The 60948-nt window shown below is 35.9% G+C and overlaps 3 protein-coding genes across 3 annotated transcripts; 2 read left to right on the top strand and 1 right to left on the bottom strand.

Annotated features, from left to right (window-relative positions):
* The first annotated feature begins 5115 nt into the window (after positions 1–5115).
* Positions 5116–8125, top strand: LOC119071042 (odorant receptor 94b-like). The gene is made up of 4 exons (XM_037175643.1): positions 5116–5942; positions 6016–6115; positions 6169–6432; positions 8001–8125. The coding sequence occupies exons 1-4, from the start codon at positions 5170–5172 to the stop codon at positions 8058–8060; spliced, it is 1197 nt and encodes a 398-aa protein (XP_037031538.1). The 5' UTR covers positions 5116–5169; the 3' UTR covers positions 8061–8125.
* A 4009-nt stretch (positions 8126–12134) lies between these two features.
* On the top strand, positions 12135–60256 carry LOC119071040 (somatostatin receptor type 2-like). The gene is made up of 2 exons (XM_037175640.1): positions 12135–12712; positions 58183–60256. Exon 2 carries the CDS (start codon positions 58224–58226, stop codon positions 59610–59612), a length of 1389 nt encoding a protein of 462 aa, XP_037031535.1. The 5' UTR covers positions 12135–12712; positions 58183–58223; the 3' UTR covers positions 59613–60256.
* On the bottom strand, positions 28355–30229 carry LOC119070712 (uncharacterized protein YMR317W-like). The gene has a single exon (XM_037175165.1). The coding sequence runs from the start codon at positions 30227–30229 to the stop codon at positions 28355–28357; it is 1875 nt and encodes a 624-aa protein (XP_037031060.1).
* Positions 60257–60948: the final 692 nt, after the last annotated feature.

Here is a 60948-nt window from a genome sequence, read left to right as displayed (position 1 = left end):
GCCACTTAGTACCGCATTTTTTTTTGGAAAATTCTCTTTCTAATTTTCTTTCTTATTTTGTAAGTAAGATAAAGAACTTGAGTCACATTTACCCTTTGAGGGTTTTTTGACTGATTTATGTGAAAACTATGATGTCGTCACGCGACGTCATGACCTCTCGGAAGCCATTTTTCACATTCCATATTGTTAAGTTCTTTTTATTTACGTTAAAACTATGATGTCGTCACGTGACGTCATGACCTATCGGAAGCCATATTTCATATTCCACATCAGTCAAAAAACACTTAAAGGGTATATGTGACGCAAATCCTTTATCTTACTTACAAAATAACTGATATCGCATTGTGCGTCGTACGCAAAAGTTTTATCAACAAAAAATTGACTCAAAAATTTGTGAAAGAAAATTTTACAACAAGGCTGATGATTCGGTTTTCTTTCGTTTAAATTCTTTCAACTCTTTCAATTCTTTCTTTACATTTTTCAACCATTTTATTAACAATACGTTCCTCAACATCTGCCACTTGTGACGCAAATTTCTTGTTGAAAAATTTTCTTTCACAAATTTTTTGAGTCAATTTTTTGTTGATAAAACCTTTGCGTACGACGCACAATGCGTCACCCTCAGCGATATCAGTTGTTTTGTAAGTAAGATAAAGAACTTGCGTCACATATACCATTTAAGGGTTTTTTGACTGATTGATTTTTCCTGTACAAAAAAAACCAAAACCCTAGGCTAGTGAACCAAAACCCTGTTTAAATCAGAAAATATGTCGGATGTTCCTTTCCTCCTAGTGTACTGAATTCAGCCCAATTATTTGACGAAAAACTAGTACAAAAAAATTCCACCCAATGGTGGCTCATCTCCAAGTAAAGAGTAGGTAGGGTAGATGTAGAAGTCACCTGTATTGTCGACATTGACGACACAATGACCTTCAACTTGAAATATCTCAAATCTCAAAAAATGGATCCGTTTTCAATAAGAAGCGTTTGCAAAAATTGTCTGTTCAAACCCTACCTTAAACCACACCGTATAGTGAAACTACGAACGAACTAAATAATAAATGATTCTGTAAATGTGAAACAATAATCTCCCTCTGTGTTTTGTATGCTTGATACAACAATCATTCGAAAAAGGTATACATTAATTGGGAAAATCAATTTTCTATCAAAAAACTTCCACCTAAAATGCCAAAACCCGCATGATTTATGTTGGTTGAATACATCAGATTCATATGATTGTTTTTTGGTATACGTATCGGGGGTTATATAACACAAAGATCTTCAGATAATGTTATTATGGAAACAAGGCAAATAGTAATCAAAATATACAACAAGTACAATAATTATCCCACTCACGTTTCGCACAACGTCAAGAAGTTTTCTTTTCTATTAAAGTTAATTTTCGGCACGTACGCCTAAAATGCTTTAAGTTAATTTGCTCTGTTTAGATGGAACTTATGAACAATTGAGAGAGAAATACTTTTCTGGTAAATATGCAAATGGATCAGCGTCACCGCGGTACGGTATTATAACGTAACAGTAACCATAGACTCATCTCCAATTTCAATCCCATTCAGTTTGTAATACTGATAGCATCCGCAATACATTAGATTTCATTTAGGTAAACTAAATCCGAACTTTATTTAGACCTTCCGATTTGGGTGGTATCACAGTCATAGAATCAGACTCAGACGAAAATCCTGTTTCATGCGTGGGTCGACTTAACTTACCTTTACACATTGGCCGGTAAAATGCGATTTACAACATCTATTCCAGGGTACTTATCTCGAATATTCGTATAACAGAAGCCATTATGTATTTTCTCAATCTCTAATGCATGCGATGCTAAGAAACTTAATGGAACAATTGCGACAACCGTTACATGATAATTTCCGGTTATAATCAAATTAGCAAATTTGTCATTGAAATCCTTCGACGATGATTCATGAAACAACGAGGAAGATTATTGGTATACCCCGCCGGGCATACCAATACCGATTTCAGCCAATTCTGTAGCGTCGATAACAATTTTTGCATTCGGCTTCACCGTAACTACTGGAGCTCGTTCAGGAACGATTTTTTCTTCACTCAGTGAAGATTTAACGATTCGTTTAATGTTACCGTGGATTTACATAGCAACGTAAAAGTGACAAAATAAAATTAAAATTATGAATGAAATTTCGAGTTGCCGTATGAGAAAATTTTTGCATCTGTCACTTTTACGTTGCTATGTAAATCCACAGTTACACTACAGTGGTCTGACGTTTGCCGTTCAGATACGTTAGTGAAAGTTACGAGTTAATTTTCTGTTTATGTTTACATTCCCACAGAGGGATTCTTTTGAATTTCGACTGACCGAAATCGGCGCTATTTTTTCCGGGACTTTTTTTATATATGCCTAGTTAGGCCTTGGTGCCTAGGCCCCAAAACAGGTCTCTTGATCTTCCATACCTGGCTGGTGGTAATCGGCCAAAAGTCGAAAAATGGGGTTTCGCAAGTCCGGATTTCATTTCCGTAAGGTGGCGAGGACACGAGCGTGTATGGGTTCGTTGGAAAGCTGAGGTCGGAGTACTCTTGGGGCAAATATTAATTTAAAATTTTTTAATGATAAACGGCCGAATGACTTCCGAAAAATTTCTCAGAATCTATGGAACATAGGTGAACTTTGACGAGGGCTGTGACCTCCACCTCACTAATGCAATTATTTGATTAAATTATTATTTATTAAGAATGTGGAGGACCTCAACTTTACAGCGATACTCACTTGCGTCCTTAACTTCCCTTAACGGACAAGGTCACTAGACCAAAAGTGGAGGGGAACGGGACTTATATACAAAATGAAGAGAAAGGAGGTGCCACAAACAAACGACAACAGAACTGTTTTGTTTCTAAGAAATTTATTTGACCATGACGAACATCACTCATCCATCATTCGACGCAATGAAAAGTCAGAACAAAATATTTTCACTATCTCCAGTGTGCTTTTCTAAGATCGACCATCCAGTTCAACCATTTCTTTGATCATCTGAATTGCATCAGGCGTCTCCTCATATGCCTAGTAATAGTATTGAACGGTTACATGGGCATGATTTTCACTTCCTTCACTGTACCGACACGCCGAAGTCGAACAGCTGCTTCATCTGATTGAGCAACGTTTCGATCAAAGGATTCTGATTTTTACTGATGAACAGATCCTTTCGCTTCGCCACAATGTTGCCGTCGAGAGTTTCTTTGCGGATCGACTAGTTCCGTAGGAAGCGGTACTTGCCCGTAAATAAAAAACGAATGCTGCAGCGTTCGTACGTCCTGTAAAAATTTCGTTTTGATCAGCATCAATGCTACAGCATATTCTAAGTAAGCATTGCGTCCCGTAAATAACCAGTTCCGAAACGTTGGCATCTATAACATCGGGAAATGATTGGTCCATGTCATCTCAATATTAATCATCGCTTGTATCGATAGTTGCGTGCCATTTCATGAATTGTAACACTCCTGATCGTTTCCCCGGCGTATGAATAGTGCTAAAACCATTAATCGAAGCCGCAAATTATCTTTGCGACAAAATCGCAACATTTCCAGTGCATAATCCAGTGCAGCTTTGACAGCATCGTAGGTCTTGATTTTAACCAAATAGTTGACGAGAAGATATCTTGTTCGCATATAATTGCGAGTATCTAAGACGAGATCCAAGATTTCCCAAAAACGCACCACTCCCGTTTCGAACACATTCGCCGGCAACATAATATGAAACTATGTGGTTCTGCACGCAAAAACCTCTCTGCCATTTGATGGACGTTTCTGGCATTTTTATCTGCACTTGGATGCATGCCACTTCGTGATTAGTATCAGCGGTCTGATGTTCTCGACAACAATATAGCAACCCCCGACTCGTACAGGATTGCTTTTAGCACAACATCCGTTTATATGAAAATTTTCTGTTAGGTCGGTGGCAGATCGATTCGACATCGGAAAATCTTTGTTCTTGAACTGTCGACGCTGGCATATCGATTCATCAAATGGTCCAAAGAAACCGAAATGATTCCTATCAGCAGACAATTTTTTAACAAAAAAAAAATCAAACACATCCATTTAATTGTAAATTTACTTCATCGAAGTTTCATGACATTTGGGTAACATTTCACGACCAAAATACATCGTGAGAAATCTAACCTCACAGTTACACCTGTCATCGTTAACAGAACGAAACTCAGTGAAGAAAAAATCGTTTCTGAACGAGCTCCTGCTGTAGACAATGTAACTGCTGCTGATGCAGTTAGATTCATGGTAACATTGAGACCACTTCTGTTCAGATCTGACCTGACATGCCTCTGACTGTCATAATCCAATGCCTGGGTCAAGTCGTCCTCGAAGCTCATTTTTCTCGAAGTTACCACAGACAGTCGATCCACATTGCCACCAATTGACCTTCGTTCATTGCCATAATCCAATACTGCTGCTGCTGATGACAATGTTCCTGCTGCTGTAGACAGTGTAACTGCTGGTGTAGACAATGTAACTGCTTTAAAACTCAACATTCTATGAAGCTCAAACGAAATGTATCCGAATGAGATTTTTTCAGCACGACCCTAGTACTGAAAAAATCAACATTACAATACTTGTGACACAACATGTTATGTTATGTAGGAAAAATGGAAATGATATTCTTGAGGCAATGCTGTTCTACCTAACTGATATCAGAAAAATCAGAAAATCTGCCTACATACCAAATCTAGTACTTCAAAGACTGACAAACTTATGTGAATTTGTCAGTTAAAATTGAGCTTGTGTTGGAATTTGAAAAAAGGAAAACCTGACCTTCTATTGTCATACGTGGTTCTTCGTACTGTAAATTATTGATTTCCTGTTGGCATTTCTATTTTCAAAATTTATATCGAAGATATGGGAGGACAGTCCATAATGTCTTTTGACATTTTGACATATTTTACTGTTTTAAATATTCATCGAATTTGTGGAAGGACTGTCCGTTACCAATGAGTCACGTCCCGTGGGTTAGAAGTGCAAGGTCTTTATGCAATCAAATAGCGCATGACCATCACATCAAGCTTGAAAAACCTAGCAGTAAGACATTATGCGTTTTTATGGTCAACTCAATTACGATTTTATCGCTCACAGTGAGTGAGATCAGACGTTTTAAACATACTTAGCACAATGGGCTCAATTGAAATTCCCAAATTAATCAAGATAGTAATCTCATCATACTGTCGACTCGGTTTGTGGCATCATCAAGATGAGCCGACCGCCAAGGAAATAGGGAAGAAAATAGTTTTTTCGATTTACATTTTGCTTTTCCCAATATCAATTATGGCCGGATGTATTACATCGGATAATGACGACGAAAAAGTGTTCTTGTTTGAGGAAATAATAATGGTCACAGTGTTAGCTGTGAAATTGGTTAATGTTATATGGAAGAAGCGTCAGATTTGTGATTTGTTACAGGCAATTGGTGTTTATTCGATCCAAGATCGTAAAGTGTTATGTCTGATTCGGGGAGAATTGCAGAATGTTGTCAAATTCCTCAACATTTTCGTTATTTCATCATTGGTAGTAACTATTTGTTCCATGGTGGTTGTACCGTTCATTGGTAACGAACGAAAACTCCTTTTGGACATTGAATTTCCGATGGATTGGAAAAATGACAACATCGCCTTTTGGCTTGCGTTTGCATTTTTCATCACCGAAGTGCTTCTCGTATTTGCGGCGTTCCTACTTTCCGTTTTGACTTGGTATCTGATGGCTAATTGTGCATTAAGATATCGCATAATCGGTCATCAAATTAAGGACATGGCAGTTGAAAAAGCCGTGGTCACTGTTGACATTGAATCATCGGCTGAAGCAGACAATATGGGATTGAAAGTTTCTGAAGCGCAAAGATTTATGTCCGATCTGCATGATATAATCGAGTCCCATAAGCAAACAAAGGAGTAATACGAGTTTTTATGGAAAGGAAATAATTTTGTTTATTTTTAACCGATTTTTTTTTAACTTTGGCAATAGATTAACCGATCAGTTATACTCGTTCATTTCGACGACTATTTCGATTCAAACGACGACAAGTGCGGCTTGTATTGGTTGCTCAATTTATTGCTTGACATTCGTGAGTTTCGGTTGCATTTTGTTCAGTCATTGTTACAGCTTTTATAATTGCAGAACGAGTGCGAAAATTTCATGGAAAAGACCATTTTCATTGCGATTTTGGTTTACAATATTTTCGACATATTCATGATTATGTACTTCGGCAATGAAATTGAATTATCTAGTGAACAGCTCGGCTATTGCCTTTTTGAATCCGATTGGATTGGACAGCCGCAAGCTTCAAAGAAATGTATTATACTTTTCGGTGAACTCATACGGCAGCCGCATGAATTTTTAATTTTGAAGTTACATCCGCTCAATTTAGCAACATTTACGGAGGTAAGTTTTTCAATTTTTATTGCAAAGTTCGATTAAGCTACAGACCAGATTTAATTTTCATGTGCACAACTAGCAACACAGCTGGTTTTTCATCAGCTGGTCAACATTGCAATTTTTGTATGATTTGTGTTTATCAAGCTTAGCTTGACAAGCTATTGTTTCTAAAAAAAAAATCCATTTTTTTAAAACATAAAGAAAATGTGGGAAAATCTAAGAAAAGTTTCGAAATAGGTCTGAATCTGATTTGATAAATTATGACTTAACCTTAAAATATTGTAATTAGATCAACCTATCAGGTTACGTTAGAATAGCATGACTTATTTTTGGCCATGGTTTATAACTCATTTTTAACCGAACGAAGAAAAGTCTATCTATTAGACTTTTCATGATCTACATTTTTCATCATTTGTCCAAAAATGTGCAATCATGTTGTTACGGTGAAAAACCGCCTTGAAGAATATCTTCGTCAAAAATAAGTCTAATGATTGTTTGTATGAAAATGTATCAAAATTTCACGTCAACTTGAAACATGACGGAAAAAATGCCATATCTGAAATTTCAGGCCACGAAATCTTTTGACCACTGTCAACCTATTCTGAGCCTTACTCGTGCCATAGCCCTTTTTTGAGAATTTGATTCTTTACAAATCCCTACAAATTTTCATGAGAATTTTTAAAGAATTTAATTCCAAAAAGGCTCAGATAAACTAAACATATTCTTGAAAATCCAAGAAAATCTTCAAAGCTAAAAACTAAAAAATAAAAACTTTCAAAATTTAAGGAAATCCTTATAAAATCATCAGAAAAAAATCCTCAGAGATTTTCTTTTGAAAAACCATTCTCAACAAAATTTTCAAATATACTTGAATAAAATATACCTCAGTAAAAAAGCGAGAAATGTTTATCGTACTAACAATTAGGGATGAGCGGGTTGGCCCGAAGATTCGGGTAACCCGCAAACCCGACCCGACCCGTCGGGTTTTTGGCGGGCGGGTTGTAGAGTCTTCGGGTTTGCTTTGGATCGGGTTTCAAAAATAATATTCGAGTCGGGTCGGGCTTGGGCGGGTATTAGTAGTATTTAAAAGTTCCAACCAGAAGTATTTAAAATTTTATAAAAAGTATCAATATAAGTTGCTTCTTCGCGGTTTTAACGTAATTCTGAAAATATTAAATTAGTTTCAAGCATTTCTCACATAAATTTTAACTTAATTTGCTAAAAAACTTTGACGGGTTATAAAACTTTCGGGTTGCCTTCGGATCGGGTTTCAAAAATGAAAATCGGGTCGGGTCGGGTTCGGGCGGGTTAAGAATCTGTCGGGTTTGCTCTGGTCGGGTTTCAGAAATGAAAAAACGGGTCGGGTCGGGTTCGGGCGGGTTTTGAAAAAAACCCAAACCGCTCATCTCTACTAACAATCAATAAAAAGAAACCAACTACAGTGAAAGTGGTTGCTAGTTGTACATATGAAGATTATTTCTGGACTGTACGGCGTCACAAAAGGAATGTCTGTTTTTACTGTCCAGGCAATGCGTTTTATTCAATCAGAAGATTTATTGCATTTTTGTTTACAGATTATGAACTCCGCTTACAGCATGTTCAACATTCTAAAAAGTTTGAAAGAAATTCAATAGTTATTTGCTCACCGAGGTTTAAAAAAAGTTTAACCTGTTTCACAACAAATTCTTTCGAATCTTCAGTCCGCCTGCATTGCGAAAAATATTGAATTTTATTTACAACTCGATCGCAAATCTTCAGGCGATTTTTTTAACTTTGGGAACAAGCGGTCTCCGATTTTAATGAGTAATAGCTCGTTGGATGCGTCTTTCAATTCTATGAAATACGTATCTTTCACTTTTTCTAAAAAAAATGTGTTTTCTGTGAAAACAGCTCAAAAGTAAAGACATGTCAGAGGGTACTAAAAACAGTTTTTCGGCAATAACTCAAGAAAAAATTATTTTAAGTTGTTGTAATGTTGTACGAATGTCGGCCTTGGAAAGACCTACAGGTAGAGTATACGCACTGCTTGGTGCGAGTACGTCCACGAGAGTTATGACTAAAAATATAGTGAATGTTCGGAGAGTCAAAATGCAGATTTGTATCTTCTTTCTGAGGGCTCTACAGCTGGAACAGCATCTGGAACGGTACTACGGCAGTCATTTTTTATCGTCTACTATTCTTTTACCTTATCAATAGAAAAACGCTTCGATATGTCACGAATATATGTCGTTGAAACAGATCCAATGTTAGTAATATCAAGAGAAAAATTATTAAATTTTTCTCGGAGGATTTTAGTCGAATAAAGTGTTAGTGTATATCACACGACCTCAGGAGTCCGGAACAGTAATTAGTTTTTCAATCGCGACAGGAGTTTGCAAAAACGATATGATCAAGTGGGAGCAAACGGTTTCCCAATCTTCTGACTAACTAACTACAAAAGTACTGGTTTCATTTATATGTGCAACGATAGTGGGTGAGGCCAGCTACAACACCCCATACTCAGTTCCATGGAACAACGAAGCTGCAGAGAACCCGGACTCTCCGAACATTCACTATATTTTTAGTCATAACTCTCGTAGATGTACTCGCACCAAGCAGTGCGTATACTCTACCTGTAGGTTTTTCCAAGGCTGTTTTCGGTACACTCTGACATGTCTTAACTTGTGAGCTCTTTTCACAGAAAACAATTTTTTTTTAGAAAAAGTGAAAAATATGTGTTTCCTAGAATTGAAAGAAGAAACCAACGAGCTATCACTCATTAAAATCGAAGACTGCTTGTTCCCCAATCGCCTGAAGTCTTGGCGATATGAGTCTTAAGTGTTAGTTTACGTAGAAAACATTATAGAACAAGTTGGTGCACCACACAAAATTGTAATTGGTTTATGTTTGATTAATTCAATTAAAACAGACTCACAATTTACCAGTGGTAGAATTTCTACTAAACTTTTTGCTTGCAATTTCTGACCGAAATTATCTCAAAAACTTGTTAACGATGATCCGACACCGTATCACCCGAGAATTCCGTCATTTTTATGCTCAATAGTCATTTACAAAAGAAGGTTTAAAAAGTTGAAAAGTCCAGTCTACGTGTGAATTTTATTGATCCGAGGCGCATGTTCACCTCGGGGATAAATAGCAAATTCCAAGTCGACCGAATTGCTGTCATCGCTTAGCTCTGGCCTTAACTTCGCTTCTAGTTTGGTAAACAAATAACTATTATCCCATATGATGTGAAATCGTCAATCCAAGGCATTGACTTATACATTGCACCCTCGAGCGTTATAACTGATTTTTATATGCGACAGGACCGAAAATTGAGGGCAATTTCACCACTTTGAAGTTGTATACATTATGTGCCCATTTGGGACAGCTGATTTGAGGTAATTTCCTGTGTTTTTCGCCACACTCGTTATAATAAAAATCTATAAACCGTGTACGTAATCTACTGCTTATTTTGTTTGTAAGATACGATTTGTGTCTCTTGATTTAGCAAAGTCTTTCCGTTGTTGCAGCGGAAACGAATTGAAGTAGCAGAAAGCAATAAAATAACACATAGAAGTTTTGGCATTGGTAGAGCGTGAAAATCGCGAATAGGAATTAATTCATTCGCTTCGATTCGTCGAAAACACTTCATTGGAGAGTTGCTTTGTCTATCGTAAAAAGTTTCTCATTTCTTGGGATATTCGCTTATTATTCAGCTTAAGGCTGTCTTTGTATGGAAGCATTAAAGCTTTTAGCAAACGTAATTTCAGTCGAGGGAATATTTTTGCAGCAATCCGACTATTATAACAAAACAACAAACAAGCAAATGGCATAACAAAATCGACACAATTAAAAGACGACAGGCAATGATTTTGACAAACTACAACGTAACACGATACCTCTATGTTCATAAAGGTACGTTAATATGAGCGAGCGACACTGAATGTGTCGTTTGCTATGCGAATGAATAAATTGAATATGGATATGGTAAACCATTTACTGTAAAATTGGGGCTGTACAACTGATATCAGTAGGAGTAGGACGAAATACGAAATCTTTTCACAAATTTCTGATTGCAAAATTTAACAGAAAAGTTAACTAAAACTGTTTCACTCTTAGCTTTATAAATTTACGTAAGAAGGTAACAATTTAACTTCTGTTGCGGTCTGTCCAACGACTGTAATCTATAAAAATTCGAGGATTTCCATAAATAGAGTATAAACGGAAAGCGAGGATCAATAAAATTTAACTGGCCTCGAGGGCAATGTCAATTTATGGATGAAAATAAATTAAAATTCAAAGTTTGAATTTTCGAAGAATGAATTTTGTATGTGTTTCTTCTCTCATTTTGGCATTATAGATTTAACTGAGCCGAGATCTCTATTGGTAACTGTTCACGAACAGATACAAAATTACACTGTAAAAATAGAAATGTGACACATCGGTGTTACAAATGTGACGACATGTCAGTGATTGAGTTATTGGAAATGTGGATCCTTCAAACAAACTTTAATGAATATTGCTCCATAACAACTGTTCATAGTTTCGGCTTACAGATTATTATCAATTACATTTCGTTACTCTGGTCTTTAAGACGAAATTGTTAGAGTACGGTAAACAAAAGCTGTTCTACTTGAACAATTTAATTGAATTGCCTTCAAGCCGAACTATATTCAAAATGACAGTGTTTGAAACTTTGTTTCTTAATGCCATATTACATACCAGTTCAACCAAAATGTAATTTTCCTTTATTGTTTGTTACTAAAGTAAAATACCACAACCGGCAATTCAACGATAAGATACAATTTACAGACATTTCTATAAATAATTGGGACAGCAACCAGGACCAACGTAAACATCCTCCATAACCACATCCACACAATATCAATATGTTACTATGTTTCGGTCAACCATTATATGGCTATTTATATTATGTTGTATATCATCTGCATGTTTATTGTTTTCCTCCTTTAGACTCATATTTTAATGAGAGATAAGCTTTATAGCCACAATGAATATATACACCATTCATATCATCATCTGTTCAGAATAATTCATCTTAATGTGTCTCTAAGTTCTTCATATACACACACACGCAGCCAACATTACAGAAATTTTCTCAGTTTGAAAAATTCTCTCATTTTCTTTGTTGTTATCGAACACATCGAGCGAAATAATTTCCCAATTCTAGTACAAATCTCATTCAGCTGTTCTAAACGAGCCATCAGAACAGTCGGATCGTTTGCTGGACTGAGCCCCGTACGAACCCGTATATCTATTGCGTACGTGACCCTAGTGGTCGCCCTACTACTAAACTCACTGTCCACTCACCCGATTTTAATCATTTTTTTCCTGGATTGGTATCGACAATGCCTATCTTTTGCTGTTTCATTTACATTTCCATCGTTTATTTTGCCTCACTACTATTTCAATTACCGTTCCGCGAAAATTTTTGAAATCTGATTTGATTTACTCAAGATATCGACGCGGATTCGTCATCTTTGAACATAGGCAAACACATTGGCCTTACCGTCTGCTTCGAATTCCATCAATTACACACGGCATCGTAATCCTATAAGCCCCTTTGTATTTCTCACGGGGCTAAAAACCATGCTTTCAACAAAGGTTTTCTCTTTTCGCTCTCTCAGTTCGGTTTTTCACAAACATTTTTCATCGGTACGGAAAATGTGCTTCTCCGAGCTTACAGTTGTATTACAACAGTGGTTGTATGAGGTCGACGTTTACTTAAAGTAATGGTAAAAATGTGTTGTTGTTTGTTCACATTGGACACCTTTTATTATTGACTGTCGGCATAAGGCGGTAGCTTGACAAATATAAATCTCTCAAACTTCCAATGGAGAAACAATTTGTTTGGTAAAGTTTCCCACATTATTGAATAAATAAACAGCAAATGATTCTTGCTTCAATTTTTAAACGTTTTTCCCGAAAACAGAGTTTTATTTACTGTTTTCGATTCCAGAGAAAGCGTGTAAATTTTTACGACCGAAAGTTATACTTTTACCAAAGCGAATAAAAAACTTTCGAAATTATGAGTGAATTGAGAACATATTCAAAACAAAATGCAAACATTATCAATGGTGGAAATGTGAGTTCAAGTGTGAATAAAACTTTTATATTTGTCTGGATGTGAATATTTTCGAAATCAAATGGAATGGAATGTTTTTATGCATTTTTGAGACGCTGGTAACGCTTGCATTTATTGTTTATCAGAACGGAGAACAGATAGTTCTTGGCTTGGATAGACGTTTGACTGGATTCGATTTGTTGTCACACTCTCGAAACGGTAAGATAATTGTTTATGGTCGATTATGTCCCCTTTATTTGGTTATATTTTTAACACTTTCGATATTTCAATGTTTTCACTCAGTCAGTGGGAGATATGAGTAGACACGTGTGGGATCTATGTTCATACAATTTTGAAACTGGTGAATCATTATAATGGCTATTAAAAATATTTGTCTCGCTCACACCAGTTGAATTCCCATTTAACTTAAAATAGGTCTAGCTCCTGATCCAGACGTCCTAGAAATTAATTTTTTCGGGATTTATAAAATCAGTAGGGAAAAACACCCATAGGTTTTCGAACTCGTAACTGCAACGTACGGGGTGTCGAGTAGTGTTATTAGAGATAAGTGAGGCTAATCATAGAGAGAAATTCAACATCAATCTTTAGGTGTGGTAGGGCAGCGCGGGGTTTTTTACGTTTCGCTGTAAAGAAAATCTTCCAAGTGGAAGTGGAAGATACTTTATCGTCGTTCAAAATCGGTCAAAATCAGTGAATAAAACCTTCATGAACGTGTATGATATTACGTCCCCATCGCTCCTAGCGTACTCGCTTGTGCTTATTTCTAACAAAACAAAAAATATTTCAACGAGAAACTTCTTCTGCCATTCATAAATTGAACCTACCAACGATATGTAACGAAACAGGATAGAAATAAGAGCAGGTCAATAACCGATAAAAGTTTGAATCAACTTTAACATGTCCAGTCCAGGGCCGTATCAAGCAAAGGTCCACTTATCGGCATTGGTATCTCTGCATTTCAGTCTGTTGTTTTGTAGTTGAAAACTTGGTTAATTAGGTGGGGTGCACTATGTTTCGGACATGTACCAGTAGTCGGACACCTATTGATTTTCTACGTCATACGCTTAAAGGCAAAATTCGCATTGTATGTACTGCAATATGGCATCCGTTTCAAACCGTGAGGGAATAATGCGTACATGAGTATTCGGTCCTTAGTTATTTGTTTCTTTTTTCTTTTTGAAAGGTCCAACAGACCCACGATTCGCTTGGGGTAGAATTTCCTTTTTTCTTCCAGAGATGAACACATATTTTCAAACAAAGGAGACAGTTCGATGAAGAAAATGTCAATTTTCTTCCCTTACAAAATAGATACCGTCGCGAAAAAAATAGGTAAATTTCATTTCTCTCGCTACGCTCAGGTCACCCATAAAATGAAATTTAATGACGTAGTATCGACAGTTTTCAAGCTTTCAGCTTCTATCCCCCATTTATACTCATGCAAATACGGTCCCGAACAAAATCATATAATCAAAGAACTTACCGATTCATTTATGATTGATTGATGAATAACGTAACCGATCAGCATCATATCTCATAATTTCAATCGACAATCAAACCCGTCAACGAACCGCAATGTATTTTTCTTCCTTTCTTGTTTACAATAAATGTAATAGACAATGAACTACATTTTATAAATGCAAATAATAATCCGAATAAAATTATTTCGTTTGTCGGTTGTTGCCTGTTGCATGTTTAGGTAAATTTATTATACCGAGTCAAATACCTTTCGTACATATATACCACCAATGTCATTTTCACAAGAGTTTCACACACAAGCAGTATATCGTTGTCGGTTGCCAACATCGTTTATATAATATGCACACCCAGTTAGTCAATTTAAACAAAAAAAAAAAATATTTTCATTTGAGATTTTTCGAAGCTGAGTCAGGGCTTATGTATTTTTAGGAAAGAAAATAAGAAAAAAAAATTGTCTCGAAATTCTTTTTTGAAAAATCCTCAAATTTAAATGCTTCTGACTGTACGAAGATTTTTTGGAATTAAATTCACTCCAGTAAAGGTTCGGCTATAAGCGGAGTTTTAGTATCTTTTCTTGATATTATATGTATCTATTCTGCACCCAACCAACGACGCTAATGAGGACGATTTTCGTCCGTTATGTACACTTTATGTACAGATAAATATGCTGTCTTGTGTAAACCTAATATACGGTCGTGTCAACGTGAGTTGACCCCCTGTTCTAACTCACTACATATAGATGTTCGTTCCTTCAAATGGATGAACCCAAGGCTATAATACACTTTCTATGACTTTATTATAATGAAGTGGGATGCTAGTGTATAGTGTATCGCAATTAAGGAGGATGACTAATCAATTTTATTACTGGCTGGAAAATGTTCTGCGATCGAAAACTGTGTGTGTCTATCAAGCATTTGAAAGTTATTTCGCAGAAGGGACGACGACTTAATTGATGAAAGCAAAGTTGTGGAAAAAGCTTTTTGAAATGAGAAAATGGATTTGTTATGGGGGCGTATTGTGTATGGATGGCGGCTCTATATTAATTGTGATATAAGTAATTTGAATGTTATAAGCTTTGAAGTCAATAAGTGGGAAAATGTCTGAAAGTTGCAGACATGAACTTAACTGAAGATAAGTTTTTGCTTTTCGTGGAAGTTGTTTGTTTGCATCGTCGTATTTCGTTCCACATGAATTCCATTACATAACAGTAGCCTCTCTCTTTTGATTTCTTCCATTCCACACTTGACATTCGATGTGGATCAAATAAAACTGCAGAACGGTCAGCACGTACAAAGTTTATTTGAGTTAAGTTTATGCAACTGATTCAGAAAAATGATAGCACAGCGGAATGCCTACATCATTTTGCTATTTCATTTGATTCCGAAACGAAATTTTGTACGATCCAGCATATCTAACAATCCATCGGCTGGAATGAAATTGGCAAACCATTTGTCGTCGGTCATTTTTATTTGCATTAAATGCGGTTTACGGCTGTGGACAAAAAATGTCCATTTATGGCTACGGTGCTATTTTCGTTTTACTGCTTCTATTTTCTGTATATGATACAATTGAACAACATGGATTGATGTAATAGAACTTTACTATCGTCCAGGTAACGAATGACATCATTTCATTTCAGATCGTAAAATTCAAATGCCGTACAATTTGATAGAAAACGAAGCCCGTAGGATGAATGTAGCTAGCTCGATACCTATACATAGTTCTTGTGGAAATATTTTTATATTTTACAAAAGAACGCAATAGACAGAGGAGAGTAAGACCTTCGCTACGAATAAGATGGTTCAAGGTATTTAAGAAGAAACTTTTGGGAGGTCATGCAGATCGTAATTCTATTAGATACGTGGGAACACACCTCCGTACAAAGAAATTCACCAAAATTAAATTTGTAAGGTGTGGGGAATTTTTAGTGTGGCAAGTGATGTGTCCAAAGCATATAAATACTAAAGGTAACGCAAATCCGCAAGAACACACGGACACATAGTTTTTATAATGTTGGACACAAGTCAAATTTACTTTGTTAGGTTGCAACACATGCCAAAACTCAATACTATACAACACACTTCCAACAACATAATCGCGCCAAACGTCACGGATGCAACATAACAATTCTTGTATTCACCCGGAACTTTAATTTAATTTTTAATTATTAATCTTGCGTTGATTGACATCCTACTGTAATATGTACTAAAAAAGGCTCACAGGCCTTACTCATATTATGACATAAATAAATAAACTAAACTAACTAACTAACTTGGGGTCCGCATTTATTGCTATTCCCTGAGGATTTGCGTTACCTTCAGTATTTATATTTACCTTGGATGTGTCAACCGCATGACGTCCAAAATTGACTGCTGTTTTTCAGCTGGTCCTCTCATACAAACTAAACTTTTTAATATTTCAACCGTAAAAGCAAGTATATAAACACTTCAGTCTGTATGAGCGGACCAGCTGAAAAACACCTGAAGCAAAATATTGTCCAAATATCACCGACGTTCCCTGTATCTCATTTGCGTCAGGATTTATTGGAACACCATAAGACAATCATCACTCGAAAATGTGAAGATTCTGTTTGGTTTCGGAAAAAAATGAATTTTTCGAATGACGACATCAAATCAACGAAAAATATTTCAAGCATATGATTGAATAACTTTTTGCACAGAATATAAATCTGCATCGGTTAAAAATAACATCTGAAAAATGTCTAACTTAATTACAAGATAAAAAAAAATGTTTGGTCGAACGAATTTTTATGATCAAATTCTGCACCTGCTCCTTTATAACCAATTCTCTACATTTTCTATATCAAAAGAAATTATCTAAACAGAATCAAAACTTTATATTCCAAATATATTATTCATGCAATTTAATTTGTTGTGCTGGATATACTTCTAATCTAACCTTTTGCGAAACCGGTAAGCTTAGCGTATCACAATATGAACATGTTAAAGGCGAGGTTCAAAGTATCGTGTAATGCTTGACATATGGAAAATCTTCATTCGTTAAACCTATGATTTTCCACAAATTTTACTAAATACGAACTTGATAATAGGAGGTCATCGCCAGTTCCTTGTTGCTATGAATATGCGCCAGTAAATTTTTTTTCATCGACTAGTCATTGACTACGCAATATGACGGTATTTTCAAAGGAAAAAAGTGTGGGCGCATGTACATTAATAGATGATGTTTTATAACTAGAACTTGGAATAGCTCAGTTTCAACTGAAATTTCAGGTTAGCTAACTTCAGAAAACAACCTGAATCGCCCTGAACCTGGTTTTTGACCAAGCCTGTCAGGTCAGGTTTCAGGTAGCCCGAATTTTTCATACACAAATTTCACCTGAACCTGTCAACTTTCAGATCAGGTCAGACCTAGACCTGATTACAAACGATCAGTTTTAGGTAGATTAGATTAGATTAGATTAGATGGGAGGGTGTAAGCCCAGCACCTAAGCCTCAGATGGGCCTGTTGTGCTATTGTACAAGTCTCTTGATCATATGGACTGTGATTTTACATCATATCTCTCCCGACTTAGATTGTTCACAAATCGACCGTGTGTTAACGTCCCATACGTTGTGAATTCTCCAAGCCGTGGGTGGTATGCGAATACCACAACCATCACTAATTGACCTGTACATTTTCCCAAAGATGGCGCTATCAACATTGTCATGTTGTAGCTCTTTCTACTATTGACATTATGTCGATATGGTTTCTTTTATGGAGAAAGCGAATGTTGGGTTTTTTGATATTTCCGACTTTGTTACGGTTACGGCTATTAGTTTTAGGTAATAGCAAGTGTCTAATCACCATAGGCCATGAGTTGCCTCTTCGTATAAATCGCCATGCCACCATGTGACTGAACTCGTTCTGGCGTTGCAGGTTGTAGCGTCTGAATGATTCGTATTTCGTCATATCCCTTGACATCCATACAACGTATCAATCAATAGATCTGTTAAACCTCGCGGTCATTTTGGAGTACAAGATAGTTTCTGTATCTTGGGATTGTACCACAGCAAATTTGTAAAAATTTGCTATGTGGTTTTGGGGTGTCAAATGAGAACCCGAAGCGTTTGTACCTTACCTGCACTAAAATTGACTGCCAGATGCCATACGGCAATGTGTCATTTTCGTACATTAATCGAGCACGTAATTTAGCATTAGCTTCTGGTAGAGTCGATTGTTAATCCGTAAACCGACGCCACGAAGCACATGTTAAATAACAAAGGAAATAACACAATTGTTGATATCGCACAATGAGGCGAGAACGACTTTATTGATCAAAGAGAAAATGACCTACGAGAACAACACTTTGACTTCGTTAATAAAACCTTTAAAATAATTTCACCATTTAAACATTACAGCAAAATAAAAACACCAAAGCCGTAAAAGTTGGCACAGAAATTAGACAAAATCGAAAATGAATTCACACACAGCCACACAAAAGAAACACTTTTAGAGAGCAACGCATAAACACGTCCGTTCTCTGTGACTGCCGTTGTCCAACCTTCATCAGTTTTAGGTAAAATCAGATCAGGTCAAAATATATTTTTATGTATACGTGAGAGTGTATTGGTGAGCTGTGATATGAATCGGTCGGTAGGGAAAGTAAACGGTCGAGAAGGAAAGTAACGGTTAGGAAGGAATGCACCAACACACTCTCACTATTACAGAAAAATATCTTTCAAAATACCCCAATACACACTCGATGTGTGTTTTCGCTTGGGCTTCGCCCGCGCGTGCACACACATCTTGTGTGTATTGGGGTATGTTGAAATATACTATTACTTTACGAGCGACATAATAAAGGGTTTTCCCTAGTGATGGAAAGATTACATAAATGATTATTACATGCTGAGGTCGTTGAAAGTAGTGATTCCCGAGTAAAAATAAAAGCCTCAAAGGTTCGAAAAGAGACGTCTCACGTCTCACAATACAAAGGATTTGTGACCGTGAGACGTCTCTTTTCGAACCTTTGAGACTTTTATTCTTACTTGGGTTGAAACATGAAAAGTACGGCTTTCGACGCATGTAAAAGTATTTGTTCCACTCTTGTCGGATAGCCCGTCGTACCGTCGTACAGGGCTAAGACCATTTTGGCTAGATGAAAAGACATTTTATTTATATTATATCTTAAGTACGGCTGTAACTGTTACCAGTAGTGACCTAATTTATGTATTAACTGTTCGCATCAAGATTTATGCATGCGAATATAAAAAAATATCAAATAAATATCTTTCAGCTATGTTTATACGCCCACACATTAGGTATAACTATTCTATACAAATACCGATTCAAGTATTCTATGCTCTCTCTAAGTACAATGTTATATTCTATACACAGAGACGTAGTGTTTCTTTCAAATTTGCGATTGTTTGAGTAAAGTGGATTAATGTTAAGAGCTGTTTCAGAGTGCTAAATTCTAGAAGTGGATAAAACCGTTTGGACGTTATTTATGTGCTGACTGAAATGTAATAAATCTACCAATCTTACGTTACAGCGATATTTTAGAAATAAATACCCCGATTCACTCACACAGAGTCACTATTAGATAGAGAAGTAAATTGCAGAGTTATTAGTGGGGTCAATAATCCTCCAGGTCTTATACGAAGATTAAAAGTAAAACGTGCAGCTAGAGTGCGATGTGATTGGTGTACTGTCGAGAGAACACTTCCACAGCTTTTTCATCTCTTCTTTTTCTTCAAAGAATTATTGGATAAATTCCTTTGTTGCGTGATTACATACGCTTACAAGAAAACATGATACCTGACCTTCCCATCGACGAGAAAGTGAGTTGCATTCACATATCGCACAAATCACATGTGTTAAATCATCAAACTAGCAGCTCTCACGTATCCAGCACATTTTTATCGAAGCCAGAAGAATGAAGGTGGAGTGGTACCTTTTAGAATTTGTTGTCATGAACCACTTCACTCACAATGAACGCCCGGGTCTTTTGTATCAGCTAACGATGTACAACATTTTATATTTCTTATTGTTTTTTGTGCTTCTTCAAACGATTCTCGAATAATTCTCTTTTTGTTCCGAAGAATGTTTTATTACGAAAATATCTCTTTCCGTACATAACATACCACTTGACAATGCCAGCAAAATTTCCGCCAGACGAGACATATTCATTTTCGATTTGAACATTTACGGGCCGTATGCTCCAGCTCACGTGAAATTCTTCTCGTAACATGAATGTCCAATTGTTGTATTTTGCATTCGAATGTTTTAACAATGAGTGTATCATGTTTATGTGAAAGCTATTCACTAAGTTATGCGCGAATATCGACGAAATGAGGTTGTGTAAAATGGAAAATAGAGCGTGATATGGTGGATTAGGACAATAGACAGTTTAAAAAATGTGAGGTGGAGTCAGTGGCAGAAAAATGTGCTCAATATTCAGTGAACATTGTTCGTAATAGTACTTTTAATTTAGGTTGAAAGGATAGGATTATTAGGTCTGAACGATTTAATTTGTTGAAAAAAATTGGTAGACTTAAAAAGTTGCAAAAGAATAAATCCCATAGATTTCTGCCGGGGGTTATAGCGCTATTTTCTCATGTACTTTTTATACACAGACAGCAACTGACACTGCAGAATGGGTGTATAAATTTAAGAAAGACTTAAATATGTATCCGATTTTGTTTTGGCGGTTCTACCATCCGGTAAATTAACACACAGGAAATATGGCAACAAACCCTTCAGCTTCGTCAAAAGAAATACAAATTTGATGAGATATTTTTCGGATTATGGTTTTCCAATAGTTATTTATGCAACACGAATCGTATGAAGGTATATTATCACACACGATGTGTTGTCAAATCTCGGCTTCGCCTCGGACTGTCATTCATTCAGTTATGCAATTCTGTGATGCAATGGACTGTTGCATACCATGTACGACACAAACCATATTGCCTGGACACTGTTGCAGTCCTGAAAGACTGTAGTACGATTCAAATGTTAACTGCAATAAAAACCATTAACATTCGTCATTCTGACTTAAGAGGCAGTTATCAAAATAAGAGAACTAGTATTAGCCTCGTACATGAACATAACAAGCGAATCATAAGAAAAATGTAATTGTGTTTTCTATGTAAAAAGGGGTTACATTTCTCTCATGATTCGCTTAACATGCACAGACATAAAGCTAAGACTAGCATCCTTATATTGAAAGTACTTTAGCTGCTGCTGAGGCTAGATACAGGTCAGGATTACATGAATCTTATTCTAAAAATTTTAACCTGACCTGACAGGTATAACTGACAATTTGTATGAAAATTTCAAGTCAACCTGAAACCTGACGGCTTTCAGAAATTCAGGATTTAGGCTCAGGTCAGATCACGTTTCTCCAAAAATCGAAAACTGACTGGACCTGAAGTTTCAGGTAATGAAGTTTTTTGACCTCGGTCGACCGATTCTGTGCTCTAGCCTATCGAGACGTAATGATTTTTGTCGGGGCAAAAAAGAGACATTTCCTTCTCCGAACTGTCACCTTTGGTTTGGTTTTCAAAATGGCATGGCTCTAATTGAGGTTTTTTGTTTCGTGTAGAAAAACGATTAATTACACCTCGCAAACATGAAAAACGTGATGTTCAACTCTCTTCGCTCTGGCCGCAAAACTTCGCTCTTGTTGAATAATGAGTAGGCAAGAAACAGTTCAATTTCGTCACAGAATTGCATAAAATTTCATTATTAACTGAACACTTTTTGTGTCGTCCTGATTCGAATTTCTTAATTATATTTTATGTGACTTGGCATCTAAAATTAATCAATGCAGATTAGATGGATATCGAAAAAGTTGTATATTAGTTTCAAGCATTTCAACAACAAAACAGCAACCGACTGATGCCTAATCTTCCTGCGTACGCACAAAATAGCATTTTCAAATGGATTAAATTCGGTTAGCGGGATCATTTGCTAATATATAAACGCTCACCGAAAATAAAAAGAACGGTAGCTCTGTGTGTACACACGGCTCATAATGTATTCAGACACATTGTGATATAATGAGACTTTGATTGCTGTTCAAGAGTTTATGCAAAGTTCAAATACCCAAAGCGTAAAACGAAAAAAAAGAACGCACAACAAAAATCACATTAAATTATCGTTTTGCCAGTTTGCCCAAATTGATTTGTTTGTGTTAAAATTTCATTAAAAAGTCATTAAGGACGCTGTGAATATGTAGCCGTCTGTAATGTAGGTGTTTTGTGGTGGTAATTATTCTACATCCAGTGATTCGTAGCTGAGATTGCCGAATTCGGAAAATTTTGTTGAAAAAAGAACAAACGATTTTCGTGTGTGCGGTGTGATTAATCTTTTTTTTTACACCCAAAAGGCCTTGAGAAAATGACCATTCAGGCGAGAAAATTTCTACTTTCTCAGCACTTTCATCGATGGGATAGAAAATAGAAATTTTCATATGTGTCAGGTGTGATTCCCCCACGAAACAAAAACATTCCAATATTTTTCAAAACTAAAACAAAGACACACCGGTGGAGAAAATGTCTATTTTCGCCCCTGTTGTTTTGACACGGTAGAAAAAAGACATTTTCGTCCCCGAACTGTCATAGACTAACAAAGCATAATTTTCTTATGTCCAACTCTGGAAGAAAATAACAGGTGCGATCTATCGTTTCTCTACATAAACAAAACAAATCAATTACATTTTTGACAACATAAACAAAGTGACAGTTGCAGTGAGTAAAGTCATACTTTCTACCCACGGATGTGAGGGGAGAAATAAGGTAAATCACACCTAGCACTATCGGAATGCGGTTTACATTCTGCGTGCATCGAAAACCGTACTTTTCATGTTTTAAGTTTTTATCTACCTAGGTGAACAAGTGCTATTATTTCGCCGTCGGTAGATAAAATAGCGTATTCACCTCTGTCCAAATGTTTATTTAGACACTTGGGGTTATAACATTCGCCTTCGGCTCATGCAATAACTCCCCAAGTGTCTAAATAAACATGTGGACAGAAGTGATTAATCTAATATAAGCACTTCTTTCGTGTGTTTATGGACCTCGCTTCGCTTTAAATCAACAAAATTCATATGAAAACTCTGCTTGTACTCTTTTATATACCTAGTTATCTAAATTACTATTATTCACCTCGGGGAAAAGCAGATATTTCCAATTCGAGGTATTTACGGCACTCGCTTTGTTCTGGGTCTTGTTGGAATATCCTATTGTAAACAAATAACTATTTTCGGCACAACAGCCTATTTCCGAGAAATTTTTCTCCAATTTTCGTGAATTTTCATTACGAAATTCTAGAACTTATTGGCAATCATGGAAGCTTTCATGAATACTCGGTACTCCTAAATCTCTCCACTGCATGTGTAACAACGAGTTTTCTCCTGCTTTGTAATTGAAAATAACGTCTCGTCTCAAATTCTGTTGTAGGTGTGAAGTATTACATGCAGAATGCAGATGCAATTTAAACAAAATCTATCTTTTCAATAGATCAAGCACATTTCTACTTCTTGGTACCAAATCTTTTACTTTATTAGTTTTGAAATACATTTTGTTATATTAAGAGAACCCTAAAGAAAGCCCATCGTTTATTCTTATCGTCGTTGTGGATAACATATGACGAGCCTATTGTTAATACTCGGTTAAAAAAAACCGGATCCTAGATATAACTCCTGTAGTTATTCATCAACGATCAAGTGTGCTATATGAATGAACCGAAACGAAGTGCACACGGGCGTGATTTATGTAAAAGAAGAGAAAATAAAGTTATTGTTAGCTAACAGTTCGGGGGCAACATACCCAATTAAGATCGTTTCAATGTAGATTAGTACAATTCCTAAAACCTATAATTACTTAAGAAGTGGATTGTCAATTCTCCAAAAGAAGTTGTAGTTTCGAATGGTGATCAGAACTTTTTTCGAATATTCTTTGATAATATGTCCATTAAAGAATTGCTCATGTATTTTTTGCATGAACGCGAAAAGCTGTAAGGTCACCTGTTGTTTTCTTTTACATCGAATTATCCCATCAAACTTTAATAATTTCATTAATTTCGAACTTGAGGGACCGACTTAATTATTTTAATTACTATCGAGAGACAAAAACGAACAAAAAGGTCCGTGGTCGTTTTCTGGAGTTGGAGAACAGATTACCAAATTCATCTTGTACACCCATCCCGTACATAAAACCACAATTTTCTAAAACAATTTCAATGTTTGTTTCGAAATCCAACATTTTCCATACCTTGGAGAACAACAAAAGTATTTTAGTGTTATGAGCTCAATGGCTGTTTGGAAAGATCAAAGAACTAATTCCAGCGATGATTAAAAAAGTTTTATATGCAGAACTCAATGTACATGCCAGAAGTTAAGTACCTCTAATACTTCACCTGCAAATAAACGTAAATACTCTCAGTTGCAATTCACACAACCATTCACTGCATTTCGTCGCTTTATTATGCTATGTAAGTATCATAGAAACAAATTTTCTCTGTACTTTGTATGGGAATTAACAACAAAATAACATTGTATGCCAAACACTGTATTGCATTATCCAATGATGCAACTTCAGTTTTAGGTGTATATAATGCTGGTCTGTTAAACAACTTCGTAGAGCAGCTTACATTTCTATGCGAATAATAGCTTTGAGTGTAACGAATATTTTTGGTTCTATCTGACAGGTTTTCTCTATAGCGTTGTTTGTCTGTGGGGTTAGTACGGGAAATAATTGAAAAACTAATCTTCTCATTGATTTAATGCTATATTTCGGGCAGGAATTAGGCGCATCATCAGGCTGCCGTTAGGTTTTCGGTTCACGCTATTATTTTTCAAGCCATTACCAATTTACATTCTATATGCGTTTTTCCACACCGAGCGACTATACCATAATTTTCCTATCAGTCTGCAAACACGATAGCAATATTTTGAATTACTGTGATGGACAAAACTTGCTGTATTTTACATTGTATTCCAATTTCTACCACAGGCAAATAACAGAAAACGCAGCATAATTGTTGATACCAGGAAAATTACTTGAGTGTTTTCAGCTTCAAAAGTTTACGTTGTTTGACTGCAAAGCAGAAAGTTTTCTATCATCAGGTAAAGTGTATCTTATCTTCTCTATCTCGTTATTGCTTTTGTTGAAAGAGGATGTCTTCCTCCAAGAGATTCTCAGTACAAAACAAATTCAATAAAATTAGTAATATAAGCTCAGCTTTTATGCATTGCCTGCATGGAGCAAGTCAATTTTGTGCATCGAAATCGATTGCGATGAAATCAATATATGTATCACAATTCACAATACATCGGTATATGTCTTCCTGTGATGAAAGGAAAGATAACATTCGCTTAACAACAATGTATAGGCAAAAACTAATCAACAATGAAATTTTTAATTATTTTTAAAGCTTCGTTCTTTGTGGAACGAGCTATCCTTGTTGAGAATAGAGGATAGAACCAGATTGATGATTAATCAAATTATAATTTAGCGTATCATTTACGAAACCGATATTCAATATGCTAAACCGTAGCCCAAAGCAGCAATCGATATTAGTATAGCACAGCTGGGGTGTGGGAGGATCGATTTCGACAATTTGAAAATCAAAATCCATTTCCTATATTGCAGTTGGAAACGATGAATTTTTCTGCATTTTTGGTTTCTTATTTCCGATTCCGTTTGAATAATGAATATCCCAGGGTGTTTAAATTGTTTTTTCCGTGTATTTTAAACGTTGAAGGGTACAGCTTGTCAATACACCTACAGACTCTGAAAGAAACATGTACACCTCGCAAGGATCGGACTGGCTACACTGGGAATTTGGCGTTTGGACCTCAGTTTTTGGGCCTTTTTCAAGTTTTACTTTGTACTAAATTTCCCGAAGTACCTTTTAGTAGCCAGTCCGGTCCTTACCTCCTACTCTAGGCATCTAGCAAATCTAAAATATGAAAAAAATGCAATGTTGCAGGCTGATAGTTTACATTTTTGTCGTCGTTGTACATAGCAAATGATCGAACATTATAAGTAAAACACTACTGTATTGCACATGCAAAAATCCCACTTACGTATCTAAGTTGTTCTTCTTGGTTTCTCTCATTTGCCATTGAAATGGCTTTCGAATTGGGAAAAATCAGAGAAAGAACAGCCACGAATTTTACGTGGGCAACGCTGTGTTGAAATTTTTTAATTGTTGAAATCGTCAAAATAACAACAAATGTAGGAACTGTTGCAACATCACTAAACCAGCTCCTGTTTTGAAAAAAAAAGTACGAAAAGCCCTAGTGCGGAAACGACAAATAGAACATCAGCTTCGAAGCTTCTTGGTACATTCTCACCTGGTATTTTAAGGGTGTTTAAATGCAGTCGTTTCTAATCCAGTCACATAGAAGATGAGAGACGAAAGTTTCTTTAAAATATTTCTCTATTAATTCATTAGTTATTCCTGCGGAAAAACCGACAAGCAGAAACTTTCAAGTCTAAAGTGGTTGGTGCTTCAAAGTTTATTCCGTGTGTTACAAAATGTTTTTAGCATGAAAAAAAATTTGAAAATAGCGAACTTGAAGCCGTATAAGAAATTCACGGTAATATTGCCACATACTCTGTTCGTGTGTATCATCTGCTGTTTTCGAATCGTTGCAATCATCTCGCATATTTATTACTATCTGACTTAAAAGTTTAAAAGTGGTATCTTTTCCGTGCAGAAATAAGGCAATTAGGTAATGTGAGTAAATTGACTCCATTAAGACAATGAATTAATATTTGTTCATCTCTACATAAAACGTTTAAATTTGTGTCTTTGAGTGAGTGATACATCGTAGAATGGAATTTAAAAAAAGAAACTACGTCGCTCACCTTTCTACTTATTTATCATTTCCATTTGACCTACTTCATTTTACTGCCTCCCTCTCTCTCTTTTATTACCACAAAATTGCGGCGTTGCCTTTCTAACTTTATTTTCAATGAGAAATTTTTTATAAAATCCTTTCCTATTTACTCTACGGTTCACTTACCATAAAAAATGTCATACGTGACAGTTTTCCGTTTTTTTAAACGATGGTAACTCAACAGCAACGTTAAAAGAGCGATTTTATAATCATTCTTACTTCTGACTTTCATCTATTGATTCGACACCACTCGACATAGTTCGATCAATGTTATCAAACGATGTTCCTATTCAGATAGTGTAATTAGCTCGAAATTGTAATTGTTAGATGTGTTGTTCTAATATAGTCCGGTGCGGTTGAACAGACTTTAATCAAACCCGTGAATGAACATGCTTGGAACCCTGAACAAAATCTTTAGATTTTCAACCGCACCATTTAGTGGAGAACTGATTTACGTGGCAGTCGGTAGTGGCTCCAATTATGATAGAAATGGTGTACAAAACATTGGTTCCATAGGTGCAAGGAAAGTCAGTGGAGACTCGTTGAAGTTCAGAAGATTTTCCGAATGTCTGCTATAACCATGAGCGCTCGTAACTGTTGAAAGTTGATAACATTTTGTTGAAAATTTTCATGCAAAGTACTGTAGAATCGGATGCAATCTTTGATCACAGATCGTTTTCGAAAATTCCTTTTTTTGTGATTTGGAGATTTTTGGAGAAGATGTGGTCCTTAATTTGCAGGAGAAATTAGAAAATGTATTTCGACCTTCCAAAAATCGCCATTTCTGAACTTCAATGAATCTTCAACACCTTCCCTTGCATCCATGGAACCAATTTTCTATACCATAGATATCAGAATCGCAACCACTACCGATTACAACTCAAAACAGTTCTGAGCCACCTATAGCCATAGGAGCCGGGGATTCCGCTGCACCAAATGGCACGGAATCCAAATGTTTCCACATGTTTCATTAAAATCCATTCAATCACACCGTGTAACCACTTCTTTTGAAAGTATACTCCGGATTTTATTTGAAATGAAAGCCAAACAAAAAAAAAATTCAACTACATTCAGACCGACCAAAACTTTTCCAGCTAATTCAATTAAAAAAGATTTTTAAGCTTCCCGATTTGCAATAAAATATTGTTTGCATTGTGCATTACTCTTCATTAAAAAACTTTGTAGTTCATTTTTTCCCAATTAATTCATTTAATTTTCCGCTGACTATGGAAAAGTTAAGTGAAAAAGATGTTTTTACTGAATAACACGTTCTCATCACTCGGTTTATGCAATTAATTTTATGCAAACAACTGCGTTCCCGTTAGCTCGATATGAATTCCATTTCAATAACTTTTATTTTAAGAATCATTGTGTGATGGTTGAGTATTGATTGCGTACTTTATTTTCAGCGGAATATTTTTTTTATCATAATAATTAGCACTTCAAATAGATTCAATAAGCTCGGATACACAAAAATCTGAAAAAAATCACAAAAATACCTCACACGACCACAATGCGAGCGTGCACAATGTTTTTTTTACTCGTTTAACCACTTTTAGCAACGCCTTTTGCTTGGCTTTTTGTTTCTTCTGGGTGACGCCGGTCGATGGGACTGCTGACGATTGATTTGACAATGATGTTGGGTGAACCAATGTTGTTGAAGATTGATCTGGTGATGTCTCATTCGCAATTTTGACTGCGGCTAAAGCTAATAATCGGTCTAGCGTTGCGGCCAACACTTGATCTAGTGGTGCATCTTCTGATTCTTGCGATGCAGCTAAAGCTGCCAAACGATCTAGTGTTTCAGGTAACAAATGATCTGCCGATGTTTTTTTCGATTGGTCTGGCGAAGTAGCTAGACTTTCCGATGTAACTGGCGATGGATTTGCTGATACAACTGATAATGGATCTGCAAATGAGGATGGCATTTCAAGCACTTCCTCACACTTATTGTCCACTGCTTTGCTTTCCATTAACACCAATGATGCAGTCAACAATGAATCCAGCAATGCCTCTTTCGATGGATCTGGTGGTGAAGCTGTCGATGGATTTTCCGATGTAATTGGCGATGATCCAAGTAAAGATAGAAAATCATTCAATTCCTCAAGTTCATTATCCACATTATCCATTACTTTACTCTCCTTTGTCAATAACGATTCCATTAGCGTTGCAGCTAACAATTGATCTGGCGATGCTTTTTTTGCTTGATAAGACGAAGCAGCTACCGATGGGTTTTCAAACGAAACTGGCGTTTTCATTTCCGACGTATCTGACACCGAATTTGCCACTGAAGATAGAATTTCATGCAATTCCACACTTTGATTATCCACGTTATCCATTGCTTTGCTTTCTATTCTTAATAACGATTGGATGAGCGTTGCAACTAACGATTGAACTGGCGATGCTTTATTTGATTGATCTGGCGAAGCAGCTAGAGGTGGAACTTCAATCACTTTCTCACAGCAATTGTCCGTTACATCGCTTTCATCGACTACCGATGCATCTGTTGATTGAACTGGTGATGCTTTATTTGATTGATCTGACGAAGCAGCTAGAGATGGAACTTCAATCACCTTCTCACAGCAGTTGACCGGTGCATCGATTTCCTTGACTTCCGAAGCATCTGTTGATTCAACTAAAGATGCTTTATTTGATGGATCTGACGAAGCAGCTAGAGATGGAACTTCAATCACCTTCTCACAGCAGTTGACATCGCTTTCCTTGACTGCCGAAGCATCTGTGGATTGAACTGAAGATGGTTTATTTGATTGATCTGGAGAAGCAGCTAGATTTGGAACTTCAATCACTTTCTCACAGCAGTTGACTGTTACATCGCTTTCCTTGACTACCGATGCATCTGTTGATTGAACTGGTGATGCTTTATTTGATTGATCTGACGAAGCAGGTAGAGATGGAACTTCAATCACCTTCTCACAGCAATTGACCGTTACATCGCTTTCATTGACTACCGAAGCATCTGTTGATTGAACTGAAGATGCTTCATTTGATTGATATGGCGAAGCAGCTAGAAATGGAACTTCAATCACTTTCTCACAGCAATTGTCCGTTACATCGCCTTCATTGACTACCGATGCATCTGTTGATTGAACTGGTGATGCTTTATTTGGTTGATCTGGCGAAGCAGCTGGAGATGGAACTTCAATCAATTTCTCACAGTAATTGACCGTTACATCGCTTTCCATGATTATCGATGCATCTGCTGATTGATCTGGCGAATCAGTTGGAGTTATATTTACCGATGTTGTAACTGGCGATGGATTTGCCGATACAACTGAAGGTGAAATTCCATCTTGATTTCCAAACACTTCCCTAGACTGATTGTCCACTACTTTGCTTTCCATTATTACTATAATAAATGAAAGTAGTTATTTGCCTGAATGCTGAATTACCACTGAACCTAACGCAACTGAAATCGATACGATTTTAAACTTGCCTCTATCGCTCTTTCTTCTCTTGTGAAGTGTGGAATAAGCAACAATCCAATCTATTTATTGGACCACCATTATTGTAACGTGAATATGTATGGCATGTTGCTTTTTAGCAATCAGTGATGCCCGCACTAAAATATTGTTTTTATCATTCAATCTATGCAATCACGTCAAAACTTCATGACTTTAAAGTTACAGACCATATATTTGGCCATTGCAGAGTAAAGTTAACAAGGCAGGAGTGGACATTTGACAAGGGACCTGAATAATCTAGTAGCCCTATATTTTTTGCGAATAAAATTTTTCAATTTATGTCAGTGTTCATTTGAGTTCATTTTCATACAGTGTATTAGGTCTCTTATTTGACGTTTCGAAAATGAACCGCTCCTGCCTGGTTTATTTTACTCTGCCGTGATTTGGCGGTTGGGACAGTCCGAAAACAGTGGTCTTGTCAATCTTTGTTTCTATTCCCGTTATTCATGAAAATCAATTCAACCTCCCTGTCCCTTCCAGGATCCTATCTAATATAAAAGGTCCTATCTTTGATACGTCGAGTGATCGAATGACCACCTCGCTCTGCATCGCAAAAAGCGGTACTTTACTCATACACAGATGATTTGAAGACCTGTTTCCTATCTGAGGCCACAGCTGGAATTGTGATCTTTTCTGATTCCCATCTTTGTCAGATGCTTGTCCTTCTATCACCCAAGGACCAAAGGTTTCGCTTTTCGTTTTGTTTCTATAATGATTTGATTTCTTCGTTCAGAGATCTCACTAACAGCCTTTTACGGCCAATAACAAGTGCAGTCTGGAACACCGGCTTAACATGACTTCTGAACCACGCCTCAAATTATGCAAATACTCTCCGAGGAAAGTTAGGTGCCTTATTGATATCTCGCCAAAATGTAGACTAGACATATGCACCTACATTACAAGGCTGTATACTTTGGGTAGGTCACGCAGATGCAGATACGCGGGTTACACACCACGTTTCATACAAACAATTCACCACGCCATACAAATTCAATTTTGGTGAATTTGTTTGTATGGAAAAGGTGTGTTCCCGCGTATCTAATAAAATGGCGATCTGCGTGACCTCCCCAAAGTATACAGCCTTGCCTACATTAATCGTATTTCGGCTACGTCTACGAGTCATTCAGTGTGTACATCGTTGCAGACAGAAAACACACTGCAACTACCCAAATTATGCTTAGTTTAGTTTCTCACATCATAGGTGAAATAGTGTTACTTCGCATTATAATTCCGACGGCTTACTGTCGTACGAGACTAACAAGACCAAACTTATAATGTGGGTGACGATAACTACTCATATAACGCACTAAAAATTGATGAAACAGGCTACTGGTCACATACATAGATTGATATCTCAACGTTTAAAGAACATCATTCAAATTCTTATAACCAATGAAATGTTTGAATAAACAGAGAATTGTTTGATCAGTATCCAAATGGAAAAAAATTGCTGAATTCGATGAACATGTGAACAGCAATGTCAGACTGAATGTTAGCGAATTGAATTAATTCCGAATGAATTTTTTGTTAATCAAGCAATTTTAATATCTGATTACTTTCAGTGAAGAGAGAGAGCTATCAATCATCTAATAACATCGAAGTTATACAAATTTCGTGCACATAATAAGCTGGTATAATAACACACGGGGGTATGATCTTTTCATTACATTTACCGGTGGTTATATTGCCGAAAGAGGAAAATCATTTTTTTCTAAATTATTTCCGTCGTTGCGGAATACTTCCTTTCCTTTTCACATTTTATTCTAAAAAGCGAAATTACTAAATTAAATTTTCAGTCAAATGTTTTCTATCAAATAGAAGGTAATATTTGCCATATTACAAGCAGCATACATTTCGAAAATAAATTATTCAGTCGGAAAAGCTTTTCACGTGGCATATTCATTTCAAAAAAAAGACTTCAAAAGAGTCGGAAACAAACAAAATGAATCCCATCGCTTTTGAATGATTTGCGTACATTTAATAATACGCTCACAAATTGGATATAATACAAAATACCTAACAGTTTTTCCAGAGTGCATAATAGCAAAGTGAGGTATAATAATGTCATAATAGTCACCATAGTACTTACCCCAAGGATTTAATTCGGAATAATGTTTGTGTTTTTATAACACGCTGAATAGTATATTGTGCCCTGCGTTGCACAAAGTCATCTTTTGTAAAATTTGTCCAAAGTTTTCCATATGAGCAGAGCGAGGAATAGTGCTGCAGAAATCAGTATGAGCAACATACAATATATATATACAAGACAATATAAGCAACTCATAATGCCCAAAAACTGCAAACTTTATATGCCTCTGTTCAAGGCAGCTCTCTAGCAATATTACACCGATTGTTTCAAAATTTGGAGGCCTAAAATCACTCAGTGTACTACCGTGTTAGCAACAGGATTTTATCTACTGTAATGTCAAAATTATCTCAAATTAAGACGATTTTAGTCAATAGAATCAATACGTAAATATTAGATTTGCGCACGGACCTGTCAATTTACGCACTCATAATTGTGTAGCGTAGCACATATTACAACGGATCTGTCAGTGTGTAAATTGACTTCATTTAGATAATGAAACAGGGGTACTAATTATGAGTATTTTGACATTACAGTAGATAAATAACCATTATGCAATGCGGTGAGCGAATTCGTTTTTATGTTTTGTTAATATCCGCTGGTATTTTATCGCACTGGATGTCTTGTCAACCTCGGCTTCGCCTCTGGCCGGGTTGACAATCCACATCTTGCCGCTTTGTTATCAATCTGTCCTATTGTAGTTGTCGATGGCAACAACGAGTTTTATGAACTGTGAAACATCAGAATCAGATGTCGGTATGAGGTTACAGTAAATAGTCGAGTTAAACAAATTACACACAAAAAAACGGAGATGAAAAACTAAATCGATACCGAAAAATGTATCTGTTTGCATTTCAAGGTTCATTAACTTGAAAATTCGTCCCTATCACCATACTTTCAGACAGTCAAAGTCTACTTGTTTTCGTCTGTACAAAGTTGAGTCACAATGAATTATATTTATTATCCACACAGATGAGCTTTAACCCAAAAATGTCAGAGAAAACTTTTGACAAAGATATTGCTTGTGCCGTCGACTCCAATAATATTTAAAGTTTTTTTTAGTAAATAAAAACAAATTATTACAATTCAGGATTCATTCATGATTTTGACATAAGATGGAAATAGATGGCGACGGAGAAACGGAAAAGATGAAAACTGCTATCTGTTATCGGCAAAAGCCCTAAAAATTAGTGTTGATCTACGTTTTACTTGCGCTTAAATAGTGAAATAATGTGTTGAAACAATTGAAGTAAAACTTTTCTTATCAAACTTTTCTCGATACCTTGAACAAAATAAGTAGCAGACTCTGTCATTAAAACATTGAATCATTATAAAAAAGAAATTTTTCCCTCCAAGAAAGGTGTGGCACAAGTGGCAGACGATTGAGTCTTCAATTGTTCTTGAAAGTGGTGAGGTTTTCTCAACATCTGTTACTTGTGACGCAATTTATTTCCTCTGAGGACTTCTGGATGATTTCATTTCGTTTTGGAAGATCACGATTCTGTAAACAAATTTTTTTTTGGTGGACCCAGCAGAGTGATTGAACCCTAGGAACAAACCCACCACAAAATCAATAATACAAAAAATCCAGAAAAATACCTCAAAAATACCTAAAAATCACTGAAAATCCTTAAGTTCTCGCTCTTTAGTAACGAACCAACCTGCCAACACCTCGATAATCCCAAAAGTTCAGAAAAAATCGGAAAAAACCACTCTCAAAATTTTAGGTCTTTCTCAGTTGACCTCATATACAATGAAAGTAGAGAACAGGTACGGTCGATCGCCGAATTCATCTTAAACGCACTCACATTTTATGTCAAAATAATATGAAAATGAGTGCGTTTAAGTACGAAAATCAAATTTTTATGTCCTCCGGGCCGACAATAGACCATACCTGTTTTACACTTTCATTGCTCATATATACACTTCATACAAATGATCCAACAGATCCAACTTTTTCTTGACGTGTTTGACACTATTTCGGCCAGCAATGATAATGAGCTACACTCGCGGAATTTTGGAAACCGACACATTTTTTTTATTTCGTCGTTTAGTGGTTTTTTGTGAATTAAGAAGTAAAACACAGAAACAGAAAATGTGTCGGTTTTCCTTGGGCAAGTTTGTTTCTTTCAACAAATTGACAAGTGGGACGAAATTCCACCTTTTAACCTTGAAATCTTTGTGCAACAACTTTTTCAGGAAAAGTAATTCTTCTATCCGAATGTGCAATAACATTTTTTGATCGTCTCCCACGCCTCCCCCTCGCTGTGGTAAGCTGTGAGAATTTCAACGCATATCGAAATCGAAAAAACGTGTATTCTCAGTGAATACAGACCGTAATGCTGCTGGTGCTGTTAATTAAATTTACAATCGCCACAACGTAGTATATATAGGTACATCTACCCACATTTTAACAAATAATCAAATCGTAATAATGAAACAAAAGCAAATTGTAATGAAATCCGTAGAATTTAAATTAGCTACTTAATAATCAATATTTGAATGGTGCGTTCATATGGAGCACCTTTTCTGGTTTTTCATTTTTATTTTTATTCCACCATCGCTCTGGTTAAAAAATTTCCCTTCTACTGTTCTGTATAAATGTGTATTCTGCCAAGTGCTCAGTTGGAATTATTTCATTTATTTAACTGATCGTCAAATTAAGTGTTAATTTGAATGGAAACCTCTACAGAACTGAATAAAAGTTCAACGAAGTATATTATTAACAATGGAAGCGTGTCAAAAAGCATAAGCATGAACAACGCCATATATATTACAAATGAACTCACAGCTAATGAAGGAAGTTATTTCATTCCATTTTCGAATTGTATTTTAAATTGTATACGGGGTTCGTATAACATTTATGAAATCTCAAGACGTATTTGTAAAATGGGGAAATGAGCGGAAAATCAATTTTCGAGTGTTTTTCTTATAATTTTTCTTATTATTTTTTTGCCGTTCAACTGTTGTTTTCATTGTGTAACCTTCGGCGAAGAAATTCTTTTTTTTTTATCTTAGACGAATCGGTTGTGCTTGATTTATATTATGAAGTAGCGAATTTCATCCGTTGTAAGCATTTTTGTTGTCTGTTTTTGATAAGGTATACTCGTTGAGGTTCAATTCGATGCCAAAAATATGAGATAAAATTAAATGAAAAAGTAGAGCACTGTCTCTTACAGGCCCGGACTGGTCCCATGGTCGGCGATTCACGGGCTGTTAACGGCTTTGTCATCTGTTGCAGACAGTGCCGACAAACAAGAAAACCCCTATAGCTAACATAGGTATTTTATAAGAAACATTCATGCTTAAACAAAGGAAGTAAAAGATTTAACAACCAAAAGAAGTACTAGCTTCAATATAATAGATGCTTGCCGTCTGAAACAAATCATATTCTCAATTTTTTTTAGGTTTTTGTGTGTAATTTCAATGAATCTTAGAGGGTTGTCGAAAACTAGTAAAGCTAGGGAACAGGTCATCTTACGACGTTGGCAGTTGATCTTACTTTAGTATGATATGAATTAGTTTCAGTTGAACCATAGCACTGCTCCAGCGTTCTGGACCACGGTCCGATTGGCCCTCGAGAAGACATGACATGACATGAAGACATGTTGGAATGTCTCGTGTGTGTATAAAGAGATTGATACATTTGCATGACTTAAATTCGACTTATTCCTAGCTTTGAAGAAAGTAGGATAACCGAAAAAAGCTTTTCGTGCCGCCTAAGAAACCTAAGGGATTAATATATCATTTACTGTTTTTAAAGATTCAATAGTCGAATGAATTAACCTTGAAACTGATTAAGTTGATGTATATTCTACGTAACTGCTTCTATCTTCAGAATATTTTTCGATAAAATTTTCCATACCGAATCGGATAACAAGTCAAGGGTATTTATGCAATTTACATTTTCTGATGTTTCTTTTTATTCGTGTGTCAATACATGAAAAGGTTTACTGAGAGGAAAAACAAGAACTCTTTTTTATGAACACTGAACCATTTCGGTTGAATCTTTCACTTGTTATTGTCGAATTGATAAAAATCGGAGCTGAAAATACCAAAAGCTGTACAAATCACTATTCATGCATACGTTTTCCTATGCACAGAAAATAATAAGAAAACAGATTTCCTCTCTACTTATTCAAGACATTTTTTCTTCTTTTTTATGGTTGCCCATTAGTTGAGTCCATCAAGACTTTGCAAATACACATTATTATGCAACTCGAACTGAAGTATACGAAAATTTTGGAGAAAACTCGATTCTTACAATTTTACAAATCTGCTTACGAAAAATTTTTAGTCGGTTTTTTGTTTCCTATATTGTACGGTTGCTTAATACCAGGGCCCATTTTCAAGAGTGTTTTTTTTTTTAATTTGAAGAATTTATGTGATTTTCCAGAGCTTTTATAGATATTTATGCTGGTATATGCTACTAGAACTTCAAACGGTATCTCGGTTCCAGATAGAGTAACAAGTTCAAAACGAAGTTAAATTTTCGTTTCTTGAATTTTAAGTTAATCAAACTGCATCAATATTTTTTGATCGAATTTTTTCTGCACTCTCAATTTTTCGAGTAGCGGGACTCAACACTTGAAAGCCACATTCATCGTTACACCACCCATACCCATGCATGTTTCTTGTTATTAGAAAGCCAAGACCAGTAGCAATTATGGAAACCGTTTTTGTTTTTGTGGCTTACGGATGCACAGGAATCGTCAGAAGCTCGCCGAAATAATCAAAATTTTAACCATACTTTCAACTGCTCTTAACTCATCAGGGCGGTGTTCTATCCCCTATGATCGACTATTTGTCCATATGCCCATATAGCTGTCATGTAGCCGGAGCAATTTCCATTAGAAAAGTGCAGGTGTTCAGTTTTTGATCACCCTTTGCTAGCCACACAAGCATCGAAGAATTTTCAAAAAAATATTTTTGGCTTCTAGGGAACAATACCTATCTAGACACACATAAAAAGTCCACTTTAAAATGTGTCCGATTTCGACGGAGGTCATTTTTCAAAAGAATCCATCTCAAGAATTTCGAGAGTTTAAATTTAAAGAATTTTGACAATTTCAAGAATTTTGAGAACTTCACAAATTTAAAAAATTTGAAGAATTTTTAGAATTTGAATTCTTGAAACTCTCAATTCGAGAATTTTCACGAATTTCAAGAATTTTCACAAAGAGTTTGAACATGAGAATTTTCAATAATTATGAGATTTTTCAACTATCAATTTCCACGAAAATAGGCCCTGCTTAATACCGTTACATGTCTGGTTTGTAGAACTCGAACTGCTTCACAAAATTAAATTATTTATTCAAGTCGATGCCAGAGAATGTTTTTTTTTACTTATTTATTTATCTATCTACTGTTTTGTTTTGTTCACATAAAAATACACACAAAATAGCATAGCGCAGCGAAATATATCCCCGAACGAAAAAAAAAACAACATATTACAAACAGCAACATAGACCAAGATAAATAATATATAAATGTTAAGCGAACATTCCAGATATGAATGTAATGCATGTAATTATACCATTTTTGAATTCTAATTTGTTAACTTCTGATAAAACTAAGCTGCAAAGCTTATTTGCAAAGCATTCCTAAGTACGTTTACACACGGTGTACACACATATACTATCTCTCTCTCTCCGGTTCTATTTGCTTCGATGAAATATTCGTATTTGGAAATCAACAACATGAATTTATAATACGCCAGACATTGCGTTACAATATTGTACAGATACATATTTGAATGCGAATGTACACCCGAATTAATATTTATCTATTTACTCCTTGTTTTATTTATTATAATTGCGTTAAGTCAAATGAACGAATAATTTGTATGTTTAAATTTGATTTAAAGCTTCAAATACAATACAAACGCTAATGACGTCTATTTTTGGCTGTTTCGAAATTGATATGGCATCGAATTGCCAGTGCGACTAAATGCGTTATGCCGTTTGAACGGTTGCCCCAATTTCGTTGTCAAAGTGACGACAAAATAATAATCTCGTTGTTTTGTTATTAAAGGATTTTACTGTAGGTCAGACTGTAGATCGTTTACAAACATTGACGAGTATACTACTACTACCTTTAGATAATAAGAATTTTTGTACAAAATCTATTACTTCGTTTGTTTTGACTTTCTTTTGATATATTTGAGAGAATGTTTGCCAGATTATTGCTTACATTTTGGTCGACGCACGGTTTACTGGAATGGTGCCTCAAATGTACATTCGACCTGTTCATTCTTTTACCAAAACATCAAGATTGCGTAGACATTGAGTACTAGTCAGATTTTGGTTTTCTAATTACTCGATCCTAATACAACAGTATAAGCCATTCTCACCCTAGGGGAATCAAAAGTATATGCCATAGAACGGGTTGCTCGCTCAGTGCTTACGTACTAGCCTTCCACCAAACTGATCCAGGTTCGATTCCCTTGTCAGACAATTCCACATGTAAGTTTTCTAGCGACTATATCGCATTGGAACGTACTAAAGTTCACTGTTAAACTAAATAATTTGGGTAGTTGCAGTATGTTGGGTGCAACGATGTACAGGCTGAACGACTCGTATGACGTAACCCAAATACGATTTGTCTGCATAATATATCTAGCCTACATTTAGGCATGATACCATTTAAGCACCTAACTTTCCTCAAAGAGTCTTTGCATACGAGGCGTGGTTCGGAAGTAACGTAAAGCCGGTGGTACAGAGTGAACTTAGTATTTGCCGTTGCAGGCTAACAGTGAGGTCTCCAAACAAAGCAAACAAAAATTTATCGAGCTTCAGTATTGTACGGTACAATATGTACCACAATGTAATATGAAAGAAAATTGTAAATTGTAAGTATTTTGTGTCAACAATGAGATGGAAGAGCGTAACGTATGGAACGTATTAACATTTTCACAAAACGCCCACGTTGAAAACATTTTGCTCACCTGGTGGAAAATATAAATTCGAACTCTCTCAAATGCTGAAATTTTCTATTTGTCATTCGTCCTTCAGGTAAACAAGTAACTAGGAAGGTACTACCAGTATAAATGTAAATGGCTTAGATTGAGTGATTAGGATACATAATATTCGGGAGAAAATCTGGGCCACTTTTCTCTCATGCCACTGTCACCTATGATACTTCTGGTCAATTTATTATCACAGCATTTCCTTCCACATGAAAACCTTTTTGGTAGTGCAAAGCTGAGTGACCGTATACGGGTATTGGGTTCGATACATACATATAGTGACATAAGCTCTAACTTAATTTGACGTTTCTTTCGAAATTGATGGCTAATGTTCACATATAGTTTCACCTGGACCAATATAACTCCATGATTATGTTTCAAATTCGCTTTCACAATGCTTTCGATGAGTTAATTTAATATTATTGGGAAACACACAGCATGTTCGTTTGAACTTTTAATTGTACTTTTGTTTCAACATTTTGTGCGGTAAATTTTCTCGCATTAAATCGTTGACGTACAGTCGAGGTTTAACACTTTAATGAACAGAAAAATGGATCAACAACACTTCCATAAATTTATGGAACGGTGGGTGGGCTGTGAAATTGACATAGAACCAGGTATTTCACTTAACGAAGTGAATGATTGCCATTTCGAGCACACATGTGGTTAGTGGTTGCAATCTAAAACTTGGTACATACATAAATACCATGTGGAATTGAAAAAGGGCGTGATTCAGAATTAAATCCTCTAATGCGGAGCAGAAATCGTTCTTAGAGTGGATGTGATATCCAGAATTTATTTCAGAACATTTATGAGAGAAAACATTTCGTCGATGAACATATTTTCCATTAAGTGAGCTGACACAACATCTGAGGGTTTAGCACCTTTAAAAAACTATGCAAACTGGTCAAACTTCTGCCACATGATTTCGTTACTTATTCTGAAAAATGTCTCTTGCATGAAAGAAGAATTTGAGGTTATTTCGTTTGGGTTGGGTTTTATTTTCATATTTGTGATGTCTGGGTTTTTCTCGTTTTCGAACTTCATCGAAGAGCTCGACATCATAGCAACTTCTAGTCATCTGTTATTGGCAAGAACGACAAAAATAAATGATGAGTTCAGTCTAGATTTTATTTATAGTTGTATAGTCAAGCTAAAGAAGTATAAAACCTGGTATCTAACATTAAGCGATACTTTAAACAAAAGAAGTAACAGATGTAATTGTTATAATCTCTTGCTGTTTTGCAAAAAGTTTTTGCCTTTTTGAAAAATCAAATCAGTTATTGATTTGTTATTGGACAGAATTGCCTGCTAGTTCGGTCAATAAACGTGTTAAAAGAGGAAATATATCACTATGAGACACTAACTACTTTTAAGTTTCAAGTTCTTTGATTTTTTATGGATTTTCTTAAAATCAAGGAAATTGAAATATTTGTCAGAAATGGTTCTTCGTTTTCACGAAATTTTCTTGATTTTTGTATTTTTTTGTGAAATTTTCTCGAATTTATTATATTTTCTCAAAAGCAGACAATGCTTGCACTTCATTATTAGAATGTTTCTACTTTGGCTCTCCTTTAAGAGGCATCGGTGCTTTGCTGAAAAGCATACATAGGGCGATTTTTAAATACTGGATTTTAGTTTACTTTTGATGATATCTTTCCATCAGAATTCTTTCTGAAAAATGTACGATCGCAATCCCGACCACGAATGTGGTAGCTTTCAACAGAAAATACATTTGGTTGTAGCAGTGCGTCCGGCTCTGAGAAACGTGAGCAGTTTATGTAAATTTCGTTAAACTGATCACTTTTCTCAGAGCTGGTCAAACGACTACAACCAAATGTATTTTTTGTTGAAAGCTCACACATTCGTGGTCGGAATTGCGGTCGGACATTTCTGAAAAAGGATTCTGATGGAAAGATATCATCAAAGATGAAATACGAGGCACACAAATGTATTCTACAATTTTAGCTTAGTACTGGTGCCTCCTAATAAACAGAACGTGATGGGTCAGGTTTCGGACTACTTTAGGAATATGTCCTAGGATGACATCATAAATGAACTGTCTAATTTTTAGAGTCCCTCTCCCGGTCTGCGTTTTTCCTATACCTAAACAAATTCTTATCATTTTTGTATCACACTCCTTCAATAAAAACAAACGTTCTTTCTGAAAGACACCTAGATTGCAGAGTTCGTTTAATTTTTACAGATATGTAATGGTCCTATCTCACCAGAAATATTGAATCTGTCTCAGTTCATGAGGCATGGACTACTTTTGGAAAAATATTTTCCCGTATTTTCATACATTTTTACAAATTTTCTCAAAAATACTTTAATCAAGGAAAATTCAAGAAAAAAAAGTCCCTGCCATACGGTCCTTTAACTTTTTCAAAGACACTTTTCCATCTTTGCCATAATAAAGAAAAAGCTAAATGATAGCATCAACGAGACCAACATGTTTGTTGTGTATGACGGATGCATAAAGAAGTCGCTGAACACGGCTTTTTCTTTTTTCGATAAACATTACTGTAAAAATTATGCCGCTGCGCTGTTTTACTCTGTCAATTTATAAATTTAATAAATTATTTTGTCAGATAAACGTTGTCGTCTAAAGTATTTGAATGAATCTTAAAGGAAAATAAATTGAAAAAGAAATCGTTTTCCGTTCTCTTACAGTATTACACCTGTCGCCCATTGATTTGTGTTACGCTAAATGAAGGTATTTACTGTGAAAGCTTTTTTTTAAATTATATTTTCTCATGCGAATTATTCCGTGAAAAAACAACTGCAACTGAAACGTTTATTTATGAAAATGTATGCGGTACACGGCAGAGAAATTAAATATTCTTCTGTTTTTTTTTTAAATAAATATATTCAATTTGACCATTTATTTAAATTAAAAATTTGATTCACGTACCGTACCAGGAGCGATTATTAGTGCAATTGTGAATAGAAATTTATTCCCATTGAAAAAACAACAACGTCTATTGAGGCGGATAAATTCAATTTTCTACTATATTTCGAATTTAAATATAAAAAAAAGGTTTAAATTTACAGTGCAAAAAGCTGGTACAACAAAAGTCGATCAATCAGAGAACCATTTATATCACATCACCTACATCGGAACGTGTATCACGAATATAAATGTATATATTCGTGTATATATCCAGATACACATGAAGCGACACAATATAAGGCATGTCGACTACGGCAACCCCCGTACGTAATACATTAAACAATGTTACCACCGCGCCGTGACAAACTTTGTGCACAAATTTAAATTACGATCCAAAAATTGAGTATACCTATTTCACTCGCCGAAGATTTCCTTCGCACGAACGGTAAAATGCGCTGGTATTTTATTCCAATGTAGTAAAAACAGGGTATGGCCTGATGTCGATGCGTTGAAGATATATATCGACCGTTTCTTTGTCTCTAGTATCATTGTTTTATTCAACTAAGATCCGTTGAGTAAAAATTTAATTTTGATATTACCAAGGCAGATATATGGTGAGGTATTTACATTCAGACGCGCGGCCGGGTACGTGACATCTTTTAAAATTGTTGACTATGATTTCCTTGAATTGCACAAGATTATATCTCAGAAGATATGGTCCACGTTTCTATGCATTTTTTGGTTTTAACAAAAGGAGGAGATGACATTTGTCTCGAACTTTCCCTCTGCTCTGAAGCTGATTCGGTTATATGTAACATTACCTTCTTACTATATTTATCTTCGTTCAACATCACTAACATCGGATTTATTGCAACGACATCTTCAGCGAAATTCCGAAGCGTCTATAGCGAGTTACATTTGCAGTACAAGGTCTATTTTTGGGAAATATTTTCAAAATTTTTAGAATTTTTTTAGATGTTTAGAAAATTAATTTATCAAAAATACAGTCGGAGACAGTGAAATTTCTCGCTGATCCACACATACAATCAAAACTGCGTATATTTGTTTATCGGGTCGGAGATGTTACACGAACGCGCTCGACCATCCCTGCCGACGGACAAATGCATACACATATAAATCAACAGATCTCACACTTCTTTTGCGTAAAGCTTAGTGTCAGACACCAAAATCTTTTACTTCATTTGTTTGAACAGTGCAATTGGTACATAAGAGAATGAGCAAGAGCTCATCGCTCATACTATTTTAATCTTTGTCGATAACAGATTGCTATCAGTTTCTTGAAGGATCTCTGGTTAGGACCATTATATAAATATCAAACCAAACAGTTCAGTGTACGAGGCTACAAATCGAATTAACTTGAGAATTCTAAGGCTCAACGAAACGATACGATGCTATCTAATGGATTTTTCTCGTCTTTAAAAAAGAAATTGTTCGCCCGATGAAAAGTATGGTATAACTCAATATTAATCATATTTTCATTTCGATTGAATATTTTTTGACTTCAGTCAAAATGAATGTTATTGAAAAGCCTACGCACAATATCAATTTTGACAACACACCTGGCTGTGTGTTCTGCTTTGTTCACTTTTTTTCCTCTTCTTGTCGGTATCTTTGACTAAGAAGTTGTCAATATATAACACCTTTCAATGGTTCTACCTATACGTAACACTATAGATCATCGAGAGAAAAATAAAATCGGTGAACGGTGGCGGTGCGATATGTAAACTTTAGCACATTCAATTTTTCTTTTCTTCAATTTTTTTCTTCTTCTTTCGTTTGGCGATAGAAATAAATGAGAAATCGAAATGGAATTGTGAAAGAAGCATGAATGAGTTTCTCGTATCCACAATTTTCACACATATACGTTTGTATGACTTATGAAAACAATAACAAAAGAACCATCGAAATTAATTTAGCATAAGATATGCACACAATTTTAAATGATTGATAGCTTTCCGTCTGAATTGATGGGAGGAACGGAATAACCGAACGGGAGAAAAGAAATATTTGTTTTTTTATGAAGCGATAAATTTCTAGTTATTTTAAATAAAATATAACGACACAATCGTGATACTGCAAATTCTTGTGAGTGTATACAATATACAATATGGGGACATTCAAAAAGGACGTCCGCGACTAGGGGGTGGGGGGAGGTAGCTGAAAACCGGACAGATTCGGACAACGGGGGGGGGGGGGGGGGGTATTTACGAATTCGGACGTCCACTTTTCAATATATAACAAAATTGTCAAAAGTAACTTAGTAATGGCATGCGGTTAATCATATGACGATAACTTTTATAATTTTATTAACTTAGCCATAATCGTACACCCACCAGCGCCAGAGTTGCGAAAAGAATTCTATTTGTTTGGCATTAATGAACTCTACTCAATGTAGCAAAATCAAATTTCCTTCAAATTTTTATGCTTAACATCTACAATACCACTTAAGGTGATGTAAATTTTGAGCTGCTGAGAAAATAGGCTATGTGCATTTGACGTACATACACATACACAATTTTAATAATATTGTTAATACCATTTTACAATAGCTGTTTTCAAGATGTCATAGGATGTAACTTCCAGTTTAGGCACAAATTAATAACACTATTTGTCGTAACGAAGCAATTTCATCATTTGTTTATAGCGGAAAAGGTTTTTTTTTCACACTGGTGCGTAAAGTTCGAGTTACGAAAACAGTTTTTTGAACTTCGGATTTTGCACCACGTGTATTTCCAAAAACGCAAGTTTGCCGAAGTGCTAGTACTTAACTTTCGACTTCTATTAACGTTTCGCTAATTTTTGTAATATGTGAATCATTAAAAAAGGTGGAAAATTTCATTTTTCGGACGTCCACCGGGGGGGGGGGGGTGGTATCGAAAAGTGGACACATTCGGACAGGGGATGGGGGGGTGTCGAAAATATCGGAAAAACAGCGGACGTCCTTTTTGAATGTCCCCTATGCTGGAATGTTCTCATTTTCTTCGTTTTTAGCCCCGTACGAAATACTGTTATACGACTTTTATACTGTTTGTTACGGTATGGGAAGATTAAAATATTGAGACGGTATGGCTCAGTGGTTACGTACAAGCCTTGCACCAAAATGATCCAGGTACGAATCCCGTGTCAGTCAATTTTATATTGAATTCATGTAGTAATTATATCGAATTGGTAGCGTAATAAAGTTCACTTAAGCCTCATAATTTGGGTAGTTCATGTGTGTTTGGTGACTGCAACGATGTACGCACTGAATGACGAATGACTCGTATGACGTACCCCAAATACGATGAATTTGTGTGCAATAATGTCTAGCCTACATTTGGGCGAGATATCAATTAGGAACTTGGCTTTCCGCAAAGAGTATTTGACACTTGTTATTAACTATTCCTGAGCTAAGGTCTTCTTAGTGTTTGAAGGTCTTTCAAGCATATCTACATCAAAATAAGCGGTTGAAATGAAATGGCAAATGATGGAAAACGGGTGAATGGAATCGTGAGTTAGTGCCATGGGATTGGGAGGCTACTCGACCCTAAGGGTTTTTTTGCATATAAATCGAATAAGTTTCATCCGATGTTACTAATTTTGGTTCTATTTGGAAGGTAATTGAGTACCAATGTTTTTAAAGAAGTTTTAATCTTGGTTCCTCGGACTAATGCCTCTACGTGGCACTTCATAAATGATTCTTGCTCATAAATCGATTATACTTCATCCGACTTTGCTAATTTTTGTTTCATTTGTACACACGCAATAGTATTACGTAAGTTAAAGCCTGAATAAGTAACTCGATAAATATGTGCTCTGTGAAGATGAAACTATTTTTTTACCTCATTTAGACAGTACAATGGGGGGTAGAACATAGTTTTAACATTTTAGATCGCGTATTTCTTTAAGTTCTTTAAGATTTCATTTTGATGACAGCACTGAAAAAACGTTACGTGATTTATGAAGGATCGCTAGGTGTATGGTTTCGTACGGGACTAACATCGCAGCGTTTGCTACGTTCTCTACTCGTCTTTTATGGATAACTCGAAACGAGATAGAAATTTTTTGGGATTTGAATCGGCATACACAAAGAGATGATTTATTTTTTCAACAATTTTTTCTTCAACTTTAGCAATTTTACAGTTATATGGTCCAAGTTGTATCATGGACAAGATAAATTGACGGGGGATTTAATAAACAAAAAAAAGGAAAAACAAACAAACATATTGAAAAATGTGAGATATGTTTCATACGATGTAGAAACATCGAAAGTAAAGAAGTACCAGCAATTTGCGCAAATAAATGTTTGAAGTGGTTTTAGGTAGCTGGTAAGTTAGAATTATGGAATGCCGAAAAAGAAAAATTTCATTGTTTAAACAGCACTTTCGCAAACATAACGTTGAAGTCATTCAAAAAAGGACGCCCTTATAAAAGTGGGTCTTGTGATTGGCATAGCATGAAAATATGTAGAAGCTGTGTATATGAGGGAAGACTGTTTTAACTTGTTGTGTCATGTCTTTGTTTAGATAAAAGGAATGCTTTACACTTTTGTGAGAAAATGAGACTGATAAATCTTAATTTAGTTAAAAGCATTATTTGAAACAATAGGACCCATCGTTTAAGATTTACAAAAGGTAGAAAACATTCAAATTTTTTGTGAAGTTTGATATATATATATATCCGTCTGATATGTTAGTTAATTTTGTCCACATGTAACTCTAACAGTAAGCTTTCTTTAATTGAAATAAATTTACGTTTTTTTAACTGTTTATAACCGTCAAGCGAATCTCCACATATTTCGAGAAGATAAGTTAGCATGCAGTTACAGCCAGCTCTCTGTTATTGATTACGACGACAAAAAGTTAACTTTAAGCTCATGCCCAATGTCCATATATTAAAAAAAAACTGCCGAGGACTTGCTAAATAGTCTTATAGGCTATTCATCTGTTATTTACAACGACTACAACAGTAAATGATTAGCTATGACTAATGCATTCTTATGTAGCAAAACTTATGTTTCAACAAATGAAGTAGAAGATTTCGCAAAAATCTCTTGAAAAAATTCGATGATTAGAAGTCACAGATTCGATCATTGTATTAGTGATATGCTCGCCGTCTGTGACAGGGAATTGCGGGAAATGGTGAAATTTGAAAATTTACTAAAAACAATCGAGCAAGAATCATTTCCACGGTGATTTATTTGTTTTGAAATTGTATCGAAAGTTGTAAAAAGTTCATTAAAAATATGAAAACTTTAATTTTTCTAAAATCATCAACCGATTTTAAGATTTTACTCTTTTCAGTTTAGCTCCAGAATTTTATGTAAAAAAATCCAATGTCCACTTATTGAACGAATGAAACGTGAAATACTTACACTGAAGAGTATAACAATTTTCAAAAAAATACTCAACACATTTATTATTTTTGATTAAACTCCAAACTTCTTAGAAAAATATTTTAAACAAGGTAGATGCTAGTCGCCCGTACGGGCGAATAGCGTCAGTAGTATAAGTAGACTATTCGTCCGTACGTGCGAATAGTTTTAGTATTATAGGCATACTAATCGACCGTACGGACGAATAGTCTCAATATTATAAGAATACTAATCGACCGTACGGGCAAATAGTGTCAGTATTATAAGGATGCCGGCCGGCCAAACATCATCACTGTGGCAGGTGGCTGTACGTGCGATTAGCATCCTTATAATACTGACACTATTTCTTTGAAAAACATTATACTTAAATAAAGTTGAATAAGCGAAATGATATATGTATCGCCACCGTTTACAATCATGATCGTCACCACAGCCAAAAAGTACGTGCCCAGAAGATATAGGAAGGAATTCAAATGAATGAGTTGGATTTTACTATATTTTTCGATCAAAGAGAAGTAACAGGCACATATAGCTTAAGAGAAATTTTAATAGGAAGGAATACATTCCGTGCTGGTGCTGGTGCGAAGAGAGCAACCGTCTGTACTGCTGCACAATGAGGTTAAGGAAAATTAAAGTCCCGGAGCAGCTAAGGAGCTTCTAAAATAATTGGATGAAACGAGGAAGAAAAAGTTGACTCAAACAGTTGAAAGCATGGACATGCAGATCGAGCAGAATAGCATGAGCTTTGATTCGAAAAAAAAAACGAAAATGAAACCGAATAGAATCGCACGAAAATTGGTACAAACGTTAAAAGCTCCGCACGACAGAGATTTCCTGAGCCGGATAACCAAAAAAATCGTGATTTCCGAAAAAAGACACCAAAAGGAGTAGCGAAATCTCCAGATGTTTCTCCACGACGAGGCTCTAAATATCATGAAAAACGGATGAGCTAGTGGATCCGATTCGATCCACCCAGAATTTCTGAAGAATTCTGGACCCAGATGCAGAACATAGCTAGCAGGCTTCTTCACGAACATAATCAAGACGAACATCCCACCACGAGCGTTCAAAGTAACAAAAGTAATGGCACTTCTAAAACCGAACAAGAACGAAGGAAAACCAGAAACGCTAAAATTAATGGAACGTGTCCTGTACAACCGAATGGAAATTGAAAAAATCCTGCTAGATGACCAAGGTGGTTTCCGTACCGGACATAGATGCGATGACCAGGTCCTTTCACTCACCAATTACATCGAAACTGCACACGCAAATTTCGCAAGTTTTTGTACGCCGATGACAAAGCATATGCGTTCCACCACAAAAAAAATTCCAAGAATTGAACAAAACATTGAACGAAGACATGGTAAATTACGTTTAATACTGCCGGAAGTGGAGATTAATTCCAAACGCATCGAAAACCGTCGCATCGGCCTTTCACCTGAACAACCGCGCAGACTCCTTAGAGCTAAGAATCTGGTTCAACGTCTCGTGTCTAAAACATGAATTCAATCCAGCCTATTTGGGAGTCACGCTCGACCGTTCGCTAACTTTGAAACAAGAAGAAAATCAGCACAAGAAAAAACTTGCTGAACAAATTAACCGGCACCACTTGGGGTGTATCCGCATCGTGCCAACAAACAATGAATACGATAAATACTGCTGCTCCTCGTGGATAAACAGCGCACACACACAAAAAGTAGACACACAACTCGACGAAGCCATTGAATCGTAACTGGTACGGTCGGATCCAAACCTCTGCCATGGCTCTACGCTCTCTGTGATAAAGCACCACCAGAAGTAAGAAGGCAACACGCTTTTCTAGAGAATACCAAAAAGTCCTGTCGATTCCCAACATACCTCTCGGCTGTAATTCCGGAAACCGTCTATCGCCACAGCAACGCAAGTACTAGTACACGAACACATCTTCGACACCAAAGATTCATAAAAATTGACATGGGCAGACTCTGGTATGCAAATAGTATTTTTCGTCTTCGCCTGGTTAGGACAAGCTTAAGACGTGTCCTGAAAACTTTCTGCTTTCGTCACAAGTCACGAACTACGTTTTCTGTGCCGTAAGGATCATAATGAGACGAAAAACAAAACAAAAACATTACAACAATTTCAGCTTTTCTTAGCAATCACTTTTCGATCGTAGGTGCAGTGACGAAATACGTCGAATTATGATTCTAAGGCCCAGAAACTCACACTGGTGCAATTTAAACAGAATTCGTACGGGCGAATAGTCGTAGTATTATAAGAGTACTATTCGTCCGTACGGGCGAATAGTGTCAGTATTATAAGAATATTACTCGCCCGTACGGGCGAATAGTCCTAGAATTATAAGAATACTATTCGCCCGTAAGGACGAATAGTGTTAGTATTATAACAATGCTATTCGCCCGTACGGGCGAATAGTCACTACGTTTAAACAACAGCTCTTATGAGTTTAGAATTAATATGGTTGAAAATTCACACTTTCAGTGCTACTTGTATAAAATTCAAAAACATTTCCTGCGAAATTCGTTCTCCATTGAATTTGGACGTAAAATTTCACAAATAAAAAAAAAGTGCAGAAAAATTGGAATCAGTTGATATTGACCAAATGGCTTTTTGTCAGTTTCACGATTTCGCTCAAAAAATGTGGCGCGAATGTGGCCACATTTATTTTGAATTATTTTTGAAAATGCAAATTCACCAATAATATTGAATAATCCATGAAAATGATTTGCGAATCCGTAAAGTACAGGTCAATATCATTCTAGATGTGCGTCAAAAAAATCCGAAGTTAGTTGGTTCATGGGCGCATTCGTTCGATGAAGATGGGCGAATGTGCATTTTTTGGGCAAATTCGCTAAGTCTCACGGACGAATTTGTATTTAAACAAAATATTTTCAGAATTTTTTGTTGTGTCACTAGATTGCTATGAGCCTGAAGTCTTCGGATCTGCAAAAATATTTCAAGATTTATTCAATATTGTTGGCGAATTTGCATTTTCAAAAATTGTCATAAAAAAATGTCGCCACATTCGTTTCAAATTATTTAAAACGAATGTGTCCACATTTGCCTTGCAAATGTGATCACATTCGCTTTCAAATTTGAAATAAATGTGAACGAATGCGAAATATGTTCTTTGAAGCAGAATGAATTAAAATGGTTTTTGAAGCATACTAAGATTGTATGTTAGAAATAAGTTTCAAGAATATAAGCTCGAGTGTTGGTTAAACACGAATTGGTTAAATATATTTGATTTTTTTGTGGTTAATTACGTTCGAATTTTGGGAGCACAATTTATTTAGCCTGGTTTCTCCAGACAAACACTAGAAAAAAATGTTGGTCTCATGAAGATGGTGTAAATACTAACTTTATTCAGCGTGAGTTATACGTAATTTTTGAAACAAAAGCTTTTTACTTTTGCTTTATAGATTGAGAGTTTATAGAGTAAAAAACGAAATTAATTAATTGTTTAATGTACGGTGCAAGTTTTATCATTCATGTTTCGTTGGTTCTATTAGTACCACCGTTAAACTTGTGGGTATACAGGGCTCAGAAACGATAGAGTCTAGAGTAAAATTAAAGAAGTCATCGGCTGTTTCGTTGATTTTTTTAGACAATAAAGTTTACAAACGTTGAAGCTCTATAAATCAAAGAGCTATATCGAAGTTACAATAAGTCTCGAAATGGATTAACGTTATGAACCTTTTTGCTGAGATTTAATTTTTGTTAAAATACCAAATATAAACATTTCCCGCAACTCCCGGGTTAATTTGAAAATTTAAAATGAGATGACAGTTTCTTTTTTAAAACAATCATCAAAGTAAACGACCAGTTCTGACTGATGCTTTCTACGGTAAAGGAAAAAACATGTTCAAAGCAATGAAGTAAAAGATTTTGAAATCATTATTTAAAAACATAGCTAACGCCGACCCGTACGAAACACCAATTTGTATCAAAAGAATTTACTGTGAAACTCTTCATTTCTTTTACTTCATTCTCAACTGAAAAGCTATTCGCGCTTTAAAATCACTTGCATTATCCACTCTTTGCCTTGTTATCATATACAAATAAATTGCCGGAGGCAATATAGACAGCCCCGTACGAAGTCAACTTTCATAAATTCCTATTTAAACAGCTATATACCGCTATATTTACCTATATTTTCCTATAAATAAACATTTCACAGATGAATATGCTATTATATAGCTCTATATGCCTGTATAAAGCTCAATATAGGTGAATATAGATATATATAGATGTCCATATATGGAATGCCTGAAACACCCCACACACATAACCAATTACTTTTATGTTAACAGAAACTCTTTATGTACCATTTTTCCCAAGATATATCACTTTTATTAAAATCCAATATGGCCACCGGCAGCCATTTTGTTAGGAGACCGGAAATTTTACCGACGCTTTACATTCGTACATTCGACACCTTTCAAACAAAAAAAAATTCATGAAATTCGGTCAAAATTTACTCGAGATATTGACAAAATACTCCACGTTCACTGTACGGCCGAGTAGCCAGATAAGAGCTCACTCCAAGAGACCTAGCTCACGTTCCGGAGAACATAATTTCATAAACTTTTTTTTCCCTGATTGGTACGGTCAATACCTATCTAATAAAGCTAAAACAGACGAAATATGTTCAAATGTGGCCGACCTACAAGCTTGCCGCCCTGTGCCTGTTTCACACCAAGGGGTCTAACTAACGAGTCGGTCATCCGATTTCCATAAACTTTTTTTTGTCGATCGGTATTGTAAATACCTTTTATTTGACGTATCACTTACAAGTGTAACGTTTAAATGTCCGGATATATCTTCGAAAAACCGTAAAGCACTTATTGGGCCACAGCTCGGGAGGGGTCGATCCAAAATCACTCATACTCGAGCTTAGCCTGTCTTTTGACATAACCAAACGGGAAAAAAAAGAATTTTCAAAATCGGATGCGTTTTACTCAAGTTATCGTGCAGACAGACGGACAGACGGACATTTTTTTTCACTGATTTGGCATCTCTAGACAACCACAATAGGTTTCCCTTACTCAGGGAGTCCAATTCGACGTGTTACAAACGTATACGTAAACCTATAAGACCCCAGTACTTCATACGGGTCTAAAAACAGAGATTAGCAAATGAAGTAATAGATCCAATACATAAACTGCGGCTAGTAAAAGGCAGGTACAAAATCTTTGAATTCATTAATTTCAATTCATTAGTCTCTCTAATATTCATTATCAATTGCGTCTCTGAAATCTATGTTGTCTCCTGTACATACTTATTAAGCAAATTATATCGCTATAAAAAACTTGAAGGCTTTAAGGCAATTTTTTTATGAATAGCTACATTCTAAGCTCAAAAATTATTAAACACATCTCAAGAACGCACTACAAACAGTCACTAAGGCCCTCTTCGACACAGCTGTAGAAATTTTCTCATATTTCATCTCATCTCATCTCATATTTTCTTGGTGCATTTGAGACTGAACCTATCTTGCCCGTTTTTCTTCTATATACTCACTTCTAACTCATGGGATCCTACACCGATCTAACGCCCTATGTGGTATTGGGTCCAGGAATGAATGTGTACAGATGTAGAAAAGGCGATTGTTACGTTGATTGGTGAATTATGATTCACTTCAGATATATACTCTTCAATGAGTATTTAGAAGCGAAACGAGCAAGATAGGTTCAGTCTTAAATGTACTAACGTTTTAAATGCTGAATATAATGCTACTTCGTTCCGATTTTATTTATAGATGGTAGCTTACTGATTTCTATATAAATAAATGAATCAAATTTCAGCAGATGATCACAAGTTGTTTACGTGTTCGTTAGAGATTAAGCAAAGCAAAAGCATTGAGATTTTCGTTGTGAATTGTTAGAAGAGAGGACAAAGTTTCTGAACTATTTTAACAATTATTAATTCAATAATTTTGACTCATGTTTTGAACTTTATAAGGCAACCGATGGTAACGTTATTTGTTGTCGTTCCTACAGCATGAACTGATAAAGTATGCTTCATATTACATTATTCAGTAAACAACACAGAACTCAAGAATTAAATTTAAACTTTGAGCCACGCATTGTTCCCTTTAAATGTAAATGGAATGTTTTCGTCCGAACGTATTTAATTGCACATCATTGCGCACAGAAAACTTTCACACTTGGTCTTCTCGCTCATAAGTTAGTAGACCCAAAAAGCCGCAATATGCAACCGACACACTCACTCCTCGAGGTGAGTATTGTTATGAGACACAAATATTGATGTCTCTGTGGCAACGTCAAACAACCAATGAGTTTAATTTCATTAAATACACACAGTTGAATGTAAGTCCGCGGCTTAAATCATGGCCCTACGTTAGTGAAGGGCCGTGACGCAAGTCCGTTTACACTGAAAAATTTGACAAAATTTTTTTTCCGCAGGACTGAGGAACATATATACACGAACTTTTTGACTTTTCCCCCTTTGCTCCTACTACCCCCCAAAGTATTGAATTCGTAATCTGGGCGTCCATACGAGCTATCACACGCCTCATAAGGTTAAGATTTGACCGAGATATTGAATTTCAAAACTTGAAAATTGTGAAATATATTCTTTTAAAGAATGGAATTCAAACGGAAGAAAGCCTAATCAACATCTCAACATCTGCCACTTGTGACGCAAACTTTTATATTATAATTTTCTTCCTAAAATTTTTCTGGTAGGATTTTTGTTGATAAAACTTTCGCGTACTTTCCTCATCAGCTGCCATTTGTGACGCATACCTTTTTGCGTGTAGAATCTGTTAGCGTGACCTACACCGATATCAGTTCTTTTGTAAGTGGATAACAAGACTTGCGTCACACCTCCTCTGTAAGTGGTTTTGGGCGATGAAAAGATGTCATCAAAAATGAAATACGATACACACAAATGTCGGCTACAATTTTAGCTAAGTAACTATAAGTGCCTCTTAAAGTTTGTGCCCATGGTCACTACAAGTAAGGTCAAAAGAATAATATAAGGTCAATTAATATACAAGTGTGTAGATTAGCTGTACCATTTAACAAAATTTGGCAAATATTGCCATTTGAGGCTTTTAGTTATCATTTGTACAGAGCCAGTGAGACATGAAACTTTTAATTTTGTTAACATTGACGTGGAAATTTGCGCTTTCCTCGAAAGGCTGCGCCGTTGGTCATTATAAGGGTCGACTAACATTACACGTAGATTGCAATGGTGATAGATACTATCCAAGAGTATTCGATGCTAAGGAAGTTACCTGTGAACTTAACGAACTTAATAATACGTCGTGGATGGATAATATTGAGTCAATTTTGGCTACCGGCTGCTCTTTCGACAAATTTTACTTATTCAAAAACTGTACATCGGTTTATCTCAGGAATGCTCCTGATCCGATACAAAGGGAGACGTTCAGTGAAATGAAAAAATTGAGTTTTATCCGGCTTGACTCGAGTAGTGAAATGCAGGCATCAGCTTTTTCGGAACCTCCGAATTTGCGAGAAGTGACAATTATGAATCACGAACTAAATATGAATTCATTGATGTTCCGAAACGCACATCAACTGAAAATTTTACATATCCATTACTCATATGGTTTATTGTTACCACGCGGACTTTTTAGCGATTTAAGTGGTTTGGAAGTGTTAAGACTTGGAAAATTTGGATATGTTTCTTCTTCAAGTTTAAATGATATCGATTTCACCGGACTAGAAAGTGTGAAGATGTTTAGAATTGATTTCCAAATTTCTAATTTAAATGGAAATTGGTGTCATATTATGAAGAATTTACGATATTTATTTCTGAGCAGAAACGGAATTAAAAACATTGACTCGATAACATTCTCACAAATGGACAATTTGATTGTTTTGAATCTGCATGACAACCGCATCAAACAACTGAATGCAGACATTTTTACTGGATTAACTAATTTGAGGACATTACAACTACAGAAAAACCAAATTAATGAGATCAAAATTGGGGCATTTTCGGGCCTAAAAAGTTTAAAGAAATTGGATTTGTCAGACAATGAACTTACCGCTCTGGATGAACACACTTTCAATGGAATTGATAATTTGCAATATTTGAGTTTGAAAGGTAATCTCATATCGACAATAAATGTTTATACATTTTCCGCTCTACGCAAGTTAATCCAGATGGATTTGAGCAACCAAGATGGACTGGTAACTATTGATTTGAACGCATTTCCACAGTTTATTAATTTGCAGACGAAAACTGTCATTTACACTGCAATAAGTTCGGAACCGGAAGATTTTGAATTGGAGGAAGGGCGATGGTACAGAGACGTTTTTTCTTTCCATAACAATGAAGAAAAGAAGATTATGTCTAGGCTCTTCGGACAATTTGTGATGGACGAAAATCGGAATCAACAAATCGATTTGCATAATTTAACGCAAAATGTAAGAGGTCAATCACTAATTTTCGGCAATTTAGATCTGTCGAATAACGGAACCATATCATTAATTGTCGACTAAAATCAACTATGGACAAAATATTCTGATGTTGTAATCAAGTTATTTTAATGGATACTAATAAACGACCGATAAATTAATTCAAAACTACCGATAAAAAATAATAAAATACCGATAGAAATGAGGTACATATCGATGGCACCTCCACCATTTATGACTGAGTATTTCTCTAAGAGTAATTATACCTAGAGAGGAAATTTCGAACAAAGTTACGTTAAATATGTGGTCTCAACATGAAATACGAAATGTTTATTGGTATGTGTTTGCCCTCTTAATTAAGAATTAATTACTGTCGAAAGCGTCAACATATATTGGTGTAAAATTATACGAAATGTGTATCTTATACAAATTAATGTTGGGACCACATATCGTCATACAGATTTCCTCTCTGGGTACAATTACTCTAAGGGTACAAGGGCTTAGCTTCGGACAAGAACCAAAATGGCGCGAAAAATATGGCAGGTTTCGGAACATAATTCTCAGGATTCAAGAGATGTAATACAGCAAGAAGGTGATTAACGGTTAATTTGAACCTTACTTAACAGAAATGTGTTTTCGGATTTATAAAATTACTTGATTTTCACAATTATTTTTCACCTATGCAAGGCAAAAAAATTTTCCACTTTGGCTGAATTTTTTCGGCAGCACATCGAGAATAATCACATAAGTTGCTATATCAAAACCGTTCCTTATGTCGCTGACCACGAAAATATGTTTTCCTTTTTATTAAATTCCTTTTTGTTTCGACGAAATTAAGTAAAATCAAAAATTTTTCTACGACGGCGACCATCTTGTTTTTACAGTATTTCTATGGTGGCCGTCTTCGATGTTCCAGATTCTTTTGTTATTGAAGATACAATGAGCATTTCATTTAAATTCAAAGAGGTGGCGCCATAGTATTTGGTTTATGTCCACAGCTAAACCCTTGTGCGCTCTTAAGTTGAGTCGTTGACATTGTGCCTGAGAGAGTCTCCGCTTCGCTCCGGGGCAATGTGCCGGATCGCTCGACGTGTTAAAACGCTTTTTATGTACAATGAAAATTGGTATTCATTTCGTAAAAAGAAGAATTCTGTAGGGACGAACTAAACTCCTTTACGTTACATTTCGTAGAAGGATGAATCCCCTAGGAACCAACAAAAAGCCTTCATGGCAACAATCTCAACTCAACTCAACAAAATCTTAAGTTGTGCTAAGATATTGCACAATTTTCTTCATGCTATTCACTCTACCTCATCAAAAAGAAACTGAAGAACAAGACATTTTTGCGAAAAGACTGAAGTAGCAGTTGATAGGAGAAGAAATGTTTTGTTCATATGTCAATTCTTCCCCTTTCCATCAAACTTTTAGTTGGATTTATAATATTAACAGGGCAAGTAAAATAAGGAACATGAGGAGTCTGTGTTTCCTTAGAAGCTTTACCTCGGTTCCGGCTGTCCTTCTTACTATTTTTCTGAACTAATGTTTAATACATAATTTCTGGGAGCCACCAATATATAGGTCAAACCTTTGAACGGACCACCATTTGAGGTTTTGAGCTCTTGAGTGCACAAAATCGTGCAATATTTCGTTTTTCATCTAACATTCTTGTTCAGGAAAATAGCAAGGGAAACAGGAGGTGGAACGTTCTTTTACGTTCTTATATCCCTAACCGACCTTAACATATCGAAAGTAATCCCACACATACCTAAAATTAATCCCAAAATTGTATCTGTTATGTGCATTATGCTGAATAGAACAACGACTCATTTCCGTCTAACTGCGAACATTATTGGTTGAATGCACAGTCTCTGTTTTCTCCACACATAACATCATAACAGTTCACCATGAATGTAAGGAAATAAATACGAAACCCATAAAACACGTCCACTATATTCATGTCATCACCATGCATTTCCTGTTGCCATTATCTCGTAATTCTATTTATGCAAAAAAATATCCCATCCACTCTCTACACATGTAATGTTGAAGCTTTAAATGAGATTTCCTAACGTACAATTTGTACTTTCTTCTCGTTACAGATTATTTGTTCGCAGTGTGAAACAGCAATTTCAACACAATAATGGATTATGCAATTTCAACCCATTCAAGTATATCCACAGAATTCTCGTTGCAAAGCTCGCTTCCAGCAATTAATATTATGTCCGACGGATCAACGATACCCTTCTCCGGAACATTTACATCGACAAATAGTACAACAATGCCATATCAGTTCAGTAACGAGCACAATTTAACGCATCCCATAAAGCTATTGAATCGAACAGTGGATGCATACACCTGTCCGTCGAATGTAATGCCAGCAGGCAACCTAATGGCTATGATATTATATGCAATTGTCTGCATCATCGGCCTGTTCGGGAATACGCTAGTCATTTATGTTGTTTTAAGATTTCAAAAGATGAAAACCGTCACGAACATGTATCTGTTGAATTTGGCGATAGCCGACGAATGCTTTCTGATTGGTATACCGTTCCTTGTGGCCACAATGTCCGAGGGACAGTGGAATTTCGGTAAAACAATGTGCAAAGCGTACATGGTCAGCACATCGATAACACAATTCACCTCGTCAATTTTTCTAATTATCATGTCAGCCGATAGATACATAGCAGTGTGTCATCCCATTTCATCGCCAAAGTATCGGTCACCCTTTGTGTCTCGCTGTGTGACATGTGCCGCATGGACAGCGTCTGCTTTAATAATGTTACCCGTTTTACTGTATGCAAATACAATTGAGAGAGGTGAAATGAACAACAATAAAACGTCTTGCATCATCGAGTGGCCCAAAGAGCACGTAGCAGGATCGAACACAACGTTCATATTATATTCCTTTTTTCTCGGTTTTGCCATTCCGTTGAATTTGATTTTTTGCTTTTATTATCTCGTTCTTCGCAAACTCCAGACCGTCGGTCCGAAAGCGAAATCCAAAGAGAAAAAACGGTCGCATCGCAAGGTAACCAAACTTGTCTTGACAGTGATTACGGTATATGTGCTGTGCTGGTTGCCTCACTGGATATCACAGGTGGCACTCGTTAACTCTTCACCAGACACATGCTACACACGACTCGAAATTACAATATTCCTTCTGGTCGGATGCCTCGGTTACAGTAACAGTGCTATGAACCCAATACTGTACGCATTTCTTAGCGATAATTTTAGGAAAAGTTTTCTGAAAGCGTGCACATGTGCAGCGGGTAAGGATTTGAATGCTCAACTGCAAATGGAAAACAGTTTTTTTCCTCGTTTCGGTAAACGAAACTCGGAAAAGTATTGTTCGACAACAAAGACGGCTGGCCATACGAATAATAAAGAAATCGGAAACGAGTCTGCTATCGCTGTTGATGGTGCATCAGCTTCTGTTGCAATAAAAACACCACCGACACCAGCCATTGTTGTCGATCGTCATGATAATCCCATTGTTGAACGACCGCCCGTATTGCATACGGATTTATAGACTTTGTTTTGCCATTCAGCGTTAGATATTATTCAATTTCTTATACGGATAGAGAGAGAGAGAGAGAGAGAGAGAGAGAGAGAGAGGGTTATGTTTCCAGCGCAATGCATTGGAATTTAATATTGGATATTTGTTGAAAGAATCAAAAAATTTGAATATTTGAGAGAAATTTGTTATTTTAGTACTTAAAATGTTTGCATTTTGTTCCCAAGAAGAAGAAATAGCTTAAATATTTAGTCGTTTAGGATAACGGATAACGATAACACAGTGGAACATCAGCTGATTTCAAGTGGATCCATAAATGTTCACATTTTCCAATTTCGATAAATAGTTTAAGGGAGCGAGAGCTTAAAAATCAAATTCATCTCAAAATGTATTTTATAGTGTTAGTGGGGAGTGTGTACACAGACAAATTGTCAACAACGAAATTCTTAAAAATGAAAATGATGGGAGCTTCGGAACAGATTGAATTTTACCAGAAATGAACAAGAAAATTGAAAATCTGAAAATTTACGAACAGAGGGGGAAGCAAATTAGTTTTGGAGAAAAAAAAAATTGTTTCCTAGAAATGGAAAACCGTTTTTCCAGCCGGAAAAGCCATTTATATGAAAACATTCGAAGTTGGATATCTCCGAGACTGCAATATCTTTTTGAAGAATTTCTTTTGTAGTGTAAAGTAGAGCTCAAAGCCGATATTTCGTAAGCAAAGGATCTTGCAAAAACATTTTCCTTTTACGAGTTTTGCAAAGTAGTTGCTACTTCAGGCTGGTTGTATTGAATGAATGTATTTTTGAAGTAACCATAACAGGGTAGAAAACTTTTGTCACAGATAGTTTGCGAGCCTTTGAATTTGCCATTGTTTTAGGAAATTTGTTAACTATCTCTTGGATGGTGCTTACAAATACAGAATTTTCAAATGAAAAAGTTAAAAGGCACGATGGTACTCAAAGAGTAAAAACGGTGTAGCGGGTTGTATGTGCGACGTAAAAAGTTCACTTGTGCAACGAAGTGCACACAACGTTTTCCGTAATGAACAAAAAGTGGTTTTCTGCTATTCACGAATGGAAACTCGCTCGTTGTGATTGTCGATCGAGTTGCAAAACTTTCCTGAACGGGTTTACAGTGAAGACAGTTAATTAATATTTTAAATCAACCGACCAAGGCTGTGTAATGTTGAGGCTCAAGAGATTTACACCAGATTCATGTTTTTAATTGAAAATACACGGGAAACACAACACTCGTATTCGTATGGACAAACTTGTACTTTGATACAATGCACATTGTGCAATAAACAGACTACCATTTCATAAGTGAAAATATTTGCTTTGTTTTTTCG

Source organism: Bradysia coprophila, assembly GCF_014529535.1.
Source record: "Bradysia coprophila strain Holo2 chromosome IV unlocalized genomic scaffold, BU_Bcop_v1 contig_106, whole genome shotgun sequence".
Lineage (NCBI taxonomy): Eukaryota > Metazoa > Arthropoda > Insecta > Diptera > Sciaridae > Bradysia > Bradysia coprophila.
The sequence above is the reverse complement of the archived record's forward strand: the minus strand, read 5'-3'. Positions and strand labels throughout refer to the sequence as shown.

Coding starts and splice junctions, on each gene's coding strand:
- LOC119071042 (XM_037175643.1), top strand. CDS start 5,170: ATGGGCTCAATTGAAATTCCCAAATTAATCAAGATAGTAATCTCATCA. Junction 6,116..6,168: donor CAATTTATTGCTTGACATTC/GTGAGTTTCGGT, acceptor TTATAATTGCAG/AACGAGTGCGAAAATTTCAT. Junction 6,433..8,000: donor ATTTAGCAACATTTACGGAG/GTAAGTTTTTCA, acceptor TTTTGTTTACAG/ATTATGAACTCCGCTTACAG.
- LOC119070712 (XM_037175165.1), bottom strand. CDS start 30,229: ATGGAAAGCAAAGTAGTGGACAATCAGTCTAGGGAAGTGTTTGGAAAT.
- LOC119071040 (XM_037175640.1), top strand. CDS start 58,224: ATGGATTATGCAATTTCAACCCATTCAAGTATATCCACAGAATTCTCG.